The following is a 71239-nucleotide window of genomic DNA, read 5'->3' as shown; positions in this document are numbered from 1 at the left end:
CCTGGAATATAAATAAAAGTCCAAAGGCTGTGGTGATTTAGGTAGAGTTGGTGGTAATTCTAAGTTTGTGGTTGGCCTGTGACTTGTCTTGGGTAGGCAAGTAGTACAATATTTGTCACAAAATGGCTTCCCAGATTTGTCAAAACTATCACCAGGATTGTGAAGCTGCTGTCAACAAGCAGATTAACCTGGAGCTCACTGCCTCCTATCTCTATCAATCTTTGGTGAGTGTTGTCTCTATTTATAATTGCTTCTATTATGTGAAGTAAACTCTTTATTTCTAATTAACTTGATGCTCTTATAGACTGGCTCTTGTCGCTCTTGCCTATTTCACAATTCCAGATAAATGTGGTGCTATAGCAACAATGGGGTATGATATTGATGTGCAATGTATGTTCCTGTTTATGTTCAGTGATGTTTCTGGGGTGCAGTGTCCTTGGTTAATACACAAATCCCTGATATGGCTGTCACAGGCAGCAACTGTCACTTCCCTGTGGTAGTCAAAATGGGATATTTTACAGGAATAGCTTAACCATTTTGTGGGTGGCATGATGGCACAGTGGTTAGCACTGCTGCCTCACGGTACCAGAGACCTGGGTTCAATTCCCACCTCTGACAACTGTCTGTGGAGTTTGCATGTTCTCCCCACTTCTGTGTGGGTTCCCTCTGGTTTTTCCCACAGTCCAAAGACCTGCAGGTTAGGTGAATTGGCTGTGCTAACTTAATCCTCTTAGGTGAAGAGGTAAAATGGGTCTGGGTGGGTTGCTCTTCAAAGGGTCTATGTGGACTTGGGCTGAAGGGCCTGTTTCTACACTGTAAGTAATCTAATTTAGGTCCACCATATGGAGGTATCCATTAACTAGTTGCCTTTTTGCTACTTTAATGCATTCTGGTATGCTTGCATTTTCTGCTAATACCAAAAAAGCATTTTACTAGTTTTGATACTGTGAAAGGGAGTTATGGCAGTGTTTATCAATGATACTTGGCTTATCTGAGCAGAGGTATTTACTGTCAGCCTGTGACTGGCCTCTGCTTAAGTAGGCTCCAGTTGAGGCCTATTTACACTTCTGTATTATCCACTTGTGTGGGTGGTCAGGTAGCCACTGGTTATCCATCCCTTCACCTGGAGGAAGAGTTGACTTGCTGAAGTGTTGGTGTACCCACAAGGTGGCTGGTGTAGTCTGAAACTTGGCCCAATGACTGAAGAAATGGAGACCATCAAATCAGGATGGTATGAGAATTAAAATGGCCCATGCTTTTCTTCCAGTAATGATTTGCCCATGTCCTTCTGAAGTGTTAGAATGTCCTATTGGGAAGGTGTTTAGTGAGTGCTGCAGGGTACCTGGTAGATAATGGACATTGAAGGGAGGTGGAGAATGCAGTACCAATGGAGTGGGCTGTTTTATCCTGGATGGTGTCTGCTTGAATACTGTAGGTACACTCATCCAGACATGTGGTGAATATTCATCACACTCTGGGCTGTGTTTTAAAGGTTCTCTCTCATGAGATGAGGATGAAATCCCTAGAGCTCTGTTTGATGGAGGTGGGAACAGCTTTCATTGGTGAACCAGTTAGGTTTTTAATAAGGATGGATCACTCACTTTCACTCTGACCGGAGTAGTGTTCCTTCATAATCCTCAACCAACTGTTGGGGCCCTGTCTGGATCTGTCCAAACCACTAAGGTTGCCCAGACCCTAACCTTTTCTCATTAGAAAGACAGTTGTATAGTGTATAATCCAGGGGTGATGCAGCTGGTCAAACCATTCTGCTTTATAAAAACAACTATCTACCTTCTCTGGTAGAAGCACCAACAAAAGGAAAGGGAATTTAAGACAATCCAACTACTTGGAACCCAATGGACTCAATTGCAACAAAGGAGCTGTTCCCATCCCCACAACAGCCCAAAAACACCCCCTTTAGCAAATGGTAAATACAAACTCTGCTTCTTGCTGGCAGGAGAGTTTTCAGAGCATTCGCGTAAGAAACATCTGTTGAAGCATGGAACCTAGTTTCAGAGTAACAGCTTCTCTGCTATGAGCAGTTTCTGCCTGTTAAAACAAACCAAGATTGGAGAATAACTGGCCACTCCCCTGTCATTGTTTGAAGAAGCTATTGCCAGACATAGCAGCACCTCTGCCTTTATGACCCATCTTGAAGGGGACACAAACCAAGGACAAAACAAGCTGCTTAAAGGAGTAGCATTAACATAACATTCACTTGTGAGCATGATGGTTCAATGTTTGACTCAATTATGGGTGTACATCTTATGGTTTGAACTGCTCAAGTCAAACCAAGCATAGTGCTTTTCAGTTTATCTGCAGATGGTGTCACTAGCTTGATGTAATGGTTAGGCAGCATCCAAGGAACAGGAGAATCAACATTTCAGGCATAAGCCCTTCAGTGCTCCTGTTCCTTGGATGCTGCCTGACCTGCTGCGCTTTTCCAGCAACACATTTTCAGCTCTGATCTGCAGTCCTCATTTTCTCTTGATGTAATGGTTTATCAGGATTGCATGAGGTTTTCCCTGTATTGGACTCTTTCTTGATCAAGTTACAATTTTCTAATCACTCAGTTGCTTGCTTACAATTCAAAGGCTCCTCGCACAGGCTTTCCTCAGCAAACCCCACGTCCCCTCTCTCTCATTCCGTTCCACTCATTCCCTTCCGTACTCTATGAACACATTGTCTGTCTGTACCACACATTTGATCAGTACAATCCCAATGATCTACAAGTTACACAAAACTCTCTCCTGACTAAACTAATGCCAGCAGTGTCCAACATCCACTTTTCTCGTTTAGCCCCAAAGGAATAATGGAGTTCCTTGCAGCAGCCTCATGGTTACTTTCTCACTGAATGGCAGGACTGGCTTGAGGGACTGAATGGCCTACAGTCCCTGTGTTCTGATATCAGTTTTGTATCTGTTCATTCAGGAAAAATGTCCTGGTGACTGGGTATTACCCTCTGGTTAATGTTGAATGGAGTAGATTACACTTGGTACTCCAGTGGCTTTCCTTGTCATCCAACTGAACCCTCACCTTGTTAAAGGTTACAACTTCAGTTGGTTCCATGCAGAATATTTGAAATCTACCATCCTAGACCTGGTCTGCACAGAAACAGACCCTCTAAGCCACTCTTCCATGCCAGCCAGATATCCCACATTAATCTAGTCCCATTTGGCACATCACTCTAAATACCTCCTTCCTTTATTGCAGAGTTTCAGTCTAATATCTTCCAATTCTAATGGTGTTAATGAGCAGAAACATGAATTTAGTTTCTCTCCTCTGATGCTGTACCAGACCTGCTGAGCAACTCTCCAGCTGTTTATTCCAAATGAAAACATGGATGTTGCGTGTCCTCAGGAGGAAGCTGGGGTTAACAGCTGCTGGCTCACTGGACAACACTGGTATATTAAAATGGTTCAGAATGCAGAGGATTAATAACTGCTTGAATAGTCAGTCTGAGGGCTAAATTAGTCTCTACATCTGAAAACTAGAACTGGGGCCAGTGATGTGTTAATGGGATGGAAATGGTTCTCTTTCAGATGTCGTACTTTGACCGGGATGATGTTGCCCTGCACCATTTCTCCCAGTTCTTCAAAGCTCAGTCCCAGGAGAAGCAGGAACATGCAGAGAAGCTGCTGAAATTCCAGAATCAGCGTGGAGGCAGAGTCCTCCTCCAGGATGTGAAGGTGGGAATGTTGGGGAGGGGAATGGCTGCTCTCCTGATGTGGCTTCAATCCATCAGTAACAGGGTTTGCTCATCCTGAAGGGGAAGTGAAGGGCTGTTGCTTGTCTTTCCCATATGATCTCTTCCATCTCACACTCACTGCATAGAAACAGGCCCTTTGGTCTACCATATCTATGCTGACCAAACTACACTAATCCCACCTACCTGCACTTAGTCCTTCACCCACTATACCCTGGCATTTGAAGTATTTGTCCAGATGTTGCTGCAATGTCACTGGACTAGCTGCCTCCCCAACACTCAGGTGCTGCATTCCACATTTCTCATGGTTCCTGAGATGCCACTAAAACCCTTTCTCTTCAAATCATCCTCTGGACTTTGAAGATGGTACTGGCACTGCACTGACTCAGTGCCAGTGACCCAGGTCCAATTCCAGCCTCTGGGAGTTGCACATGGCACGAAGATCTGCAGGTCATTTTGGTCACACTAGGTTGCCCAATTTCCAGGGATACACAGGCTACATTTTTCTCTAAACATGATTACAGGGATGGGTTGGGGCAGTGTGGACCCTCTGGAGGGTTGATGTGGACAAATGGGCTAAATGACCTGCTTCATCCCACTGTCAGGATTCTGATTCTGATCCTTAACTGTCCTTTGTTTCCATGTTTCAGAAGCCAGAGAGGGATGAGTGGGGTAACGGTCTGCAGGCAATGCAGGTTGCCCTGGATCTGGAGAAGAATGTGAACCAGAGTTTGCTGGATCTACACCAACTCGCCACTGCCCAGACTGACCCTCATGTAAGCTTCACCTCCTCCGTCTCATCACTGCCTGACCCTCAGGGCAACACCTCACTGGTTGGTCTTTGTGGGTTTGAAATTCAATGCAACATTTGGGGAGATGTGATTTGGTGATGCCAGTGTCAAACTGGGGTGTACAAAGTTAAAACTAACACCAGGTTATAGTCCAACAGGCTTATTCAAAGCTCTAGCTTCCAAACTAATACTCTTTGACCACCTGAAGAAGCAGCACTCTGAAAGCCAGTGCTTCTGAATAAACCTGTTGGACAAAATCTGGTGTTGTGATTTTTAACTTTGTCCAGATGTAACATTGTAACCACCAGTGTGCATCTGGAATGATCTCTATTACAACTCCTCAGCAAGAAGGTCAAGGAGGAACTTGGATTGTAATCTGGTGGGAGTGCTGAAGTGATATTGGCCACTGAATCCTCATTCAGGACCGTTGCAGTGTAATGGTCACCATACACCACAATACAACTCAGCTCCACTTAAATGGCAACATGTGCCAGCTGAGAGGCTAATATATTCACCAGTCCAAAATCTCTAGATTGCTGGATTTTTCAGGGTTGTCCAGAGCTAGTACTGCCCAGTCTGTTTTGCAGTGGGAATTCTCCAAACTGTCTTGGATTGTGTTAATGTAATGAGTTGTAATATTCCTGTGTTGCAGCTGTGTGACTTCCTGGAGACCCACTATTTGGATGAGGAGGTTGAGATCATCAAGCGACTTGGGGACTACATCACCAACCTGAAGCGTCTGGGAGCTCCTGAGAATGGGCTGGGAGAGTACCTGTTTGACAGGCTCTCGCTGGAGGACAGCAGTTAGTGGGGTGTGGGGTACTGTCTGCTCTTGTCTGAATGCATTACTGACTTCACTTGGACAATCTGGCTCCTCCCTAGGGAGAAGGAATATGTTGGCAAGAATGTAATGACTGTACCACCTGAATGGAAATGAATAAAATGTTCGCTTGATCTTGCTTTTTGTCCATCCTTTGGACCACTGATCCTTCTCTCAAATTTGTTTGCATCTCTGGTGGGCTTGATGTCAGTAATCATCCTGCAATTTGGCTCATATCATTGGACCAAATGTCATCTCTTCACTCTTACCTCAGCTGACACCCCACTGGACAGGAATAACTGGATGGAGTTGTTGGAACTAAAATTCAAGTTATCATGCCCCACATGTGAGGTTGATATCTTATACTCCAGATTGTAAGACCTTTTTAATGATACTTTTGTCCAAGAATTATACATTTTTGGACTAATGCCTACAGTTTTAGGCAAACAGTGGGCAGCGAAGTTTCATACCTCTTGACCAAACATTCATTTCTCTAGACACCCTAATTCTTTGATTCCAAGTTCACTTCCAGATTTGCCCATCAAGTGTTCATCTCCACATCAATGTCTTTCTTCACTTTAGAAGGACTCCACAATTTGGAATCAAAAACTGCATGATGTGGGTGACCAGATCTGTTCATCTTTGTTATAGGCTTTGGGTGAGGTCCCTCAGGTTCTGGTTTCTACCCAGATGGTGGAACCAGCTAATGATAAGATCTCAATTTGTCTGGTTATAGAGTTCCATTGGGAGCTAACAGGACCAGGATATTCTAAATGCTACTGTTTTCTTTTACCTCTGAGCCCAGCCTTAGGAGCCCATTGGGGTTCAGACCAGCACAGGGGCCTGTGATCTTCACCCCTTGCCTTGTTACAGCCCTTAGCAGTGGGGTACACAGAGTGGCTCATTTCTCTGTAGTCTGAATCAAACATGCAGCACCTGATGAGCACCTTGATTTAAATACCCATTCTGGCACAACTAGGAGTCAATCCACAGCAGGTGGAGTTCTTCCCAGCAGTAGCAATGTTCTCCCACTGTCTCTCCCTCACTTTCATGTACCTCCCTATCTGAAGACTCACTCCTAACACCGCTCCTGCGCTTTCAATAAACCTCAAGCCTGCCCACCCAGAGCTGGGATAAGTCACTGCAGCCACACATTCCTGGGCCTCAGCTGAAGAAATTCTCCTGAGCTGCATTGAATTCATGCACATGCTCTTATCATCACCTACAGCTTAAATGAGCAGGATGACAGTGATCTGGGAATAACACAGCAATGCTTGAGGTTAGATGCTTCCATCTGATTTACTCGCTGCTAAAGTCAGCAATTTGCAGTCCAAGCTGATCCTAGCTTCCTCCCAGCTTCCCATGTGCTGAAGGATTCTCCTGATGCAGTTTGATTTGACCCAGTGATGTTGAAGGAGCAGTGATTTCTCTCCAAGTTGGGGAGTGCTGTCATTCTGAAAGAAAACCTGGAGATGCTGACTCTCCTGTACAGCCGCTCCTTCATCTTTGGGGTTTCAGGGATCGTGGGTTAGGGAGGGGGCTCTCCTGGTGATAGTTTGAATGAATTTTGTAGTGAGCATACACTGCAGCCTTCAGGGAGGGTTTAGGTCCTTAACATATTTATTCCCCAAAATAAAACCTTTTATTGTAAACAATCAAGTCATGCCGACATACTCTCTACAGTGCAGGCTGAGGCCATTCAGCCCATTGAGTCTGCACCAATTATCTGAACAGCATCCTGTTCAGACCCACCCAATCCTCTTAACCCTGCATTTCCCATGGCCGATTCACCGATCCTGCACATCTTTGGACTGTGGGAGGGAACTGGAGCACTCAGAGGAAAAACACACAGGCACAAGGAGAGCATGCACACTCTATGCGCCCACACACTCACCCGAGGCTGGAATCAAACCCAGGTCCCTGGTGCTGTGAAGCAGTAGTGTGAACCACTGAGCCACCACACCATCCTAAAGAAACATGCTGTTGCACACCAGTAGAGTCATACATCACAGAAGCAGACCCATGGGCCCAACCTGTCCATACCGACCAGATTTCCAAAACTGTACCAGTTGCTCTTGCCTGCATTTGGCCCATGTCCCTCTAAAACCTTCCCATCCATGTATCCATCCAAATGTCTTTTAAATGTTAGAATTGTACCCGCCTCCACCACTTCCTCTGGCAGCTCGTTCCATGTCCACAGCACCCTCTCTCTGAAAAGGTTGCCCCTCACATCCCTATTTTAATCTTTCCCCTCTCACCTTTAGCCTATGCCCCTCTAGTGTTGCACTCCCACACCCCATCACAGGGTGGTTTTTATTGCTCAATCTTCAGTGTGCCAATCAGAAGGCTGCATTTCATGCCCAGCCGCAGTTACCCTTCAGGAGGTGGTGATGAGCTGGTTATTACAGCCCACCTGGTGTGGGAGAGACCAGAATGCTGCTGCTGCTGGTGCTGCTGAGGGGGGGCTTCCGGGACTTGGATTCAGAAACAGTGATATTGTTCCAACTCAGGATGGCGAGAGATTTCCCTGGGGCTTTGTCAGTGTTCTTGGGGCTGCATTCAGCCAGAAAATTGGAAAGTATTCCACCACTTTTTATAACTTTGGTCTTGTAGATGGTGGAGAGGCTTTGGAAGTTCAGGAGCTGAGAATTTCGCCACAGAATTCCCAGCCTCTGACCTGCTCTCATCGCCATGAATATTTATCAGGGTTGACTCTGACCATGGTACCATGTATAATACTCAAACTTGTAACTCAATCTGACAAGTAATGGCTAGACTGTAACCTGGTATTTGAATCAGATGCTGGGTCAAAGTAACTTGCTTCCACCAATCCATCCCTCAAGGCTGTTATCATCCCCTAACATTGAGTGGGGACCTTCAATCCCCAAACCCTCACAGCCCACCACTCCACTGGAGGCTGCTCAGTTCAAAACATTCAACTTTATGTTGCGATTCTCTCATGTCCATTAAGATGTGAGTATGGACCACATCGAGTTGGGAGGCCAGTTTCTGAGCTGTACATTCGACAGAATACAATGTAAACGGGATCAGGATCAGAATCAGAATCTCTCCACTTGGAAACACCCTTGAGTTGAGGGCTCGTTCTCCTTGAAACAATTAAAAACTGAACATGGAGTTGAAAAGTTGATCATGCAATATGTTTCTAACAGCAATTTAAACATGGAGGCCTGAGGCCTACGACATGGCTGACACACTCGGCACATTTACCGTTTTGGTTTTAAACTGGGCTTCCTGAGACCTAAGGTCACAGAGATCACAGCAGATTCAGAAAGGATCCACAAAGTACATCAGTTGCCTGCACTAGATGACCCAAAAGCACTTCATTTCTGTCACTGTCAATCAATAGGCAAATGTTGAATGTCAACAAAATCTAGCCATTTTTCAATGGACTCCCAACACTGTCATTCAGAAGGTAGGAAGACAAATCCCTCAGAGTAACAAACTAACAAAGTTCTGCAAATCTGTTTTCAGCATATCTTAATACACAAGCTCAAATACAATAGTGAAATTTCAGAGTATGTTTTAATCTCATTTTCAGGTAGATATACTCAGAGAATTTGCACTTGTGTAAGAGGTCAATCACTAATTTCATCATCGACCAGTTGTCAATTCTAATTGGCTTCTGGATCCAATTCCCATTCTGCGCTGAATGGACATGGCAGCTGATCGATTGATTCACAAGAGTGATTGGCCATCACTGATGATGTCATTTCCTGCTTAATAAAATGAGATCTGCTCCTGGAATATAAATAAAAGTCCAAAGGCTGTGGTCATTTAGGTAGAGTTGGTGGTAATTTTAAGTTTGTAGTTGGTCTGTGACTTGTCTTGGGTCAGCAGGTAGTGCAATATTTGTCACAAAATGGCTTCCCAGGTGTGTCAAAACTATCACCAGGATTGTGAAGCTGCTGTCAACAAGCAGATTAACCTGGAGCTCACTGCCTCCTATCTCTATCAGTCTTTGGTGAGTGTTGTCTCTATTTATAATTGCTTCTATTATGTGAAGTAAAGATTTCTGTACTTCAAATTAACTTGATGCTCCTCTAGATTGACTTTTGTAGCTCTTACCTGTTTCACACTTCAAGACAAATGTGGTGTTACAGCAACAATGGAGTATGATACTGATGTGCAATAATGTATGCAAGGTGAAGTGTTCTTGGTTAGTGTACAATTCCCTGATATGGCTGTCATAGGCAGTGACTGTCACTTCCCTAGGGTTGTCAAAACAGGATATTTTACAGGAATAGCTTAAACCATTTGGGTCAACCATATAGAGGTATGCATTGACCAGCTGCCTTTCTCCTGCTTTAATGTATTCTGGTATGTTTGGTTTATTTTCTGATAATGCTAAATAAGCATCATACTAGATTTGATACTGTAAAAGGGAGTTATGGCAGTGTTTATCAATGATACTTGGCTTCTCTGAGCAGAGGTATTTAATGTCAGGCTGTGACTGGCCTCTGCTTAAGTAGGCTCCAGTTGAGGCCTATTTTAGCTTTCTGTATTATCCACTTGTGTGGGTGGTCTGGTAGCCACTTGTCCATCCCTTCACCAGGAGGAAGAGTCAATTTGCTGCAGTATTGGTGTACCCATAAGGTGGCTGGAGTAGTCTGAAATTTGACACTGACTGAAGAAATGGAAACCATCAAATCAGGATGGTATGAGAATTAAAATGGCCCACTCTTTTCCAGTAATGATTTGTCCATGCCCTTCTGAAGTGTTAGAATGTCCTAATTTGGAAGGTGTTTAGTGAGTGCTGCAGGATACCTGGTAGATAATGGACACTGAAGGGAGATGGAGAATGGAGTGGGCTGTTTTATCCTGGATGGTGTCTCTCTCTTGAATGTTGCAGGTACACTAATCCAGACATGTGGTGAATATTCATCACACTCTGGGCTCTGTGTTTTAAAGGTTCTCTCTCATGAGATGAGAACCAAGTCCCTTGAGCTCTGATGGAGATGGAACAGCTTTCATTGGTGAACCAGTTAGCTTTTAATAAGGATGGATCACTCACTTCCACTCTGACATGAGTTGTGCCCCTTTGTAATCCTTCCCCAACTGTTGGGGCCCTGTCTGGATCTGTCCAAACCACTAAGGTTGCCCAGACCCTAACCTTTCCTCATTAGAAAGGCAGTTGTATAGTGTATAATCCAGGGGTGATGCAGCTGGTCAAACCATTCTGCTTTATAAAAACAACTATCTACATTCTCTGGTAGAAGCACCAACAAAAAGAAACAGGAATTTAAGACAATCCAACTACTTGGAACCCAATGGACTCAATTGCAACATAACAAAGGAGCTGTTCCCATACCCACAACAGCCCAAAAACGCCCCCTTTAGCAAATGGTAAATACAAACTCTGCTTCTTGCTGGCAGGAGTTTTCAGAGCATTCATGTAAGAAACATCTGTTGAAGCATGGAACCTAGTTTCAGAGTAACAGCGTCTCTGCTACGAGCAGTTTCTGCCTGTTAAACCAAGATTGGAGAATAACTGGCCACTCCCCTGTCATTGTTTGAAGAAGCTATTGTCAGACATGACAGCACCTCTGCCTTTATGACCCATCTTGAAGGGGACACAAACCAAGGACAAAACAAGCTGCTTAAAGGAGTAGCATTAACATAACATTCACTTGTGAGCATGATGGTTCAATGTATGAGTCAAATGTGGGTGTAAATCTAATGGCTTAAACTGCTCAAGTCAAACCAAGCATAGTGCCTTGCAGTTTACCTGCAGATGGTGTCACTAGCTTGATGTAATGGTTAAGCAGCATCCAAGGAACAGGAGAATCGACGTCTCGGACATAAGCCCTCCTTCAGGTAGGGCTATAGAAGGGCTTATGCCTGAAACGTCGCTTCTCCTGTTCCCTGGATGCTGCCTGACCTGCTGTGCTTTTTCAGCAACACATTTTCAGCTCTGATCTCCACTGTCTGCAGATCCTCACTTTGTCCTGATGTAATGCTTAATCTGAGTCGCATGAGGTTTTCCCTGTATTGGACTTTTCCTTGATCAAGTTACACTTTTCTAATCACTCAGTTGCTTGCTTACAATTCAAAGGCTCCTCCCACAGGCTTTCCTCAGCAAACCCCAGGTCCCCTTTCTCTCATTCCATTCCACTCATTCCCTTCCATACTCTGATATGAACACATTCTACTGATCAAACGTATGGTACAGACAATCCCAATGATCTACAAGTTACACAAAACTCTCTCCTGACTAAACTAATGCCAGCAGTATCCATCATCCAACTTTTTATTTTAGCCCCAAAGAAGAATGTAGTGCCTTGCAGCAGCCTCATGGTTACTTTCTCATTGAATGGCAGGACTGGCTTGAGGGGCTGAATGGCCTACAGTCCCTGTGTTCTGATATCAGTTTTGTATCTCCATGTCCTGGTGACTGGGTATTACCCTCTGGTTAATGGTGACTGGAGTAGACAGCACTTAGTACTCCAGTGGCTTTCCTTGTCACCCAACTGAACCCTCACCTTGTTAAAGGTTACGATTTCAGTCGGTTCCATGCAGAATATTTGAAATCTACCATCCTAGACCTGGTCTGCACAGAAACAGACCCTCGAAGCCACTCTTCCATGCCGGCCAGATATCCCACATTAATCTCGTCCCATTTGGCACATCACTCTAAATACCTCCTTCCTTTATTGAAGAGTTTCAGTCCATGTCTAATATCTAACAATTCTAATGGTGTTAATGAGCAGAAACATGAATTTAGTGTTTCTCTCCTCTGATGCTGTACCAGACCTGCTGAGCAACTCTCCAGCTGTTTATTCCAAATGAAAACATGGATGTTGCATGTCCTCAGGAGGAAGCTGGGGTTAAGAGCTGCTGGCTCACTGGACAACCATGATATATTAAAATCACTTGAGAATGCAGAGGATTAATAACTGCTTGAATAGTCAGTCTGATTGAGGGATAAATTTAGTCTCTACTTCTGACAACTAGAATTGGGGCCAGTGATGTGTTAATGGGATGGAAATGGTTCTCTTTCAGATGTCTTACTTTGACCGGGATGATGTTGCCCTGCACCATTTCTCCCAGTTCTTCAAAGCTCAGTCCCAGGAGAAGCAGGAACATGCAGAGAAGCTGCTGAAATTCCAGAATCAGCGTGGAGGCAGAGTCCTCCTCCAGGATGTGAAGGTGGGAATGTTGGGGAGGGGAATGGCTGCTGTCCTGATGTGGCTTCAATCCATCAGTAACAGGGTTTGCTCATCCTGAAGGGGAAGTGAAGAACTGTTGCTTGTCTTTCCCATATGATCTCTTCCACCTCGCACTCACTGCATAGAAACAGGCCCTTTGGTCTACCATACCATATGGTATCCATATCTATGCTGACCAAACTACACTAATCCCACCTGCACTTAGTCCTTTGCCCACTATACCCTGGCATTTGAAGTATTTGTCCAGATGTTGCTGCAATGTCACTGGACTAGCTGCCTCCCCCACACTCAGGTGCTGCATTCCATATTTATCAAGTTTCCTGAGATCCCACTAAAACCCTTCCTCCTCAAATCATCCTCTGGACTTGAGGAAGGTTTAGCACTACACTGTCTCAGTGCCAGTGACCCAGGTCCAATTCCAGCCTCTGGGAACTGCTCAGTTTGCACATGGCACAAAGATGTGCTGGTCAGTTTGGTCATGAGGTTGCCCAGTTTCCAGGGATACACAGGTTACATTTTTCACTAAACAAGATTACAGGAATGGCTTGGGGCAGTGTCAACCCTCTGGAGGGTTGATGTGGACAAATGGGCTAAATGACCTGCTTCATCCCACTGTCAGCATTCTTAACTGTCCTTTGTTTCCATGTTTCAGAAGCCAGAGAGGGATGAGTGGGGTAACGGTCTGCAGGCAATGCAGGTTGCCCTGGATCTGGAGAAGAATGTGAACCAGAGTTTGCTGGATCTACACCAACTCGCCACTGCCCAGACTGACCCTCATGTAAGCTTCACCACCTCATTCTCATCACTGCCTGACCCTCAGGGCAACACCTCACTGGTTGGTCTTTGTGGGTTTGAAATTCAATAATGTAACATTTGGGGAGATGTGATTTGGTGATGCCAGTGTCAAACTGGGGTGTATAAAGTGAAAACTAACACCAGGTTATAGTCCAATGGGCATATTCAAAGCTCGAGCTTCCAAACTAATACTCTTTGACCACCTGAAGAAGCAGCACTCTGAAAGCCAGTGCTTCTGAATAAACCTGTTGGACAAAACCTGGTGTTGTGATTTTTAACTTTGTCCAGATGTAACATTGTAACCACCAGTGTGCATCTGGAATGATCAATATTACAACCCTTCAGCAATAAGGTCAAGGAGGAACTTGGATTGTAATCTGGTGGGAGCGCTGAAGTGACATTGGCCACTGAATCCTCATTCGGGACTGTTGCAGTGTAATGGACACCATTCACCACAATACAACTCCGCTCCACTTAAATAGCAACATGTGCCAGCTGAGAGGCTAATATATTCACCAGTCCAAACTCTATAGTTTGCTGGATTTTTCAGGGTTGTCTAGAGCTAGTACTGCCCAGTCTGTTTTGCAGTGGGAATTCTCCAAACTGTCTTGGATTGTGCTAATGTAATGAGTTGTAATATTCCTGTGTTCCAGCTGTGACTTCCTGGAGACTCACTATTTGGATGAGGAGGTTGAGATCATCAAGCGACTTGGGGACTACATCACCAACCTGGAGCGTCTGGGAGCTCCTGAGAATGGGCTGGGAGAGTACCTGTTTGACAGGCTCTCACTGGAGGACAGCAGTTAGTGGGGCATGGGGTACTGTCTGCTTTTATCTGAATGCATTACTGACTTCACTTGGACAATCTGGCTTTCTTCCCCCATACCACCTGAATGGAAATGAATAAAATGTTCAATTGACCTTGCTTTTTGTCCATCATTTGCACCACTGATCCTTCTCTCATTTGTTTCCTATCTGTTGGGGGGGCTTGATGTCAGTAATCATCCTGCAATTTGGCTCAAATCACTAGACTAAAACATGGGGTTGTTGTAACTAAAATTCAAGCTATCATGCCCCACATGAGGTTGGGTGTTACACATTCTGGAGTATAAAACATTTTTAATGATTCTTTTGTCCAAGAACTATCCTTTATTTTGGACTAATGCCTACAGTATTAGGCAAACAGAGGGCAGGGAAGTTTCCATACCTTGTCAAAAGATCAGCTCCAAACATCCATTTCCCTAGACACCCTAAATCTTTGATTCCAAGTTCATTTCCAGATTTGCCAATCAAGTGTTCATCTCCACATCAATTCCTTCCTTCACTTTAGAAGGACTCCACAATTTGGAATCAAATTCTGCATGATTTGGATGACCAGATCTGTTCATCTTTGTTATAGGCTTTGGGTGTGGTCCATGAGGTTCTGGTTTCTACCCAGATGGTGGAACTAGCTAATGATATGGTCTCAGTTTGACTGGTTATAGCTCCCTATGGAACTCTAACAGGACCAGGATATTCTAAATGCTACTGTTTTCTTTTACCTGAGCCCAGCCTTAGGAGCCCATTGGGGTTCCGACCAGCACAGGGGCCTGTGATCTTCACCCCTTGCCTTGTTACAGCCCTTAGCAGTGGGGTACACAGAGTGGCTCATTTCTCTGTAGTCTGAATCAAACATGCAGCACCTGCTGAGCACCTTGATGAAATACCCCTTCGAGCACAACTAGGAGTCCATCCACAGCAGGGGGAGTTCTTCCCAGCCGTAGCAATGTTCTCCCACTGTCTCTCCCTCACTTTCATATACCTCCCTATCTGTAGACTCACTCCTAACACTGCTCCAGCACTTTCAATAAACCTCAAGCCTGCCCACCCAGAGCTGGGATAATTCACTGCAGACACACATTCCTGGGCGTCAGCTCAAGAAATTCTCCTGAGCTGCATTGAACTAATACACATGCTCTCATCATCTACAGCTGAAATGAGCAGGATGACTGTGATCTGGGAATAACACAGCAATGCCTGAGGTGAGATGCTTCCATCTGATTTACTCTTGCTACTAAAGTCAGCAGTTTGCAGTCCAAGCTGATCCTAGCTTCCTCCCAGCTTCCCATGTGCTGAAGGATTCTCCTGATGCAGTTTGATTTGACCCAGTAATGTTGCAGGAGCAGTGATTTCTCTCCAAGTTGGGGAGTGCTGTCATTCTGAAAGAAAACCTGGAGATGCTGACTCTCCTGTACAGCTGCTCCTTCATCTTTGGGGTTTCAGGGATCGTGGGTTAGGGAGGGGGCTCTCCTGGTGACTGTTTGAGTGAATTTTGTAGTGAGCATACACTGCAACCTTCAGGGAGGGTTTAGGTCCTTAACATATTTATTCCCCAACGTAAAACCTTTTATTGTAAACAATCAAGTCAGGCCGACATACTCGTTACAGTGCAGGCTGAGGCCATTCAGCCCATTGAGACTGCACCAATTATCTGAACAGCATCCTGTTCAGACCCACCCAATCCTCTTAACCCTGCATTTCCCATGGCCGATTCTGCACATCTTTCGACTGTGGGAGGAAACTGGAGCACTCCTAGGAAACCCACACAGGCACAAGGAGAGCATGCACAACTATATATATATATACACACACACACACACTCACCCAAGGCTGGAATCAAACTGAGGTCCCTGGTGCTGCGACGCAGAAGTGCTAACCACTGAGCCACCACACCATCCTAAAGAAACATGCTGTTGCACACCAGTAGAGTCATAGAGTCATATATCACAGAAGCAGACCCTTTGGCCCAACCTGTCCATGCCAACCAGATTTCCAAAACTGTACCAGTTGCCCTTGCCTGTATTTGGCCCATGTCCCTCTAAAACCTTCCCATTCATGTATCCATCCAAATGTCTTTTAAATGTTATAATTGTACCCGCCTCCACCACTTCCTCTGGTAGCTTGTTCCATGTCCACAGCACCCTCTCTCTGAAAAGGTTGCCCCTCACGTCCCTATTTTAATCTTTCCCCTCTCACCTTTAGCCTATGCCCCTCTAGTATTGCACTCCCACACCCCATCACAGGGTGGTTTTTATTGGTAAATCTTCAGTGTGCCAATCAGAAGGCTGCGTTTCGTGCCCAGCCACAGTTACCCTTCAGGAGGTGGTGATGAGCTGGTTATTACAGCCCACGTGGTGTGGGAGAGACCAGAATGCTGCTGCTGCTGGTGCTGCTGAGGGGGGGCTTCCGGGACTTGGATTCAGAAACAGTGATATTGTTCCAACTCAGGATGGCGAGAGATTTCCCTGGAGCTTCATCAGTGTTGTTGGGACTTATTTAGCCAGAAAATTGGAAAATATTCCACAACTTTTACTTGTAGATGGTGGACAGTGTTTGGAAAGTCAGGAATTGAGAAATTCACAACAGAATTCCCAGCCTCTGACCTGCTCTCATCGCCATGAATATTTATCAGGGTTGACCTCGGACCATGGTTCCATGTATAATACTCAAACTTGTAACTCAATCTGACAAGTAATGGCTAGACTGTAACCTGGTATTTGAATCAGACACTGGGTCAAAGTAACTTGCTTCCACCAATCTATCCGTCAAGGCTGTGATCATACCCTAACATTGAGTGGGGACCTTCAATCCCCAAACTCTCACAGCCCATCACTCCACTGGAGGCTGCTCAGTTCAACACAATCAACTTTAGGTTGAGACACCCTCATGTCCATATAGCTGTGGGTATGGACCATGTTGAGCTCGGAGGCCAGTTTCTGAGCTGCACATTTTACAGAATGCAATGTAAACAGAACCAGAATCATGGAGACAGAAAAGTTGATCATGCAGTATGTTTCTAACAGCAATTTAGGAATGGAAGCCTGAGGCCTACTACATGGCTGACGCACTCAGCGCATTTACCGTTTTGGTTTGTAAACTGGGTTTCCTGAGACCTAAAGTCAAAAAGATCACAGCAGATTCAGAAAGGATCCACAAAGTACATCAGTTGCCTGCACTAGATGACCCAAAAGCACTTCATTTCTGTCACTGTCAATCAATAGGCAAATGTTGAATGTCAACAAAATCTAGCCATTTTTCAATGGACTCCCAACACTGTCATTCAGAAGGTAGGAAGACAAATCCCTCAGAGTAACAAATTAACAAAGTTCTGCAAATCTGTTTTCAGCATGTCTTAATACACAAGCTCAGGAACAATAATGAAGTTTTAGAGTATGTTTTAATCTCATTTTCAGGTAGAAATATTTACAGAATTTGCAATTGTGTAAGAGGTCAAAGGTCAATCACCAATTTCATCATCCACCAGTTGTCAATTCTAATTGGCTTCTGGATCCAATTCCCATTCTGCGCTGAATGGACATGGCAGCTGATCGATTGATTAACAAGAGTGATTGGCCATCACTGATGATGTCATTTCCTGCTTTATAAAATGAGGTCTGCTCCTGGAGTATAAATAAAAGTCCAAAGGCTGTGGTGATTTAGGTAGAGTTGGTGGTAATTCTAAGTTTGTGGTTGGACTGTGACTTAGTTTGGGTCGGCAAGTAGTGCAATATTTGTCACAAAATGGCTTCCCAGATTTGTCAAAACTATCACCAGGATTGCGAAGCTGCTGTCAACAAGCAGATTAACCTGGAGCTCACTGCCTCCTATCTCTATCAGTCTTTGGTGAGTGTTGTATCTATTTATAATTGCTTCTATTACGTGAAGTAAACTCTTTATTTCTAATTAACTTGATGCTCTTATAGACTGGCTCTTGTTGCTCTTGCCTATTTCCCAATTCAAGATAAATGTGGTGCTACAGCAACAATGGGGTATGATACTTATGTGCAATAATGTATGTTCCTGTTTATGTTCAGTGATGTTTCTGGGGTGCAGTGTCCTTGGTTAATATACTAATCCCTGATATGGCTGTCACAGGCAGCAACTGTCACTTTCCTATGGTTGTCAAAACAGGATATTTTACAGGACTAGCTTAACCATTTTGTGGGTGGCATGATGGCACAGTGGTTAGCACTGCTTCCTCATGGTACCAGAGACCTGGGTTCAATTCCCACCTCTGACAATTGTCTCTGTGGAGTTTGCATGTTCTCCCCACTTCTGTGTGGATTTCCTCTGGGTGCTCTGGATTCTCCCACAGTCCAAAGACCTGCAGGTTAGGTGAATTGGCTGTGCTAAATTAATCCTCTTAGGTGAAGAGGTAAAATGGGTCTGGGTGGGTTGTTCTTCAGAGGGTCAGTGTGGACTTGGGCTGAAGGGCCTGTTTCCACACTAAGTAAACTAATTTAGGTCCACCATATGGAGGTATCCATTGACTAGTTGCTGTTTTGCTACTTGAATGCATTCTGGTATGCTTGCATTTTCTGCTAATACCAAAAAAGCATTTTACTAGTTTTGAAACTGTGAAAGGGAGTTATGGCAGTGTTTATCAATGATACTTGGCTTATCTGAGCAGAGGTAGTTAATGTCAGCCTGTGACTGGCCTCTGCTTAAGTAGGCTCCCGTTGAGGCCTATTTAGCTTTCCGTATTATCCACTTGTGTGGGTGGTCAGGTAGCCACTGGTTGTCCATCCTCCAGGTGAAGGGAAGAGTTGACCTGAAGTGTTGGTGTACCCATAAGGTGGCTGGTGTAGTCTGAAACTTGACCCAATGATTGAAGAAATGGAGACCATCAAATCAGGATGGTATGAGAATTAAAATGGCCCACTTTTTTCCAGTAATGATTTGCCCATGCCCTTCTGATGTGTTAGAATGTCTATTGGGAAGGTGTTTAGTGAGTGCTGCAGGGTACCTGGTAGATCATGGACATTGAAGGGAGGTGGAGAATGCAGTACTAATGGAGTGGGCTGTTTTATCCTGGATGGTGTCTGCTTGAATATTGTAGGTACACACATACAAACATGTGGTGAATATTCATCACACTCTGGGCTCTGTGTTTTAAAGGTTCTCTCATGAGATGAGGATGAAATCCCTAGAGCTCTGTTTGATGGAGGTGGGAACAGCTTTCATTGGTGAACCAGTTAGGTTTTTAATAAGGATGGATCACTCACTTTCACTCTGACCTGAGTTGTGTCCCTTCATAATCCAGACTGGGACCCAACAGTTGGGAAAGGATCTGTCAAAACCACTAAGGTTGCCCAGACCCTAACCTTGCCTCATTAGAAAGGCAGTTGTATTGTGTATAATCCAGGGGTGATGCAGCTGGTCAAACCATTCTGCTTTATAAAAACAACTATCTACCTTCTCTGGTAGAAGCACCAACAAAAGGAAATGGGAATTTAAGACAATCCAACTACTTGGAACCCAATGGACTCAATTGCAACATAATAAAGGAGCTGTTCCCATCCCCACAACAGCCCAAAAACACCCCCTTTAGTAAATGGTAAATACAAACTCTGCTTCTGGCTGGCAGGAGAGTTTTCAGAGCATTCATGTAAGAAACATCTGTTGAAGCATGGAACCTAGTTTCAGAGTAACAGCTTCTCTGCTACTAGCAGTTTTTGCCTGTTAAAACAAACCAAGATTGGAGAATAACTGGCCACTCCCCTGTCATTGTTTGAAGAAGCTATTGCCAGACATGGCAGCACCTCTGCCTTTATGACCCATCTTGAGGGGGACACAAACCAAAGATGAAACATCCTGCTTAAGGAGTAGCATTAACATAACATTCACTTGTGAGCATGATGGTTCAATGTATGAGTCAAATATGGGTGTAAATCTAATGGCTTAAACTGCTCAAGTCAAACCAAGCATAGTGCTTTTCAGTTTATCTGGGGATGGTGTCACCAGCTTGGTGTAATGGTTAATCTGAGTCGCAAGAGGTTTTCCCTGTATTGGACTTTTCCCTGATCAAGTTACACTTTCTAATCACTCAGTTGCTTGCTTACAATTCAAAGGCTCCTTGCACAGGCTTTCCTCAGCAAACCCCAGGTCCCCTTTCTCTCATTCCATTCCACTCATTCCCTTCCATACTCTGATTATGAACACATCTGTACCATAGATTGGAGCAGTACAAACAATCCCAATGATCTACAAGTTGCACAAAACGCTCTTGCGCTCTCTCTCTCTCTCCCCTGACTAAATTAGTGCCAGCAGTGTCCAACATCCACTTTTCTAGTTTAGCCCCAAAGGAACAATGCAGTTCCTTGCAGCAGCCTCATGGTTACTTTCTCATTGAATGGCAGGGCTGGCTTGAGGGGCTGAATGGCCTACAGTCCATGTTCTGATATGTTTTGTATCTACTTTTTTCATTCAGAAAAATGTCCTGGTGACTGGGTATTACCCTCTGGTTAATAGTGACTGGAGTAGACAGCACTTAGTACTCCAGTGGCTTTCCTTGTCACCCAACTGAACCCTCCCCTTGTTAAAGGTTATAACTTCAGTTGGTTCCATGCAGAATATTTGAAATCTACCATCTTAGACTGTGTCTGCACAGCAACAGACCCTCTAAGCCACTCTTCCATGCCAGCCAGATATCCTGCATTAATCCAGTCCCATTTGGCACATATCACTCTAAATAGCTCCCATTCATATACCCATCCAGGTGCCTTTGAAATGTGGTAATTGTACCAGCCTCCACTATTCCTTTGGCAGCTCATTCCATACACCACCTTTTCAAAGTAGCTGCTGCTTGGGTCCATTGATGTCCATCCCTCATGGTAACCCTGTGTTGTCTAGCTTTGGACCCCCACCCCACCACAAATACATCCTGCACTCCAGTTTCCTTTTATTGAAGAGCTTCAGTCCATGTCTAATATCTTCCAATTCTAATGGTGTTAATGAGGAGAAACACAAATTTAGTGTTTCTCTCCTCTGATGCTGTACCAGACCTGCTGAGCAACTCACCAGCTGTTTAATCCAAATTAAAACATGGATGTTGCGTGTCCTCAGGAGGAAGCTGGGGTTAACAGCTGCTGGCTCACTGGACAACACTGGTATATTAAAATCATTTGAGAATGCAGAGGATTAATAACTGCTTGAATAGGCAGGCAGTCTGAGGGCTAAATTAGTCTCTGCTTCTCCCAACTAGAATTGGGGCCAGTGATGTGCTAATGGGATGTAAATGGTTCTCTTTCAGATGTCGTACTTTGACCGGGATGATGTTGCCCTGCACCATTTCTCCCAGTTCTTCAAAGCTCAGTCCCAGGAGAAGCAGGAACATGCAGAGAAGCTGCTGAAATTCCAGAATCAACGTGGAGGCAGAGTCCTCCTCCAGGATGTGAAGGTGGGAATGTTGGGGAGGGGAATGGCTGCTCTCCTGATGTGGCTTCAATCCATCAGTAACAGGGTTTGCTCATCCTGAAGGGGGAAGTGAAGAGTTGCTTGCCTTCCCATCTGATCTCTTCCATCTCCAAGTCACTGCATAGAAATGGCCCTTTCAGCTACCATATCTAGCTGACCAAACTACACTAATCCCACCTACCTGCACTTAGTCCTTCACCCACTATACCCTGGCATTTGAAGTATTTGTCCAGATGTTACTGCAATGTCACTGGACTAGCTGCCTCCCCCACACTCCTCAGGTGGTGCATTCCATATTTATCAAGTTTCCTGAGATCCCACTAAACCCCTTCCTCCTCAAATCATCTTCTGGACTTGAGGATGGTACTGGCACTGCAGTATCTCAGTGCCAGGGACCCAGGTCGAATTCCAGCCTCTGGGAACTGATCAAAGATGTGCCAGTCAGTTTGATCATGCTAAGTATCCCAGTTTCCAGGGATACACAGGCTACATTTTTCCCTAAACAGGATTACAGGGTTGGGTGTGTCAGTGTGGGACCCACTGGAGGGTTGATGTGGACATATGACTGACTTCACCTCACTCGGGATTCTGATCCTTAACTGTCCTTTGTTTCCATGTTTCAGAAGCCAGAGAGGGATGAGTGGGGTAACGGTCTGCAGGCAATGGAGGTTGCCCTGGATCTGGAGAAGAATGTGAACCAGAGTTTGCTGGATCTACACCAACTTGCCACTGCCCAGACTGACCCTCATGTAAGCTTCACCTCCTCAGTCTCATCACTGCCTGACCCTCAGGGCAACACCTCACTGGTTGGTCTTTGTGGGTTTGAAATTCAATAATAAACACGTGCAAAGATGTGATTTGGTGATGCCAGTGTCAAACTGGGGTGTACAACGTTCAAACTAACACCAGGTTATAGTCCAACAGGCTTATTCCGAAATTCCTGCTTCCAAAATAATATTCTTTGACCACCTGAAGAAGCAGCACTCTGAAAGCCAGTGCTTCTGAATGAACCTGATGTGACCTTTTTTAATTTGTCCAGATATAACATTGTAACCACCAGTGTGGATCTGGAATGATCAATATTACAACTCCTCAGCAAGGAGGAAATTGGATTATAATCTGGTGGGAGTGCTGAAGTGACATTGGCCACTGAATCCTCACTCAGGACCGTTGCAGTGGAATGATCACCATTCACCACAATACAACTTGGCTCCACTTAAATGGCAAGATGTGCCAGCTGACTGGCTAATATATCTGCCAGTACAAAATCTCTAGTTTGGATTTTGGAGTTGTCTAGAGCTATTACTGCCCAGTATGTTTTGCAGCAGGATTCTAAATTGTCTTGGATTGTGCTAATGTAATGAGTTGTAATATTCCTGTGTTCCAGCTGTGTGACTTCCTGGAGACTCACTATTTGGATGAGGAGGTTGAGATCATCAAGCGACTTGGGGACTACATCACCAACCTGAAGCGTCTGGGAGCTCCTGAGAATGGGCTGGGAGAGTACCTGTTTGACAGGCTCTCGCTGGAGGACAGCAGTTAGTGGGGCCTGGGGTACTGTCTGCTCTTGTGTGAATGCATTACTGACTTCACTTGGACAATCTGGCTCCTCCCTAGGGAGAAGGAATATGTTGGCAAGAATGTAATAGCTGAATGACCTGAATGGAAATGAATAAAATGTTCTATTGATCTTGCTTTTTGTCCATCATTTGGACCACTGACCCTTCTCTCAAATTTGTTTGCATCTTTGGGGGGCTTGATGTCAGTAATCATCCTGCAATTTGGCTCCATCACTGGACCAAATGTCTCCTCTTCACTCTTACACCTCAGCCAACACTCCACACCCCACTGGACAGGAATAACTAGATGGAGTTTTTGTAACTAAAATTCAAGCTATCGTGCCCCACATGAGGTTGGGTATTTTACACTCTGGAGTATAAAACCTTTTTTAATGATTCTTTTGTCCAACAATTATACTTTTATTGCCTAAAACTGTAGGCATTAGTTCAAACAGTGGGCAGGGAGGTTTCCATACCTTGTCAAAAGGTCAGCCCCAGACATCCATTTCCCTAGACGCCCTACATCTTTGATTCCAAGTCCATTTCCAGATTTGCCCATCAAGTGTTCACCTCAGCATCAATGTCGTCCTTTCCTTTGAAAGGGCCCTGCAATTTGGAATCAAAATCTGCATGAGCTGGGTGACCAGATCTGTTCTCTATCTTCTAGGCTTTTGGGTGAGATCCATCAGGTTCTGGTTACTACCCCGATGGTAGAATGGTATGATCTCAATTTGTCTAGTATAGCTTCCTATGGAACTCTAACATGACCAGGATATTCTAAAATGCTACTGTTTTTCCTCTGAGCCCAGCCTTAGCCCATTGGGGTTCAGACCAGCACAGGGGCTTGTGATCTTCACCCATTCACCCCTTAGCAGTGGGGTACAAAGAGTGGCTCATTTCTCTGTAGTCTGAATCAAACATGCAGCTCCTGATGAGCACATTGATTAAATACCCCATTCTAGCACAACTAGGAGTTAATCCACAGCAGGGGGGAGTTTTTCCCCAGCAGTAGCACTATTATCCCACTGTATCTCCATCACTTCCGTGTACTTCCCTATCTGAAGACTCGCTCCTGACACTGCTCCTGCACTTTCAATACACCTCAAGCCTGCCCACCCAGAGCTGGGATAATTCACTGCAGACACACATTCCTGGGGGTCAGCTGAAGAAATTCTCCTGAGCTGCATTGAATTAATACACATGCTCTCTTCGTCACCTACAGCTGAAATGAGGAGGATGACAGTGATCTGGGAATAACACAGCAATGCTTGAGGTTAGATGTTTCCATCTGATTTACTCTTGCTGCTAAAGTCAGCAGTATGCAGTCCAAGCTGATCCTAGCTTCCTCCCAGCTTCCCATGTGCTGAAGGATTCTCCTGATGCAGTTTGATTTGACCCAGTGATGTTGAAGGAGCAGTGATTTCTCTCCAAGTTGGGGAGTGCTGACTCTCCTGTACAGCCGCTCCTTCATCTTTGGGGGTTTCAGGGATCGTGGGTTAGGGAGGGGGCTCTCCTGGTGATACTTTGAGTGAATTTTGTAGTGAGCATACACTGCAGCCTTCAGGGAGGGTTTAGGTCCTTAACATATTTATTCCCCAACGTAAAACCTTTTATGGTAAACAATCAAGTCAGGCCGACATACTCTCTACAGTGCAGGCTGAGGCCATTCAGCCCATTGAGTCTGCACCAATTATCTGAACAGCATCCTGTTCAGACCCACCCAATCCTCTTAACCCTGCATTTCCCATGGCCGATTCACCGATCCTGCACATCTTTGGACTGTGGGAGGAAACTGGAGCACTCATAGGAAACCCACACAGGCACAAGGAGAGCATGCACACTATATACACATACACACTCACCCGAGGCTGGAATCAAACCCAGGTCCCTGGTGCTGTGAGGCAGAAGTGCTAACCACTGAGCCACCACACCATCCTAAAGAAACATGCTGTTGCACACCAGTAGAGTCATACATCACAGAAGCAGACCCTTTGGCCCAACCTGTCCATGCCGACCAGATTTCCAAAACTGTACCAGTTGCCCTTGCCTGCATTTGGCCCATGTCCCTCTAAAACCTTCCCATTCATGTATCCGTCCAAATGTCTTTTAAATGTTATAATTGTACCCGCCTCCACCACTTCCTCTGGCAGCTCGTTCCATGTCCACAGCACCCTCTCTCTGAAAAGGTTGCCCCTCACGTCCCTATTTTTAATCTTTCACCTCTCACCTTTAGCCTATGCCCCTCTAGTGTTGCACTCCCACACCCCATCACAGGGTGGTTTTTATTGGTCAATCTTCAGTGTGCCAATCAGAAGGCTGTGATTTGTGCCCAGCCACAGTTACCCTTCAGGAGGTGGTGATGAGCTGGTTGTTACAGCCCACCTGGTGTGGGAGAGACCAGAATGCTGCTGCTGCTGCTGCTGCTGCTGAGGGGGGGCTTCCGGGACTTGGATTCAGAAACAGTGATATTGTTCCAACGCAGGATGGCGAGAGATTACCCTGGGGCTTCGTCAGTGTTGTTGGGGCTGTATTTAGCCAGAAAATTGGAAACTATTCCACAACTTTTATTTGTAGATGGTGGACAGTGTTTGGAAAGTCAGGAATTGAGAAATTCACAACAGAATTCCCAGCCTCTGACCTGCTCTCATCGCCATGAATATTTATCAGGGTTGACCTCGGACCATGGTTCCATGTACAATATTCAAAGTTGTAACTCAATCTGGCAAGTAATGGCTAGAATGTAACCTGGTATTTGAATCAGATACTGGGTCAAAGTAACTTGCTTCCAGCAATCTATCCGTCAAGGCTGTGATCATACCCTAACATTGAGTGGGCACCTTCAATCCCCAAACTCTCACAGCCCACCACTCCACTGGAGGCTGCTCAGTTCAACACAATCAACTTTAGGTTGAGACACCCTCATGTCCATATAGCTGTGGGTATGGGCCATGTTGAGCTGGGAGGCCAGTTTCTGAGCTGCACATTTTACAGAATGCAATGTAAACAGAACCAGAATCATGGAGACAGAAAAGTTGATCATGCAGTATGTTTCTAACAGCAATTTAGGAATGGAAGCCTGAGGCCTACTACATGGCTGACGCACTCAGCGCATTTACCGTTTTGGTTTGTAAACTGGGTTTCCTGAGACCTAAAGTCAAAAAGATCACAGCAGATTCAGAAAGGATCCACAAAGTACATCAGTTGCCTGCACTAGATGACCCAAAAGCACTTCATTTCTGTCACTGTCAATCAATAGGCAAATGTTGAATGTCAACAAAATCTCGACATTTTTTCAATGGACTCCCAACACTGTCACTCAGAAGGTAGGAAGACAAATCCCTCAGAGTAACAAACTAACAAAATTCTGCAAATCTGTTTTCAGCATGTCTTAATACACAACCTCAGGAACAATAGTGAAGTTTTGGAGTATGTTTTAATCTCATTTTCAGGTAGAAATATTTACAGAATTTGCACTTGTGTAAGAGGTCAAAGGTCAATCACCAATTTCATCATCCACCAGTTGTCAATTCTAATTGGCTTCTGGATCCAACTCCCATTCTGCGCTGAATGGACATGGCAGCTGATCGATTGATTAACAAGAGTGATTGGCCATCACTGATGATGTCATTTCCTGCTTAATAAAATGAGGTCTGCTCCTGGAGTATAAATAAAAGTCCAAAGGCTGTGGTGATTTAGGTAGAGTTGGTGGTAATTCTAAGTTTGTGTTTGGCCTGTGACTTAGTTTGGGTCGGCAAGTACTGCACTATTTGTCACAAAATGGCTTCCCAGATTTGTCAAAACTATCACCAGGATTGTGAAGCTGCTGTCAACAAGCAGATTAATCTGGAGCTCACTGCCTCCTATCTCTATCAGTCTTTGGTGAGTGTTGTCTCTATTTATAATTGCTTCTATTATGTGATGTAAACTCTTTATTTCTAATTAAATTGATGCTCTTATAGACTGGCTCTTGTAGCTCTTGCCTATTTCACAATTCAAGATAAATGTGGTGTTACAACAACAATGGGGTATGATACTGATGTGCAATAATGTATGCTCCTGTTTGTTCAGTGATGTTTCTGGGGTGCAGTGTCCTTGGTTCATATACAAATCCCTGATATGGCTGTCACAGGCAGCAACTGTCATTTCCCTGTGGTAGTCAAAACAGGATATTTTACAGGAATAGTTTAACCATTTTGTGGGTGGCATGATGGCACAGTGGTTAGCACTGCTGCCTCACGGTACCTGAGACCTGGGTTCAATTCCCACCTCTGACAACTGTCTGTGTGGAGTTTGCACGTTCTCCCCACTTCTGTCTGGGTTTCCTCTGGGTGCTCTGGTTTCTCCCACAGTCCAAAGACCTGCAGGTTAGGTGAATTGGCTGTGCTAAATTAACTGTCTTAGGTGAAGAGGTAAAATGGGTCTGTGTGGGTTGATCTTCAGTGGGTTCGTGTGGACATGGGCTGAAGGGCCTGTTTCCACATTGTAAGTAATCTAATTTAGGTCCACCATATGGTGGAATGGAGGTATCCATTGACTAGTTGCCTTTTTGCTACTCTAATGATTTCTGGTATGCTTGCATTTTCTGCTAATACCAAATAAGCATCATACTAGATTTGATACTGTAAAAGGGAGTTATGGCAGTGTTTACCAATGATACTTGGCTTATCTGAGCAGAGGTATTTAATGTCAGCCTGTGACTGGCCTCTGCTTAAGTAGGCTCCAGTTGAGGCCTATTTACCTTTCTGTATTATCCACTTGTGTGGGTGGTCAGGTAGCCACTGGTCCTCCATCCCTTCACCTGGAGGAAGAGTTGACTTGCTGAAGTGTTGGTGTACCCACAAGGTGGCTGGAGTGGTCTGAAACTTGATCCAATGACTGAAGAAATGGAGACCATCAAATCAGGATGGTATCAGAAATACAATGGCCCATGCTTTTCTTCCAGTAATGATCTGCCCATGTCCTTCTGAAGTGTTAGAATGTCCTATTGGGAAGGTGTTTAGTGAGTGCTGCAGGGTACCTGGTAGATAATGGACATTGAAGGGAGGTGGAGAATGCAGTACCAATGGAGTGGGCTGCTTTATCCTGGATGGTCTGCTTGAATATTGTAGGTACATTCATACAAACATGTGGTGAATATTCATCACACTCTGGGCTCTGTGTTTTAAAGGTTCTCTCTCATGATCTGAGGATGAAATCCCTAGAGCTCTGTTTGTTTGGAGGTGGGAACAGCTTTCATTGGTGAACCAGTTAGGTTTTTAATAAGGATGGATCACTCACTTCCACTCCGACCGGAGTTGTGTCCCTTCATAATCCTCAGCCAACTGTTGGGGCTCTGTCTGGATCTGTCAACCACTAAGTTGCCCAGACCCTAACCTTTCCTCATTAGAAAGGCAGTTGTATAGTGTATAATCCAGAGGTGATGCAGCTGGTCAAACCATTCTGCTTTATAAAAACAACTATCGACATTCTCTGGTAGAAGCACCAACAAAAGGAAACAGAATTTAAGACAATCCAACTACTTGGAACCCAATGGACTCAATTGCAACATAAAGGAGCTGTTCCCATCCCCACAACAGCCCAAAAACACCCCCTTTAGCAAATGGTAAATACAAACTCTGCTTCTTGCTGGCAGGAGAGTTTTCAGAGCATTCATGTAAGAAACATCTGTTGAAGCATGGAACCTAGTTTCAGAGTAACAGCGTCTCTGCTATGAGCAGTTTCTGCCTGTTAAAACAAACCAAGATTGGAGAATAACTGGCCACTCCCCTGTCATTGTTTGAAGAAGCTATTGCCAGACATGACAGCACCTCTGCCTTTCTGACCCATCTTGAAGGGGACATAACCCAAGGACAAAACAAGCTGCTTAAAGGAGTAGCATTAACATAACATTCACTTGTGAGCATGATGATTCAATGTTTGACTCAATTATGGGTGTAAATCTAATGGTTTGAACTACTCAAGTCAAACCAAGCATAGTGCTTTTCAGTTTACCTGCAGATGGTGTTACTAGCTTGATGTAATGGTTAGGCAGCATCCAAGGAACAGGAGAGTCGACGTTTCAGGCATAAGCCCTTCAGTGCTCCTGTTCCCTGGATGCTGCCTGACCTGCTGCGCTTTTCCAGCAACACATTTTCAGCTCTGATCTCCAGCATCTGCAGTCCTCATTTTCTCCTGATGTAATGGTTAATCAGGGTTGCATGAGGTTTTCCCTGTATTGGACTCTTCCTTGATCAAGTTACACTTTTCTAATCACTCAGTTGCTTGCTTACAATTCAAAGGCTCCTCGCACAGGCTTTCCTCAGCAAACCCCAGGTCCCCTCTCTCTCATTCCATTCCACTCATTCCCTTCCGTACTCTATGAACACATTGTCTGTCTGTACCACACATTTGATCAGTACAATCCCAATGATCTACAAGTTACACAAAACTCTCTCCTGACTAAACTAATGCCAGCAGTGTCCAACATCCACTTTTCTAGTTTAGCCCCAAAGGAATAATGTAGTGCCTTGCAGCAGCCTCATGATTACTTTCTCATTGAATGGCAGGACTGGATTGAGGGGATGAATGGCCTACAGTCCATGTTCTGATATCAGTTTTGTATCTCCATGTCCTGGTGACTGGGTATTACCCTCTGGTTAATGTTGAATGGAGTAGATTACACTTAGTACTCCAGTGGCTTTCCTTGTCATCCCACTGATCCCTTACCTTGTTTAAAGGTTTCGATTTCAGTCGGTTCCATGTAGAATATTTGAAATCTACCATCCTAGACCTGGTCTGCACAGAAACAGACCCTCGAAGCCACTCTTCCATGCCAGCCAGATATCCCACATTAATCTAGTCCCATTTGGCACATCACTCTAAATACCTCCTTCCTTTATTGCAGAGTTTCAGTCAAGATCTAATATCTTCCAATTCTAATGGTGTTAATGAGCAGAAACATGAATTTAGTCTCTCTCCTCTGATGCTGTACCAGACCTGCTGAGCAACTCCAGCTGTTTAATCCAAATTAAAACATGGATGTTGCATGTCCTCAGGAGGAAGCTGGGGTTAAAACCTGCTGGCTCACTGGACAACACTGGTATATAAAAATGGTTGAGAATGCAGAGGATTAATAACTGCTTGAATAGTCCATCTGATTGAGGGCTAAATTAGTCTCTACTTCTGACAACTAGAACTGGGGCCAGTGATGTGCTAATGGGATGGAAATGGTTCTCTTTCAGATGTCGTACTTTGACCGGGATGATGTTGCCCTACACCATTTCTCTCAGTTCTTCAAAGCTCAGTCCCAGGAGAAGCAGGAACATGCAGAGAAGCTGCTGAAATTCCAGAATCAGCGTGGAGGCAGAGTCCTCCTCCAGGATGTGAAGGTGGGAATGTTGGGGAGGGGAATGGCTGCTCTCCTGATGTGGCTTCAATCCATCAGTAACAGGGTTTGCTCATCCTGAAGGGGGAAGTGAAGAGCTGTTGCTTGTCTTTCCCATATGATCTCTTCCATCTCGCACTCACTGCATAGAAACAGGCCCTTTGGTCTACCATATCTATGCTGACCAAACTACACTCATCCCACCTACCTGCACTTAGTCCTTCGCCCACTATACCCTGGCATTTGAAGTATTTGTCCAGATGTTGCTGCAATGTCACTGGACTAGCTGCCTCCCCCACACTCAGGTGCTGCGTTCCATATTTCTCAAGGTTCCTGAGATCCCACTAAAACCCTTTCTCTTCAAATCATCCTCTGGACTTGAGGATGGTACTGGCACTGCACTGACTCAGTGCCAGTGACCCAGGTCCAATTCCAGCCTCTGGGAGCTGCTCAGTTTGCACATGGCACGAAGATCTGCAGGTCATTTTGGTCACGCTAGGTTGCCCAGTTTCCAGCAATACACAGGCTACATTTTTCTCTAAACATGATTACAGGGATGGGTTGGGGCAGTGTGGACCCTCTGGAGGGTTGATGTGGACAAATGGGCTAAATGACCTGCTTCATCCCACTGTCAGGATTCTGATTCTGATCCTGAACTGTCCTTTGTTTCCATGTTTCAGAAGCCAGAGAGGGATGAGTGGGGTAATGGTCTGCAGGCAATGCAGGTTGCCCTGGATCTGGAGAAGAATGTGAACCAGAGTTTGCTGGATCTACACCAACTCGCCACTGCCCAGACTGACCCTCATGTAAGCTTCACCTCCTCAGTCTCATCACTGCCTGACCCTCAGGGCAGCACCTCACTGGTTGGTCTTTGTGGGTTTGAAATTCAATAATGCAACATTTGGGGAGATGTGATTTGGTGATGCCAGTGTCAAACTGGGGTGTACAAAGTTATAACTAACACCAGGTTATAGTCCAACAGGCTTATTCAAAGCTCTAGCTTCCAAACTATACTCTTTGACCACCTGAAGAAGCAGCACTCTGAATGCCAGTGCTTCTGAATAAACCTGTTGGACAAAACCTGGTGTTGTGATTTTTAACTTTGTCCAGATGTAACATTGTAACCACCAGTGTGCATCTGGAATGATCAATATTACAACTCAGCAAGAAGGTCAAGGAGGAACTTGGATTGTAATCTGGTGGGAGTGCTGAAGTGACATTAGCCACTGAATCCTCACTCAGGACTGTTGCAATGTAATGATCACCATACACCACAATACAACTCAGCTCCACTTAAATGGCAACATGTGCCAGCTGAGAGGCTAATATATTCACCAGTCCAAAATCTCTAGATTGCTGGATTTTTCAGGATTGTCTAGAGCTAGTACTACCCAGTCTGTTTTGCAGTGGGAATTCTCCAAACTGTCTTGGATTGTGTTAATGTAATGAGTTGTAATATTCCTGTGTTGCAGCTGTGTGACTTCCTGGAGACCCACTATTTGGATGAGGAGGTTGAGATCATCAAGCGACTTGGGGACTACATCACCAACCTGAAGCGTCTGGGAGCTCCTGAGAATGGGCTGGGAGAGTACCTGTTTGACAGGCTCTCGCTGGAGGACAGCAGTTAGTGGGGCGTGGGGTACTGTCTGCTCTTGTCTGAATGCATTACTGACTTCACTTGGACAATCTGGCTCCTCCCTAGGGAGAAGGAATATGTTGGCAAGAATGTAATGGCTGTCCCACCTGAATGGAAATGAATAAAATGTTCGCTTGATCTTGTTTTTTGTCCATCCTTTGGACCACTGATCCTTCTCTCAAATTTGTTTGCTATCTCTGGGGGGACTTGATGTCAGTAATCATCCTGCAATTTGGCTCACATCACTGGACCAAATGTCATCTCTTCACTCTTACCTCAGCTGACACCCCACTGGACAGGAATAACTAGATGGAGTTGTTGTAACTAAAATTCAAGTTATCATGCCCCACATGTGAGGTTGATATCTTATACTCCAGATTGTAAGACCTTTTTAATGATACTTTTGTCCAAGAATTATACTTTTTTTTGGACTAATGCCTGCAGTTTTAGGCAAACAGTGGGCAGGGAAGTTTCCATTCCTCAAGACCAAACATCCATTTCTCTAGACACCCTAAATCTTTGATTCCAAGTTCACTTCCAGATTTGCCCATCAAATGTTCATCTCCACATCAATGCCTTTCTTCACTTTAGAAGGACTCCACAATTTGGAATCAAAAACTGCATGATGTGGGTGACCAGATCTGTTCACCTCTTTCTTATAGGCTTTGTGTGAGGTCCCTCAGGTTCTGGTTTCTACCCAGATGGGGGAACCAGCTAATGATAAGATCTCAATTTGTCTGGTTATAGAGTTCCATTGGGAGCTAACATGACCAGGATATTCTAAATGCTATTGTTTTCTTTTACCTCTGAGCCCAGCCTTAGGAGCCCATTGGGGTTCAGACCAGCACAGGGGCCTGTGATCTTCACCCCTTGCCTTGTTACAGCCCTTAGTGGGGGACACAGAGTGGCTCATTTCTCTATAGTCAGAATCAAACATGCAGCACCTGCTGAGCACCTTGATGAAATACCCATTCGAGCACAACTAGGAGTCAATCCACAGCAGGGGGAGTTCTTCCCAGCAGTAGCAATGTTCTCCCACTGTCTCTCCCTCACTTTCATGTACCTCCCTATCTGAAGACTCACTCCTAACACTGCTCCTGTGCTTTCAATAAACCTCAAGCCTGCCCACCCAGAGCTGGGATAATTCACTGCAGACACACATTCCTGGGCCTCAGCTGAAGAAATTCTCCTGAACTGCATTGAATTCATACACATGCTCTCGTCATCGCCTACAGCTGAAATGAGCAGGATGACAGTGATCTGGGAATAACACAGCAATGCTTGAGGTTAGATGCTTCCATCTGATTTACTCTTGCTGCTAAAGTCAGCAGTTTGCAGTCCAAGCTGATCCTAGCTTCCTCCCAGCTTCCCATGTGCTGAAGGATTCTCCTGATGCAGTTTGATTTGACCCAGTGATGTTGAAGGAGCAGTGATTTCTCTCCAAGTTGGGGAGTGCTGTCATTCTGAAAGGAAACCTGGAGATGCTGACTCTCCTGTACAGCTGTTCCTTCATCTTTGGGGTTTCAGGGATCGTGGGTTAGGGAGGGGGCTCTCCTGGTGATTGTTTGAGTGAATTTTGTAGTGAGCATACACTGCAGCCTTCAGGGAGGGTTTAGGTCCTTAACGTATTTATTCCCAACGTAAAACCTTTTATTGTAAACAATCAAGTCATGCCGACATACTGTCTACAGTGCAGGCTGAGGCCATTCAGCCCATTGAGTCTGCACCAATTATCTGAACAGCATCCTGTTCAGACCCACCCAATCCTCTTAACCCTGCATTTCCCATGGCCGATTCACCGATCCTGCACATCTTTGGACTGTGGGAGGAAACTGGAGCACTCATAGGAAACCCACACAGGCACAAGGAGAGCATGCACACTCTATACACACATACACTCACCCAAGGCTGGAATCAAACCCAGGTCCCTGGTGCTGAGGCAGCAGTGCTAACCACTGATCCACCACACCATCCTAAAGAAACATGCTGTTGCACACCAGTAGAGTCATACACCACTGAAGCAGACCATTTGGCCCAACCTGTCCATGCCGACCAGATTTCCAAAACTGTACCAGTTGCCCTTGCCTGCATTTGGCCCATGTCCCTCTAAAACCTTCCCATTCATGTATCCGTCCAATTGTCTTTTAAATGTTATAATTGTACCCGCCTCCACCACTTCCTCTGGCAGCTCGTTCCATGTCCACAGCACCCTCTCTCTGAAAAGGTTGCCCCTCACATCACTATTTTAATCTTTCCCCTCTCACCTTTAGCCTATGCCCCTCTAGTGTTGCACTCCCACACCCCATCACAGTGTGGTTTTTATTGGTCAATCTTCAGTGTGCCAATCAGAAGGCTGCATTTCGTGCCCAGCCGCAGTAACCCTTCAGGAGGTGGTGATGAGCTGGTTATTACAGCCCACCAGGTGTGGGAGAGACCAGAATGCTGCTGCTGCTGCTGCTGAGGGGGGCTTCCGGGACTTGGATTCAGAAACAGTGATATTGTTCCAACTCAGGATGGCGAGAGATTTCCCTGGGGCTTCGTCAGTGTTCTTGGGGCTGCATTCAGCCAGAAAATTGGAAAGTATTCCACCACTTTTTATAACTTTGGTCTTGTAGATGGTGGAGAGGCTTTGGAAATTCAGGAGTTGAGAAATTCACAACAGAATTCCCAGCCTCTGACCTGCTCTCATCGCCATGAATATTTATCAGGGTTGACTCTGACCATGGTTCCATGTATAATACTCAAACTTGTAACTCAATCTGACAAGTAATGGCTAGACTGTAACCTGGTATTTGAATCAGATACTGGGTCAAAGTAACTTGCTTCCACCAATCCATCCGTCAAGGCTGTGATCATCCCCTAACATTGAGTGGGGACCTTCAATCCCCAAACTCTCACAGCCCACCACTCCACTGGAGGCTGCTCAGTTCAACACATTCAACTTTATGTTGCGATTCTCTCATGTCCATTAAGATGTGAGTATGGACCACATCGAGTTGGGAGGCCAGTTTCTGAGCTGTACGTTCGACAGAATACAATGTAAACGGGATCAGGATCAGAATCAGAATCTCTCCACTTGGAAACACCCTTGAGTTGAGGGCTAGTTCATCTTGAAACAATTAAAAACTGAACATGGAGTTGAAAAGTTGATCATGCAATATGTTTCTAACAGCAATTTAAACATGGAAGCCTGAGGCCTACTACATGGCTGACACACTCAGCACATTTACCGTTTTGGTTTTAAACTGGGCTTCCTGAGACCTAAGGTCACAGAGATCACAGCAGATTCAGAAAGGATCCACAAAGTACATCAGTTGCCTGCAGTAGATTACCCAAAAGCACTTCATTTCTGTCACTGTCAATCAATAGGCAAATGTTTAATGTCAACAAAATCTAGCCATTTTTCAATAGACTCCCAACACTGTCATTCAGAAGGTAGGAAGACAAATTCCTCAGAGTAACAAACTAACAAAGTTCTGCAAATCTGTTTTCAGCATGTCTTAATACACAAGCTCAAATACGATAGTAAAATTTCAGAGTATGTTTTAATCTCATTTTCAGGTAGATATACTCAGAGAATTTGCACTTGTGTAAGAGGTCAATCACTAATTTCATCATCGACCAGTTGTCAATTCTAATTGGCTTCTGGATCCAATTCCCATTCTGCGCTGAATGGACATGGCAGCTGATCGATTGATTCACAAGAGTGATTGGCCATCACTGATGATGTCATTTCCTGCTTAATAAAATGAGGTCTGCTCCTGGAATATAAATAAAAGTCCAAAGGCTGTGGTGATTTAGGTAGAGTTGGTGGTAATTTTAAGTTTGTGGTTGGTCTGTGATTTGTCTTGGGTCGGCAGGTAGTGCAATATTTGTCACAAAATGGCTTCCCAGGTGTGTCAAAACTATCACCAGGATTGTGAAGCTGCTGTCAACAAGCAGATTAACCTGGAGCTCACTGCCTCCTATCTCTATCAGTCTTTGGTGAGTGTTGTCTCTATTTATAATTGCTTCTATTATGTGAAGTAAAGTTTTCCTTATTTCAAATCAACTTGATACTCCTGTAGATGGACTTTTGTCGCTCTTACCTGTTTCACATTTCAAGACAAATGTGGTGTTACAGCAACAATGGTGTATGATACTGATGTGCAATAATGTATGCAAGGTGAAGTGTTCTTGGTTAGTGTACAATTCCCTGATATGGCTGTCATAGGCAGTAACTGTCACTTCCCTAGGGTTGTCAAAACAGGATATTTTACAGGAATAACTTAGAAACCATTTAGGTCAACCATATGGATGTATGCATTGACCAGCTGCCTTTCTGCTGCTTTAATGTATTCTGGTATGTTTGATTTTATCTTCTGCTAATGCTAAATAACTATCATACTAGTTTTGATACTGTAAAAGTGAGTTATGGCAGTGTTTATCAATGATACTTGGCTTATCTGAGCAGAGATATTTAATGTCAGCCTGTGACTGGCCTCCACTTCTGTATGCTCCAGTTGAGGCCTATTTAGCTCTCTGTATTATCCACTTGTGTGGGTGGTCAGGTAGCCACTTGTTGTCCATCCCCTCACCTGGAGGAAGAGTCAATTTGCTGAAGTGTTGGTGTACCCACAAGGTGGCTGAAGTAGTCTGAAATTTGACTCTGACTGAAGAAATTGAGACCATCAAATCAGGATGGTATGAGCATTAAAATGGTCCACTTTTTTCCAGTAATGATTTGCCCATGCCCTTCTGAAGTGTTAGAATGTCCTATTTGGAAGGTGTTTAGTGAGTGCTGCAGGATACCTGGTAGATAATGGACATTGAATGGTGGTGGAGAATGCAGTACCAATGGAGTGGGCTGTTTTATCCTGGATGGTGTCTGCTTGAATATTGTAGGTACACTCATCCAGACATGTGGTGAATATTCATCACACTCTGGGCTCTGTGTTTTAAAGGTTCTCTCTCATGAGATGAGGATGAAATCCCTAGAGCTCTGTTTGATGGAGGTGGGAACAGCTTTCATTGGTGAACCAGTTAGGTTTTTAATAAGGATGGATCACTCACTTCCACTCTGACCTGAGTTGTGCCCCTTCATAATCCTCAACCAACTGTTGGGGCTCTGTCTGGATCTGTCAAAACCACTAAGGTTGCCCAGATCCTAACCTTTCCTCATTAGAAAGGCAGTTGTATAGTGTATAATCCAGGGGTGATGCAGCTGGTCAAACCATTCTGCTTTATACAAACAACTATCGACATTCTCTGGTAGAAGCACCAACAAAAGGAAACAGGAATTTAAGACAATCCAGCTACTTGGAACCCAATGGACTCAATTGCAACATAAAGGAGCTGTTCCCAGCCCAAAAACACCCCTTTAGCAAATGGTAAATACAAACACTGCTTCTTGCTGGCAGGAGAGTTTTCAAAGCATTCATGTAAGAAACATCTGTTGAAGCATGGAACCTAGTTTCAGAGTAACAGCTTCTCTGCTACTCGCAGTTTCTGCCTGTTAAAACAAACCAAGATTGGAGAATAACTGGCCACTCCCCTGTCATTGTTTGAAGAAGCTATTGCCAGACATGGCAGCACCTCTGCCTTTATGACCCATCTTGAGGGGGACACAAACCAAGGATGAAACGAGCTGCTTAAGGAGTAGCATTAACATAACATTCACTTGTGAGCATGATGGTTCAATGTATGAGTCAAATATGGGTGTAAATCTAATGGCTTAAACTGCTCAAGTCAAACCAAGCATAGTGCTTTTCAGTTTACCCACGGATGGTGTCACTAGATTGATGTAATGGTTAATCAGCGTCGCATGAGGTTTTCCCTGTATTGGACTCTTCCTTAATCGAGTTACTCTTCTAATCGCTCAGTTGCTTGCTTACAATTCAAAGGCTCCTCGCACAGGCTTTCCTCAGCAAACCCTGGGTCCCCTTTCTCTCATTCCATTCCACTCATTCCCTTCCATACTCTGATATGAACACATTCTACTGATCAAACGTATGGTACAGACAATCCCAATGATCTACAAGTTGCACAAAACTCTTTTTCCTGACTAAATTAGTGCCAGCAGTGTCCAACATCCACTTTTCTAGTTTAGCCCCAAATGAATAATGTAGTGCCTTGCAGCAGCCTCATGGTTACTTTCTCATTGAATGGCAGGACTGGCTTGAAGGGCTGAATGGCCTACAGTCCGTGTTCTGATATCAGTTTTGTATCTCCATGTCCTGGTGACTGGGTATTACCCTCTGGTTAATGTTGACTGGAGTAGACTGCACTTAGTACTCCAGTGGCTTTCCTTGTCACCCAACTGAACCCTCACCTTGTTAAAGGTTACAACTTCAGTTAGTTTCATGCAGAATATTTGAAATTTACCATCTCAGACCGTGTCTGCACAGAAACAGACCCTCTAAGCCACTCTTCCATGCCAGCCAGATATCCTGCATTAATATAGTCCCATTTGGCACATATCACTCTAAATACCTCCCATTCATATACCCATCCAGATGCCTTTGAAATGTGGTAATTGTACCAGCCTCCACTACTTCCTTTGGCAGCTCATTCAATACAACACCTTCTGGAAAAAGCTGCCTCTTGAGTCCATTGATGTCCATCCCTCATGTTAACCCTGTGCTGTCTAGCTTTGGACCCCTACCATGAATACATCCCGCACTCTAGTTTCCTTTTTGAAGAGTTTGTCAATGTCTAATATCTTCCAATTCTAATGGTGTTAATGAGCAGAAACATGAATTTAGTGTTTCTCTCCTCTGATGCTATACCAGACCTGCTGAGCAACTCTCCAGCTGTTTAAGCTAAATTAAAACATGGATGTTGCATGTCCTCAGGAGGAAGCTGGGGTTAAGAGCTGCTGGCTCACTGGACAACCATGATATATTAAAATCATTTGAGAATGCAGAGGATTAATAACTGCTTGAATAGTCAGTCTGATTGAGGGCTAAATTAGTCTCAATTCTCCCAACGAGAATTGGGGCCAGTGATGTGTTAATGGGATATAAACGGTTCTCTTTCAGATGTCGTACTTTGACCGGGATGATGTTGCCCTGCACCATTTCTCCCAGTTCTTCAAAGCTCAGTCCCAGGAGAAGCAGGAACATGCAGAGAAGCTGCTGAAATTCCAGAATCAGCGTGGAGGCAGAGTCCTCCTCCAGGATGTGAAGGTGGGAATGTTGGGGAGGGGAATGGCTGCTCTCATGATGTGGCTTCAATCCATCAGTAACAGGGTTTGCTCAACCTGAAGGGGTGGGGGGAATTGAAGAGCTGTTGCTGGACTTTCCCATCTGATCTCTTCCATCTCCAAGTCATGGCATAGAAACAGGCCTTTTGGTCTACCATATCTATGCTGACCAAACTACACTAATCCCATCTACCTGCTCTTAGTCATTATCCCACTGTGCCCGAGTATTTAAAGTATTTGTCCAGATGTTGCTGCCATGTCACTGGACTAGCTGCCTCCCCCACACTCAGGTGCTGCATTCCATATTTCTCAAGTTTCCTGAGATCCCACTAAACCCCTTCTCCTCAAACCATCCTCTGGACTTGAGGATGGTACTGGCACTGCAGTGTCTCAGTGCCAGTGACCCAGGTCCAATTCCAGCCTCTGGGAACTGATCAGTTTGTACACTGCACAAAGATGTGCTGGTCAGTTTGGTCATGCTCGGTTGCCCAGTTTCCAGGGATACACAGGCTACATTTTCCCTAAACAGGATTACAGGGATGGGTTGGGGCAGTGTGGACCCTCTGGAGGGTTGATGTGGACAAATGGGCTAAATGACCTGCTTCATCCCACTGTCAGGATTCTGATTCTGATCCTTAACTGTCCTTTGTTTCCATGTTTCAGAAGCCAGAGAGGGATGAGTGGGGTAACGGTCTGCAGGCAATGCAGGTTGCCCTGGATCTGGAGAAGAATGTGAACCAGAGTTTGCTGGATCTACACAAACTCGCTACTGCCCAGACTGACCCTCATGTAAGCTTCACCACCTCCTCATTCTCATCATTGCCTGACCCTCAGGGCAGCACTTCACTGGTTGGTCTTTGTGGGTTTGAAATTCAATAATGCAACATTTGGCGAGATGTGATTTGGAGATGCCAGTGTCAAACTGGGGTGTATAAAGTTATAACTAACACCAGGTTATAGTCCAACAGGCTTATTCAAAGCTCTAGCTTTCAAACTAATACTCTTTGACCACCTGAAGAAGGAGCAGTGCTTCTGAATAAATTTGGTGGACAATAACCTGGTGTTGTGATTTTTAACTTTGCCCAGATGTAACATTGTAACCACCAGTGTGCATCTGGAATGATCAATATTACAACTCTTCAGCAATAAGGTCAAGGAGGAACTTTGATTGTAATCTGGTGGGAGTGCTGAAGTGATATTGGCCACTGAATCCTCACTCAGGACTGTTGCAGTGTAATGGTCACCATTCACCACAATACAACTTGGCTCCACTTAAACAGCAAGATGTGCCAGCTGAAAGGCTGATTTATATTCAACAGTACAAAAGCTCTCGTTGCTGGATTTTTCAGGGTTGTCCAGAGCTAGCACTGCCCAGTCTGTTTTGCAGTGGGAATTGTAACATTGTCTTGGATTGTGCTAATGTAATGAGTTGTAATATTCCTGTGTTCCAGCTGTGTGACTTCCTGGAGACTCACTATTTGGATGAGGAGGTTGAGATCATCAAGCGACTTGGGGACTACATCACCAACCTGAAGCGTCTGGGAGCTCCTGAGAATGGGCTGGGAGAGTACCTGTTTGACAGGCTCTCGCTGGAGGACAGCAGTTAGTGGGGCCTGGGGTACTGTCTGCTCTTGTCTGAATGCATTACTGACTTCACTTGGACAATCTGGCTCCTCCCTAGGGAGAAGGAATGTTTGCAAGAATGTAATGACTGTACCACCTGAATGGAAATGAATAAAACCCTGTACGTACCTTACTGATTGTCCATCATTCCGATTACTGATCCTTCACTCACATTTGTTAGTGATTTCTGGAGAGCTTGATGCCAGTAAATCACTCTGCAATTTGGCTCATATACTGGACTAAAACACCTGACCTCACTAAATGTATCCTCTTCACTCTTTCCCCTCTCCCTCTCCTCAGCCAACCCTCTGCACCCCATTGGACAGGAATAACTAGATGGAGCTAAAATTCAAGCTATCCTGCCCAGAATGTGAGGTTGGGTGTTTTACACTTAGGTTTAATACTCCATTTAATGATTCTTTTTGTCCAAGAATTATACTATTCTGGTCTATTGCCTACAGTTGTAGGCAAATCAGTGTGCAAGGAAGTTTGTGTTCCTCTTCAAAAGATCAACTTGAGATATCAATTTCCCTAGACACCCCACATCTTTGATTCCATGTTCGCTTCCAATTTCCCCATGAAGTGTTCACCCCAACATCAATGTCTTTAGAAGTACTCCACAACATGGACCCAAACTGCATGATCTGGGTGATAAGATCTGTTCACCTCTTCCTCCAGGCCTTGTTAGAGGTCCATCAGGCTGGATAGAGGAACCAGCCAACCTGGGAATGATATGATCCCAACCTGTCTCGTCTAACTCCTAATGGAACTCTAACATGACCTGGATATTCTAAATGCTGCTGTTTTCTTTACTTGAGCCTAGCCTCTGGAGCCAGTCAGGGTTCAAAACAGGACTAGCACAGAGGCCTGTAATCTTCACCCCTTGCCTTGTTACAGCCAGTAGCAGTGGGGTATGTCAACCAGTTCATTTATCTGTAGTGAGCCAAACATGCAGCTCCTGATGAGCACCTTGATTAAATACCCATTCTAGCACAACTAGGAGTCAATTGACACCAGGGGGAGCTTTTCCTAGCAATATTATCCTACTATATCTCCCTCACTTTTATGTACCTCCCTATCTGAAGACTCACTCCTAACACCGCTCCTGCACTTTCAATAGACTTCATGCCTGCCCACCTGTTTTAAAAAATTCTCAAGGTCAGGTTCGTAGGAGAGTAGTCTGACACAGAACAAACGACCAAGAGGCGAGTCTGCTAGAATATGAGCATTTTAATCCCCGCAGCGTCGCCACAACCAGGTCTCATACTTACAACGGGTCTGGCTTATACTCACTCTACATGTTACCGGAACTGGGAGCCGTCAGTTCTCGTAGAGCGGTTGCCAACAACCCACGCTCGGCGGTTAAACGTAACCCCGGAGCAGACTCACCGAACTGGAGACTTTTCCAGCTGATATACTCTTTTCCAGATATAAACATTCATGTGAACAGCAGAGCAAGGCTAAAAAACACATTCCATTCTGGTTACATACAGATAAGAAGATTCACACGGGGAGGTGTGTAATAAGATTCACACGGGACTAAGCAACACCTCCATTCCGGTTAGATTCACACATGTATTGGGACATAATTTTTAACCGTTTCACCACATTCCACTGCTTGGCCCAATACATGTGTTACATTATGATTCACACATGTATTGGGACATAATTTTACACCACACCACCCAGAGCTGGGATAATTCACTGCAGACACACATTCCTGGGAGTCAGCTGAAGAAATTCTCCTGAGCTGCATTGAATTAATACACATGCTCTCATCGTCACCTACGGCTGAAATGAGCAGGATGATAGTGATCTGGGAATAACACAGCAATGCCTGAGGTTAGATGCTTCCATCTGATTTACTCTTGCTGCTACAGTCAGCAGTTTGCAGTCCAAGCTGATCCTAGCTTCCTCCCAGCTTCCCATGTGCTGAAGGATTCTCCTGATGCAGTTTGATTTGACCCAGTGATGTTGAAGGAGCAATGATTTCTCTCCAAGTTGGGGAGTGCTGTCATTCTGAAAGGAAACCTGGAGATGCTGACTCTCCTGTACAGCTGCACCTTCATCTTTGGGGGTTTCAGGGATCATGGGTTAGGGAGGGGGCTCTCCTGGTGACTGTTTGAGTGAATTTTGTAGTGAGCATACACTGCAGCCTTCAGGGAGGGTTTAGGTCCTTAACATATTTATTCCCCAACGTAAAACCTTTTATTGTAAACAATCAAGTCATGCTGACATACTCTCTACAGTGCAGGCTGAGGCCATTCAGCCCATTGAGTCTGCACCAATTATCTGAACAGCATCCTGTTCAGACCCCACCCAATCCTCTTAACCCTGCATTTCCCATGGCCGATTCACCGATCCTGCACATCTTTGGACTGTGGAAGGAAACTGGAGCACTCATAGGAAACCCACACAGGCACAAGGAGAGCACGCACACTCTATACACACACACACGCACACTCTCTGCGTCCGCACACTCTCTGCGTCCACACACTCACCCGAGGCTGGAATCAAACCCAGGTCCCTGGTGCTGTGAGGCAGCAGTGCTAACCACTGAGCCATCACACCATCCAAAAGAAACATGCTGTTGCACACCAGTAGAGTCATAGAGTCATACATCACAGAAGCAGACCCTTTGGCCCAACCTGTCCATGCCGACCAGATTTCCAAAACTGTACCAGTTGCCCTTGCCTGCATTTGGCCCATGTCCCTCTAAAACCTTCCCATTCATGTATCCATCCAAATGTCTTTTAAATGTTATAATTGTACCCGCCTCCACACTTCCTCTGGCAGCTCGTTCCATGTCCACAGTACACTCTCTCTGAAAAGGTTGCCCCTCACATCCCTATTTTAATCGTTCTCCTCTCACCTTAAGCCTATGCCCCTCTAGTGTTACACTCCCACACCCTGTCGCAGGGTATTTTTTTTATTTGGTCAATCTTCAGTGTGCCAATCACAAGGCTCCGTTGCGTGCCCAGCCGCAGTTACCCTTCAGGAGGTGGTGATGGGCTGGTTATTACAGCCCACCTGGTGTGGGAGAGACAATAATGCTGCTGCTGCTGCTGCTGAGGGGGGGGGCTTCCGGGACTTGGATTCAGAAACAGTGATATTGTTCCACCTCAGGATGGCGAGAGATTTCCCTGGGGCTTCGTCAGTGTTCTTGGGGCTGTATTCAGCCAGAAGATTGGAAAGTATTCCTCAACTTTTCCTTCCAGATGGTGGAGAGGCTTTGGAAAGTCAGGAGTTGAGAAATTTACAACAGAATTTCCAGCCTCTGACTTGCTCTCATCGCCGTGAATATTTATGAGGGTTGACCTCTGATCATGGTTCCATGTTTAATATCCAAACTTGTAACTCAATCCAACAAGACTGTAACCTGGTATTTGAATCAGATACTGGGTCAAAGTAACTTGCTTCCACCAATCCATCCGTCAAGACTGTGATCATCCCCTAACATTGAGTGGGGACCTTCAATCCCCAAACTCTCACAGCCCACCACTCCACTGGAGGCTGCTCAGTTCAACACATTCAACTTTATGCTGAGAGACCGTCACATCCATAAAGATGTGTGTATGGACCACATTGAGCTGGGAGGCCAGTTTCTGAGCTGTACCGCCTGCAGAATGCAATGTAAACAGAATCAGAATCTCTCCACTTGGAAACATCCTTGAGTTGAGGGCTAGTTCTTCTTGAAACTATTAAATACTAAATATGGAGACAGAAACATCGATCGTGCAATATGTTTCCAACAGCAGTTTAGACATGGAAGCCTGAGGCCTACTACATGGCTGACGCACTCAGCACATTTACCGTTTTGGTTTGTAAACTGGGTTTCCTGAGACCTAAGGTCACAGAGATCACAGCAGATTCAGAAAGGATCCACAAAGTACATCAGTTGCCTGCACTAGATGACCCAAAAGCACTTCATTTCTGTCACTGTCAATCAATAGGCAAATGTTTAATGTCAACAAAATCTAGCCATTTTTCAATGGACTCCCAACACTGTCATTCAAAAGGTAGGAAGACAAATCCCCCAGAGTAACAAACTAACAAAGTTCTGCAAATCTGTTTTCAGCATGTCTTAAAACACAAACTCAGATACAACAGTGAAGTTTCAGAGGATGTTTTAATCTCATTTCCAGGCAGATATACTTACAGAATTTGCATTTACGTAAGAGGTCAAAGATCAATCAGTAATTCCATCATTAACTTGTTGTCAATTCTGATTGGCTCCTGGATCCAATTCCCATTCTGCCCTGATTGGACATGGCAGCTGATCGATTGATTAACAAGAATGATTGGCTATCACTGATGATGTCATTTCCTGCTTAATAAAGTGAGGGTCTGCTCATGCTGTTTAAGTAAAAGTCCAAAGGTTGTGGTGGTTTAGGTATTGGTGGTGGTAATTCTAAGTTTGTGGTTGGCCTGTGACTTGTCTTGGGTAGGCAAGTAGTATAGTATAGTATAGTATAGTATAGTATAGTATAGTATAGTATAGTATAGTATAGTATAGTATAGTATAGTATAGTATAGTATAGTATAGTATAGTATAGTATAGTATAGTATAGTATAGTATAGTATAGTATAGTATAGTATAGTATAGTATAGTATAGTATAGTATAGTATAGTATAGTATAGTATAGTATAGTATAGTATAGTATAGTATAGTATAGTATAGTATAGTATAGTATAGTATAGTATAGTATAGTATAGTATAGTATAGTATAGTATAGTATAGTATAGTATAGTATAGTATAGTATAGTATAGTATAGTATAGTATAGTATAGTATAGTATAGTATAGTATAGTATAGTATAGTATAGTATAGTATAGTATAGTATAGTATAGTATAGTATAGTATAGTATAGTATAGTATAGTATAGTATAGTATAGTATAGTATAGTATAGTATAGTATAGTATAGTATAGTATAGTATAGTATAGTATAGTATAGTATAGTATAGTATAGTATAGTATAGTATAGTATAGTATAGTATAGTATAGTATAGTATAGTATAGTATAGTATAGTATAGTATAGTATAGTATAGTATAGTATAGTATAGTATAGTATAGTATAGTATAGTATAGTATAGTATAGTATAGTATAGTATAGTATAGTATAGTATAGTATAGTATAGTATAGTATAGTATAGTATAGTATAGTATAGTATAGTATAGTATAGTATAGTATAGTATAGTATAGTATAGTATAGTATAGTATAGTATAGTATAGTATAGTATAGTATAGTATAGTATAGTATAGTATAGTATAGTATAGTATAGTATAGTATAGTATAGTATAGTATAGTATAGTATAGTATAGTATAGTATAGTATAGTATAGTATAGTATAGTATAGTATAGTATAGTATAGTATAGTATAGTATAGTATAGTATAGTATAGTATAGTATAGTATAGTATAGTATAGTATAGTATAGTATAGTATAGTATAGTATAGTATAGTATAGTATAGTATAGTATAGTATAGTATAGTATAGTATAGTATAGTATAGTATAGTATAGTATAGTATAGTATAGTATAGTATAGTATAGTATAGTATAGTATAGTATAGTATAGTATAGTATAGTATAGTATAGTATAGTATAGTATAGTATAGTATAGTATAGTATAGTATAGTATAGTATAGTATAGTATAGTATAGTATAGTATAGTATAGTATAGTATAGTATAGTATAGTATAGTATAGTATAGTATAGTATAGTATAGTATAGTATAGTATAGTATAGTATAGTATAGTATAGTATAGTATAGTATAGTATAGTATAGTATAGTATAGTATAGTATAGTATAGTATAGTATAGTATAGTATAGTATAGTATAGTATAGTATAGTATAGTATAGTATAGTATAGTATAGTATAGTATAGTATAGTATAGTATAGTATAGTATAGTATAGTATAGTATAGTATAGTATAGTATAGTATAGTATAGTATAGTATAGTATAGTATAGTATAGTATAGTATAGTATAGTATAGTATAGTATAGTATAGTATAGTATAGTATAGTATAGTATAGTATAGTATAGTATAGTATAGTATAGTATAGTATAGTATAGTATAGTATAGTATAGTATAGTATAGTATAGTATAGTATAGTATAGTATAGTATAGTATAGTATAGTATAGTATAGTATAGTATAGTATAGTATAGTATAGTATAGTATAGTATAGTATAGTATAGTATAGTATAGTATAGTATAGTATAGTATAGTATAGTATAGTATAGTATAGTATAGTATAGTATAGTATAGTATAGTATAGTATAGTATAGTATAGTATAGTATAGTATAGTATAGTATAGTATAGTATAGTATAGTATAGTATAGTATAGTATAGTATAGTATAGTATAGTATAGTATAGTATAGTATAGTATAGTATAGTATAGTATAGTATAGTATAGTATAGTATAGTATAGTATAGTATAGTATAGTATAGTATAGTATAGTATAGTATAGTATAGTATAGTATAGTATAGTATAGTATAGTATAGTATAGTATAGTATAGTATAGTATAGTATAGTATAGTATAGTATAGTATAGTATAGTATAGTATAGTATAGTATAGTATAGTATAGTATAGTATAGTATAGTATAGTATAGTATAGTATAGTATAGTATAGTATAGTATAGTATAGTATAGTATAGTATAGTATAGTATAGTATAGTATAGTATAGTATAGTATAGTATAGTATAGTATAGTATAGTATAGTATAGTATAGTATAGTATAGTATAGTATAGTATAGTATAGTATAGTATAGTATAGTATAGTATAGTATAGTATAGTATAGTATAGTATAGTATAGTATAGTATAGTATAGTATAGTATAGTATAGTATAGTATAGTATAGTATAGTATAGTATAGTATAGTATAGTATAGTATAGTATAGTATAGTATAGTATAGTATAGTATAGTATAGTATAGTATAGTATAGTATAGTATAGTATAGTATAGTATAGTATAGTATAGTATAGTATAGTATAGTATAGTATAGTATAGTATAGTATAGTATAGTATAGTATAGTATAGTATAGTATAGTATAGTATAGTATAGTATAGTATAGTATAGTATAGTATAGTATAGTATAGTATAGTATAGTATAGTATAGTATAGTATAGTATAGTATAGTATAGTATAGTATAGTATAGTATAGTATAGTATAGTATAGTATAGTATAGTATAGTATAGTATAGTATAGTATAGTATAGTATAGTATAGTATAGTATAGTATAGTATAGTATAGTATAGTATAGTATAGTATAGTATAGTATAGTATAGTATAGTATAGTATAGTATAGTATAGTATAGTATAGTATAGTATAGTATAGTATAGTATAGTATAGTATAGTATAGTATAGTATAGTATAGTATAGTATAGTATAGTATAGTATAGTATAGTATAGTATAGTATAGTATAGTATAGTATAGTATAGTATAGTATAGTATAGTATAGTATAGTATAGTATAGTATAGTATAGTATAGTATAGTATAGTATAGTATAGTATAGTATAGTATAGTATAGTATAGTATAGTATAGTATAGTATAGTATAGTATAGTATAGTATAGTATAGTATAGTATAGTATAGTATAGTATAGTATAGTATAGTATAGTATAGTATAGTATAGTATAGTATAGTATAGTATAGTATAGTATAGTATAGTATAGTATAGTATAGTATAGTATAGTATAGTATAGTATAGTATAGTATAGTATAGTATAGTATAGTATAGTATAGTATAGTATAGTATAGTATAGTATAGTATAGTATAGTATAGTATAGTATAGTATAGTATAGTATAGTATAGTATAGTATAGTATAGTATAGTATAGTATAGTATAGTATAGTATAGTATAGTATAGTATAGTATAGTATAGTATAGTATAGTATAGTATAGTATAGTATAGTATAGTATAGTATAGTATAGTATAGTATAGTATAGTATAGTATAGTATAGTATAGTATAGTATAGTATAGTATAGTATAGTATAGTATAGTATAGTATAGTATAGTATAGTATAGTATAGTATAGTATAGTATAGTATAGTATAGTATAGTATAGTATAGTATAGTATAGTATAGTATAGTATAGTATAGTATAGTATAGTATAGTATAGTATAGTATAGTATAGTATAGTATAGTATAGTATAGTATAGTATAGTATAGTATAGTATAGTATAGTATAGTATAGTATAGTATAGTATAGTATAGTATAGTATAGTATAGTATAGTATAGTATAGTATAGTATAGTATAGTATAGTATAGTATAGTATAGTATAGTATAGTATAGTATAGTATAGTATAGTATAGTATAGTATAGTATAGTATAGTATAGTATAGTATAGTATAGTATAGTATAGTATAGTATAGTATAGTATAGTATAGTATAGTATAGTATAGTATAGTATAGTATAGTATAGTATAGTATAGTATAGTATAGTATAGTATAGTATAGTATAGTATAGTATAGTATAGTATAGTATAGTATAGTATAGTATAGTATAGTATAGTATAGTATAGTATAGTATAGTATAGTATAGTATAGTATAGTATAGTATAGTATAGTATAGTATAGTATAGTATAGTATAGTATAGTATAGTATAGTATAGTATAGTATAGTATAGTATAGTATAGTATAGTATAGTATAGTATAGTATAGTATAGTATAGTATAGTATAGTATAGTATAGTATAGTATAGTATAGTATAGTATAGTATAGTATAGTATAGTATAGTATAGTATAGTATAGTATAGTATAGTATAGTATAGTATAGTATAGTATAGTATAGTATAGTATAGTATAGTATAGTATAGTATAGTATAGTATAGTATAGTATAGTATAGTATAGTATAGTATAGTATAGTATAGTATAGTATAGTATAGTATAGTATAGTATAGTATAGTATAGTATAGTATAGTATAGTATAGTATAGTATAGTATAGTATAGTATAGTATAGTATAGTATAGTATAGTATAGTATAGTATAGTATAGTATAGTATAGTATAGTATAGTATAGTATAGTATAGTATAGTATAGTATAGTATAGTATAGTATAGTATAGTATAGTATAGTATAGTATAGTATAGTATAGTATAGTATAGTATAGTATAGTATAGTATAGTATAGTATAGTATAGTATAGTATAGTATAGTATAGTATAGTATAGTATAGTATAGTATAGTATAGTATAGTATAGTATAGTATAGTATAGTATAGTATAGTATAGTATAGTATAGTATAGTATAGTATAGTATAGTATAGTATAGTATAGTATAGTATAGTATAGTATAGTATAGTATAGTATAGTATAGTATAGTATAGTATAGTATAGTATAGTATAGTATAGTATAGTATAGTATAGTATAGTATAGTATAGTATAGTATAGTATAGTATAGTATAGTATAGTATAGTATAGTATAGTATAGTATAGTATAGTATAGTATAGTATAGTATAGTATAGTATAGTATAGTATAGTATAGTATAGTATAGTATAGTATAGTATAGTATAGTATAGTATAGTATAGTATAGTATAGTATAGTCCATTCCATCCCAGGTTTGTCAAAACTATCACCAGGATTGTGAAGCTGCTGTCAACAAGCAGATTAACCTGGAGCTCACTGCCTCCTATCTCTATCAGTCTTTGGTGAGTGGTGTCTGTGTGAGGTTTAAAAGTAAAACTATTATGTGAAGCAAACTGTTTTCCTTATTTCTAATTAACTTGCCTCCTGTAGATTGACTTTTTTAGTTCTTGCCTAAACATCAAATCAAGTGTGATGTTACAATAACCATGGGGTATGATACTGATGTGCAATGTTTGTCTTCAGTGATGTATGCAGGGTGAAGTGTTTGTGGTTGGCATAATTTCACTGATCTGGTACTAACTTCCCTAGGGTTGTCAACAGGATATTTTATAAGAATAGCTTAGAAAACCACTTAAGCCAACCATATGGTGGAATGGAAGTATCTATTTGACTAGTTGCCTTTCTGCTGCTTTAATGTATTCTGGTAAGTTTGTTAGCTTATGCTAATCCTAAATAAGCATCATACTCTTTTTGATACTGTAAAAGGGTGTTATGGCTGTTTATCAATGATACTTGGCTTACCTGAGCAGAAAAACTTAATGGCAGGCTGTAACTGGCATCCAGTTAAGCAGTCCTCAACTGGGCCTGTTTGGCTTTCTGCTTTCACCATTAATGGCTGGATAGTCAATGGTCAGGTAGCCATTTGTTGTCCATCCCTTCACCTGGAGGAAGAGTTAACTTACTGGATGGGTCAAAATCTCAGGCCACATGGCTGAAGAAATGGAAGCTTTCAAATCAGGATGGTATGGGGTAACAAACAGACCCCCTCTCTTTCCTGATAGTGCTTTGCCCATGCCCTTCGGAAGTGTTAATTTTTTTTTTTGGAAGGTTTGTGTTGTAGGGTACCTGGTAGATACTGAAGGGAGGTGGTGAATGCAGTACCAACAGAATAGGCTGCTTTAGCCTGGATGGTGTCTCCTTAACCTTGTAGGTGCTTGCATGTGGAGAATATGCATCACACTGAGCTTATCTGTTGAGGAGATTCTCTCGTGATGAGAATGAGATCTGTAAAGGTGTTTGGTGGAGGTGGGAATTTTTATTGGTGCACCCTTTTTTTAATAGCTTGAGTGTCCCAGAAGAATGGGTCACTCATTTCCACTGAACTAAATTGTGCCCCTTAATGATCCCTGAACTGACTGTTAGGGACCAGGCTGGATCTGTCAAAATGATTAAGGTTGCCCAGACACCCTTGGTTTTTCTTATTATGGAGGCAGATGTACAGTGGATAATCCAGGGATGATGTAGCTGGTAAAACCACTCTACCTTATACCAAACAGAATTTATTTACATACTGTGGTAGAATTTAGAACAACTATTTGGAACCCACCTGACTCAATCCCAACATAACAAAGGAGCTGTTGCAATCCCAAAAACACCCCTGGACAAATGGTAAATGCAAACTGATTCTTGCAGGCAGGAGTGTTTTCAGAGCATTCAGGTAAGGTTCTGTACTTCAACTACTGATTCTATCTTCAGAGTAACAGCTTCTCTGCTATTAGTTTCTGACTGCCTGCTAAAACCAAACCAAGCTCGGAACATAACTGAACTGGGAGAACTGGCTACTCCCCTGCTGTTGTTTGAAGTAGCTATTTCCAGACATAGTGGCACCTCTGCTTTTACAACCCCTTGGGAGGGAGAAGCAACCAAGGACAAGTAACTTAAAGGAGCAGCATTGTCATTACATTCCCTTGTGAATATGAATAAAATGTTTGAGCCAAATATGGGTGTAGTTGTTGGATTAAGTCAAACAAAGCAGTGTTTTTCAGTTTACATTTTAAGCTGGTGATATTATGTGCAGGTAATGGTTGATCTCTGGGTCTCACAAGGTCTTTCCTGTATCTGATGTTTCCTTGATGAAGCTTCCACTTAATCACTCAGATGCTGGTTTACGAGTTTCTGGATGAGTACTACATAAGCAGGTCTGCAGTGAAACTGCTGCAAAAACTCAAAGGCTGTCATTGGACAAGCTTTCCTTTGCAAACCCCTGGGCCCCCTCTTTTCTGTCCTAGTCCAGGTAGGAGTACACTTGTACAGATAGTGTATGGTACATACAATCACAATGATGTACAAGTTGCAGAACTGTGTGCCTCCCAGTTTTTCCCCCAAAGGAAAAATATAGTGCCTTGCAGTAGCCTCATGGTTAATTTCTCATTGAATGGCAGAACAGGCTTGAGGGGCTGAATGGCCTACTGTCCCTGTATTCTGATATCAGTTTTGTATCTAATTCAGAAAAATGTCCTGGTGACTGGGTATTACCCTCTGGTTAATATTGACTGGAGTAGACTGCACTTCAGTGATTTTTCTCTTCTTCCAACTGAACCATCATCTTGTTGAAGGTTACAACTTCCAATGTTCTGCATTGAACCAATTGACATTTCTACAGACACTTAAAAAAATGTATAGCATGGAACAGACCCCATAATCCAGTTTTTTTTTTTCTCTATAAGATATCTTCAATTAATCCCATCCCATTTGGCCCATATCCCTCTAAACCCTTCCTATTCTGTACTCCAGATACCATTTAAAATGTTGTCATTGCACCAGCCTCCAGCACTTCCTCTGGTAGTTCATTCCCCACACACCACCCTCTGGAAAATGTTGCCTCAAGTCCATTTATATCCATCCCTCAACCCAAGCCCTCTAGTTCTGCACTCCTCCATCCTGCACTCTTGTTTCCTTCACTTGCTCAAAGCCTATTCAATCTCTATCTTCCCATTCAGATGGTGGTTACTGAACAGAAAAATGAATTCAGCAATTCTCTCCTCTGATGCTGTGCCAGTCCTGAGCAATTCACCAGCTGTTTAATCAAAATAAACACATGGAATTTGCATGTTCCCCAGGAGGAAGCTGGGGTTGTTCCAAATCATCCAGTTAAAGGAGCTGCTGGCTCATTGGACACCACCATTATATTAAAATTGTTGTAAACCCAGAGGTTTAACAGCTTCTTGAATACTCAGTCTGATTTCAAGAGCTAAACTAGCCTTCCAATTCTAACTAGAATTGGGGCCAGTGATGTGTTAATGGGATATAAACGGTTCTCTTTCAGATGTCGTACTTTGACCGGGATGATGTTGCCCTGCACCATTTCTCCCAGTTCTTCAAAGCTCAGTCCCAGGAGAAGCAGGAACATGCAGAGAAGCTGCTGAAATTCCAGAATCAGCGTGGAGGCAGAGTCCTCCTCCAGGATGTGAAGGTGGGAATGGGGGGGGGGGGGGGGGTGGGAGAGATGGGAAGAGATAACAGCACTTGTGATGTGCTTTCAACTCAGTGACAGGATTTTCACATCCTGAAGCTTGACTTTCTCATTTGATCTCTTCCACTTCCAACTCATGCAGCATAGAAACAAGCCCTTTGGTCAGCATAGACATGGTGAACCAAACTACACTAATCCCATCTACCTGCACTTAGTCCTTAGCCCCCTATGCTCTGGTATTTGAAGTATTTGTCTGGATGTTGCTGCAGGGTCACTGGACTAGCTGCCTCTCCCACCCTCAGGTGGTGCATTCTATATTGAAGTTTCCTGATCCCTTCAACGCCTTACTCTACAAACCTTATCTGGACTTCAGGGATGGCATGGTTGTTCAGTGGTGAGCATTGATGCTTCACAGCACCAGGACTCTGGTCCCATTCCAGCCTCTGAACTCTGTAGTCTGCACATTGTGTCTGCATGGGTTTCCTCTAGGTGCTATTTCTTCCACAGTCCAAAGATGTGTGGATTAGTTGACCTGGGGAATCTAGTATACTGCCCCAGGATGTGCATTAGCCATGGCAAATACAGGATTACAGGGATGAGGTGGGTCAGTGTGGGATGCTGTTTAGAGGGTTAATGTGGGCAAATGGCCTAAATCCCTTGCTGCTACACACTAGGGATTCTATTACTTTGATTCTTAACTGTCCTTTGTTTCCATGTTTCAGAAGCCAGAGAGGGATGAGTGGGGTAACTGTCTGCAGGCAATGCAGGTTGCCCTGGATCTAGAGAAGAATGTGAACCAGAGTTTGCTGGATCTACACCAACTCGCCACTGCCCAGACTGACCCTCATGTAAGCTTCACCACCTCATTCTCATCACTGCCAGACCCTCAGGGCAACACCTCACTGGTCTTTGTGGGTTTGAAATTAATAATGCAACACTTGGTCCAGATCTAACATTGATCACTCCAGATCCATATTGATGGTTACAATGTTACAACAACTCAGCAATAAGGTCAAGGAGGAACTTGGATTCTAATCTGGTGGGAGTGCTGAAGTGAGATTGGCCACTGAATCCTCATTCAGGCCCATTGCAATAGAATGATCACCGTACACCACAATACAACTGGGCTCCTGATAAGAAACTGCATGAGCTAGCTGAAAGGCTAATATCTTTGCAGTATAAATGATCTAGTTTGGTTTTTAGGGTTGTTCAGAGCTAGTACTGTCCAGTCTATCTTGCAGTGGGAATTCTAAAATTGTCTTGGATTGTGCTAATGTAATACTCCTGTGTTCCAGCTGTGTGACTTCCTGGAGACCCACTATTTGGATGAGGAGGTTGAGATCATCAAGCGACTTGGGGACTACATCACCAACCTGAAGCGTCTGGGAGCTCCTGAGAATGGGCTGGGAGAGTACCTGTTTGACAGGCTCTCGCTGGAGGACAGCAGTTAGTGGGGTGTGGGGTACTGTCTGCTCTTGTCTAAATGCATTACTGACTTCACTTGGACAATCTGGCTTCCCCCACTCAGGAGGTGCATGTTGGCAAGAATGTAATGGCTATACCACCTGAAATGGAAATGAATAAAATCTTGCTTATTGTCCATCATTCAGGCCACTGATACTTCACTTGAATTTGTTTGCATCTCTGGAGAGCTTGACCAACATTTTGCAATTTGGTTCCTCACTGGACTAAACACCACACTAAATGTCTCTCTCCTCTCTCCCCACACCCCATTGGACAGGATAACTAGATGGGAGTTCTGCGACATGTCTAAAACTCAAGTTCCCCTGACAAAAACTTGAATGAGATTGGGGATTGCAGTCTTGTCAAACCTTTCTTTTGTCCAAGAATTATACCTTCCTGGACCTGATGGGTACAATTGTACCCATGGAAACTTTGTGCAAGGAAGTTTCCAAACCACCTCAAGATCAAGTCCAGGCATCCATTTCTATAGACATCCCACATCTTTAATTCCATGTTCACTTCCAGATTTGCCCATCAAATGTTCACCTCCACATCAATGTCTTTATTCAATTTGGCAGTACTCCATAAATGACTACATGATCTGGGTGACAAGATCTGGCCATCTCTTGCTGTAGGCCTTGGATATGGTCCATCAGGATGGATGGAGGAACTGGCTTAGCTGCGGATGATATGATCTCAACTTGTCTGATCCAGATCCCACTGGAGCTCTGACATGATCGGGATATTCTAAATGTTGCTGTTTTCTTTCCCTCTCCTTTTAGCCTCAGGAGCCAGTTGGGATTCAGACCAGGACCAGCCCAGGAGCCTGTGATCTTCACCTCTTGCCTTGTTATAGTCACTAGTGGTTGGGCACAATGACCAGTCCATTTCTCCATAGTCTGAGTCAAACATGCAGCTCCTGCTAGAAAACTTGATTAAATACCTACTCTAGTTCTGCCAGGAGTCAATCCAGAGTGGGGGCGATGTTTCCCTGAAGTAATGTTTTCCCACTGTTCCTCCCTATCTGAGGACTTACTCCGAACACCACTACTGCCCTTTCAATAAACTTCAAGTCTGCTAGCTCAGAGTTGGGAAAATTCACCACAAACAGTCCTAGCAGATGCATTCCAGGGCGTCAGCTCAAGGAGTTCTCCCGAGCTGCATTGGATTATAATGCACACCCTCAATGTCACCTACAGCTGAAATGAGCAGGTTGCCAGTGATCTGGGAATAACATAGCAATGCTTCCATCTGATTTACTCTTGCTGCTAAAGTCAGCAGTTTGCTGTCCAAGCTGATCCTAGCTTCCCATGTGCTGAAGGATTCTCCTGATGCAGTTTGATTTGACCCAGTGATGTTGAAGGAGCAGTGATTTCTCTCCAAGTTGGGGAGTGCTGTCATTCTGAAGAAACCTGGAGATACTGACTCTTCTGTACAGCTGCTGCTTCATCTTTGGGGTTTCAGGGATCGTGGGTTAGGGAGGGGGCTCTCCTGGTGATAGTTTGAGTGAATTTTGTAGTGAGCATACACCAGCCTTCAGGGAGGTGTTCCACAACATAACACCTTTTATTGTAAACAATCAAGTCATACCCACGGACTCCCTCCAGTGCAAGTTGAGGCCATTCAACCCATTGAGTCTACACCAACCATCTGAACAGCTTCCTGTTCAGGCCCACTCCATCCCCTTAACCCTGCATTTCCCATAGCCGATCCACAGAACCTGCACATCTTTGGACTGTGGGAGGAAACCCACACAGACATGGGGAGAACATGCAAACTCCACACAGTCACCCAAGGCTGGAATCAAACCCAGGCCCCTGGTGCTGTGAGGCAGCAGTGCTAACCACTGAGCCACCATGCCTCCCTAAAGGAACATGCTGTTGTACACCATTAGAGTCAGAGTCTTGCATACCTTTCAGCCCAACCTGTCCATGCTGTCTGGGTTTCCAAAACTGAACTAGGCCCATTTGCCTGCATACGGCCCATGTCCCTGTAAAACCTTCCTATTCATGTATCTGTCCAAATGTCTTGTAAATGCTGTATTTGTACCCACCTCCACCACTTCCTCTGGCAGCTCATTCCATGTACGCAGCACTCTCCCTCTGAAAAAGTTGCTACTCAGGTCCCCTTTTAAATCTTTCCCCGTTTGTCTAAAACCTATCCCCTCTAATGTTGAAGTCACTAAGGCCATGTTGTGGAGGAGCAGGTGTTGGACTGGGGTGGACAAAGTTAAAAATCTCACCACACCACGTTATAGTCCAACAGGTTTATTTGGAAGCATTAGCTTTCGGTGTGCTGCTCCTTCATCAAGTGGTTGTGGAACAGGAACCAAAGACACAATTTATAGCAAGAGATTACAGTGTCATGCAACTGAAATGCTATATTGAACAAACCTAGATTGCTGTTACGTCTTTGGTTGCAGGTTTTGGTTCATTAATATGTAAATCCCAGAACTACTATTAAGTTACCTTCTCGACTTAACTTAAGGTTTTATTAAAAAAAGTGACATCTCAGCTCAGACAATGCATGAAAGGTGTGAGGTTAGAGTCTGTCTGTATCCCAATCTTGAGTCAGACTGGTTCTATTTTCAAAGTTGGAATTTATAAAATATTACATGGATTGACTGTCTGCAGATTATGCATTTTTTGAGCAAAATAGAATGTATCTGCAAATGCAAATTCACTCCAAAGACTTATATGTGTATGTGCATACATGAGACAGAGAGAGAATATGAGTGTGCACATGGGAGAGTGCGTGTTTGTGTGTGTGCATGCTTGGTAAAGTGTGTGTGGGTATGATGGAGTGTAAGCCTGTGAGAGGTGTGTGTGTGCGCGGTGTATGTGTGTGTGTATGAGAAAGGGTCTGCGTGAGTGTGTGTGTTTGTGAGAGAATGTATAGTGTAGTTGGGTCACCTGTAGTGTGACATGAAGCCAAGGTCCCAGTTAAGGCCATCCTCATGGGTTCAGAACTTGGCTATCAGCCTTTGCTCAGCCACTCTGCGTTGCTGCGTATCCTGAAGTCCACCTTGGAGGTTGGTCACTTGAATATCCGAGGCTGACTGTCCGTGGCCGCTGAAGTGTTCCTCGGACTGGGAGGGAACACCCCTGTCTGGTGACTGTTGCACGGTACCTATTCATCATTGTCGTAGCATCTGCTTGGTCTTGTCAGTGTACCATGAAGCCTTCCCTCCCATGTCTTAACTCACAACCTCAGATACAATAGTGAAGTTTTAGAATATGTTTTAGTGTCATTTTCAGGTAGATATACTTACAGAATTTGCACTTGTGCAGGAGGTTAAAGGTCAATCGGCAATTCTATCACCGACCAGTTGTCAATTCTAATTGGCTGCTGGATCCAATTCCCATCCTGCGCTGATTGGACATGACCAACTGATTAACAAGAGTGATTGGCTATCACTGATTATGTCATTTCCTGCTTAATAAAAATAAGGGTCTGCAGCTTGGGTATAAATAAAAATTCAAAGGTAGTACTGTTTTAGGTATTGTTGGTGTTTGTCCTAAGTTTATGATTGGGCTTTGAATTGGTTTGGGGAGGAAAGTAGCACTGTATTTATCAAAAAAAAAAATGGCCTCCCAGGTTTGTCAAAACTATCACCAGGATTGTGAAGCTGCTGTTAACAAGCAGATTAACCTGGAGCTCACTGCCTCCTATCTCTATCAGTCTTTGGTAAGTGTTGTCTCAGTGGGGGTTAATATTGAAGCTATTGTGTGAATTAAACTGTTTTCCTTGTTTCTAACTAATTGGATACTCTTGACTTTTGTTGCTTTTACTGAAAGAGTCAAGATAAATGTTATTGCAACAATGAGATATGACTGTGATGTAAAACAACTGATTATCCCAGTGGGCCTTCAGGTGATGTATGGTGGGTGAAGCCTTCTTGGGGTTACTTTACAATCTTATTGGGTTGTGACTGATAGTTACTGTCACTTTTTTCCCCCCCTCCCTTCCGCTGTGCCCCCACCTCCAGGATTGTGAAAACTGAATACTTTTAGGGTGGCATGGTGGTTCAGTGGTTAGCACTGCTACCTCACTGTCAGGGCCCTGGATTTAATTCTACCCTTGGACAAATGTGCAAACTCCACACAGACTCTCCTCTCTTACTTTCCGCCCACAGTCCAAAGATGTGCTGGTTAGGTAGATTGGGTAGTCTAGCATATCATAGTTCTAGTGATGTGCAGGATAGGTGTGCTTGCCATGTAAAATGCAGGTTATGTACATAAGGTAGTGGTGTGGATCTGGCTGGGATGCTCTTTGGGAGGGTTGGTGTTGACTTGATGGGCTAAATGATATTCCACACTGGGATTCTCTATCTCCTTTAGATAGAAGTTGGGCCAACCATATTGTGGGCATAGATGTACCAATGGCTAATTATCCTTTTTGGCTACTTTCAAATCTCTTGCTAGCATTGATTTTTGTGGTGATCCAAAACAAACATACTAACTTTGAGACTGCAATAGGGATTATGGCTGTGTTTATCAATGATATTTGGCTTGAGTAGAAGTATTTAAGTGAATGCTAGTCATAGCCTAAGTAGGTCTCAATTGAGACCTACTTATTCTGCTTTCACTCATCAGGAGGTGTCCATGGTAAGGCAGCCATTGTGGTCCATCCCTTTTCCTGGAGGAGGGGTTGATCCTCAGTGTGAGGGCTTGGTGTTGCTGGGATGTGCAGATTTTGACCCAATGACAGTGAAGAAATGGAGAATGCCAGCCTGGTTTGAAATAAAAGGGCCCCTTTTTTTTTCCAGGTGGTGTGGCCATGTCCTTCTAAGTGGTAGGATTTATAGGTTTTAAAAGATATTTGCTAAAGTAACCTTGGTCAGTGAGAGGGGAAACTGTAGTGCCTTGCAGCAACTTCATGGTTACTTTTTTCACTTAAATGGCAGAACAGGCTTGAATGGTCTACTCCTCCTTACCTTTTGTTCTATTATCAGTTTTAGGATGGCACGGTGGCTGTGGTTAGCACTGCTGTCTCTGTGCCAGGGACCCAGGTTTGATTCCAGCCTCGGGCAACAATGTGCAAATTCTACATAGACATTCTGTGTCTGCGTGGGTTTCCTCTGCGTGCTCCAGTTTCCTCCCACAATACAAAAATGTGCAGGTCAAGTGAATTGGCTATGGCAAATTGCCCTTTGTGTTAGGTATATTAGTCAGGGGTAAATATAGTGTCGGGGAATAAGTCTGGGTGGGTTATTCTTCAGGGGGTCAGTGTGGACTTGTTGGGCCAAATGGCCTGTTTCCACATTGTAGGTAATCTAATTATCTCTCCTTCTATTCAGAAATATACTGGTGACTGGATATTATCCCTCTGGTTAATGTTGAATGGAGTAAATTGCATGTAATTACCAGTGATTTTCCTTTTCATACTACTGAACCTTCACTCTGTGGAAAAAGCTGAGCATCAAATGTCCTGCATAGCTAACTGAAAACACTGGGTTCTCGACAATTTTTAATGTACTGGAAGTCTAACATTTTTTTTAGACTGGACTAGTCCTGTACTTGGACCTAGAATTGGGCCCAGTGTGTTAATGGGATGTAAATGGTTCTCTTTCAGATGTCGTACTTTGACCGGGATGATGTTGCCCTGCACCATTTCTCCCAGTTCTTCAAAGCTCAGTCCCAGGAGAAGCAGGAACATGCAGAGAAGCTGCTGAAATTCCAGAATCAGCGTGGAGGCAGAGTCCTCCTCCAGGATGTGAAGGTGGGAATTGGGGTGGCAAAATTGTTTCACTCGTGATGTGGCTTCAAGTCAGTGACAGGGTTTTCACTTCCTGAAGAGGTGGGGTGAGTGGGAAATGGAAATATTTCTTGGCTGGGTTTCACCTGTCATTCTGTCGTCATATACAGACTAAGCTCTGGTTCTCTTCTGATAGAAATAATGCATTAATCCCTCAGCCATGTACCTATGTCATTGGCTTCAGTTAAAATTCCTCATTGTACATTTGATCTAAGGCTTGAGGTCTGGTGGTGTGGCTGGGCTCATGGGGGTTTTAAAGTGATTCTGTATGAAGTACTGTCACAAGATCAAAGTGTGCTCCTTTGTTAATCTTGTCCATTATGTGGACATGACATTGATTACTTTCTCCACATAGTGGAGGGCCCACTCTTCTTAACAAAGGGAGCTGTGTGCAATGCAAAACAGGTTTTGTCCTGAAGCCTAACTGTCCTTTGTTTCCATGTTTCAGAAGCCAGAGAGGGATGAGTGGGGTAACGGTCTGCAGGCAATGCAGGTTGCCCTGGATCTGGAGAAGAATGTGAACCAGAGTTTGCTGGATCTACACCAACTCGCCACTGCCCAGACTGACCCTCATGTAAGCTTCATGTCCTCTTTCCCCACCCCCAAACAGCTTTCATCTGCTGAATTTGCATGTGGTGGATGAAGTGGTCATGTCCTCCTAGGAGCAAGGAGTTATCCCATTGGTCAACTGGTGAATGAAGGACTTTTTAAAAAACAAGCTGTCTATAGAATTGTGCTGTGCACATTTGGTCCTTTCCAATTGTGATAGTTGTTTTTCCAGTTCTAGTCAGTGAAGTTTCTATGAATGTCAGACTTTACTCTTTTTAACATAATTTCTCATTAGCTGCAATTTGGGACATAGAATCTGAGTTTTGAAGTAAACTGTTTTGTTTATGGGGTAGAATCACTTCCTGAAAGTGGCTTCACTACAAGAGTATACATGTTTTTTAAAAAAAAGTAATGAAACTACCCCATTTTCTGACTCCTTTGTAACATCTGACACCCTCTACCTTCCTTCCAGCTGTGTGACTTCCTGGAGACTCACTATTTGGATGAGGAGGTTGAGATCATCAAGCGACTTGGGGACTACATCACCAACCTGAAGCGTCTGGGAGCTCCTGAGAATGGGCTGGGAGAGTACCTGTTTGACAGGCTCTCGCTGGAGGACAGCAGTTAGTGGGGCATGGGGTGTATTATCTCTTGTAAACTTTGTCTACTTGTTTCCAATGCCACCTGGACGATGTCCTTTTGGTCAAACTTGTAATAAAGAATTAAATTGTTCTGCCTCACTAATTGAACTTTAAATCTTTCATTGTTCAGATCTCTGGTACCACTGTTTTTATCTGACAGCTATTGGAGTCTGGCTTTTTCTTGAGGGGCTATCTATTATGTCAACATGTGTCTATCTTTAATGTCCCTGTTCTTAAAAAGGACATGCAACTGCAGTCTAAGGTTGGCTGCTGTTTAAGGCAGTTGAACTAAATCAGCACTTCAACTATATCTGCAGCATTGGAAATCTAGATGGTTTCATTTTACCAATGGTTCCTAACTGGACTTTCAAATAACCAATTTTAGACACTGTGTATTTATACTTTAAGATAAAAACAACTCCAGCTGGATGAAGGAGGTGGGAAGCAAGCCAGATAATCTAATTACTGTTTTAAAACACACTTTCTGCCCCTGGTCACATACACAAGCATTTAAAGGACTTTGACAATGCATTGTTTGACTGACCGGGCATAGATCTGGACAAAAAAGGTGCTAGGAAAGCACAGCCAGTCAGGTAGCTTCTGAAGAACAGGGGAGTTGACGTCTCCAGTATGAGATCTTCAGAGTATTTATCAGGAATGCACATCTCAAGAGCTCAGGCTTGAAACATTGACACCCCTGGTCTTCAGATGCTGCCAACCCACTGTGCTTTTCCTAGCACCACCCAGAAAGTGCAGTACAGTGGAGGGGTGGGAGGGAGTGCCCAGTGCCAGTGCAGTCCCTCCCACCCCTCCACTGTACTGCACTGGGCTGTCCCTCCCGCCCCTCCACTGTACTGCACTTTCTGGGTCTGCAGATTGGAAGAAGCAAAAATTGCCCTTTAGTGGAGTGATTCTGCTCTTGTTGGCTGTGGGAGTTTTGGGAGAGTTTACATGTTACTGAGGATTCAGAACAGCATTTATTGCAGATAGGATTATATCAGATCGAATGGATTGTTTGGGAGCTTAAGTGTTGCTGGAAAAGCGCAGCAGGTCAGGCAGCAAAGGAGAATCGACGTTTTGGGCATAGTCCCTTCTGAATGTCGATTCTCGTTTGCTGCCTGACCTGCTGCGTTTTTCCAGCAACACGTTTTTTAAGTTCTGATCCCCAGCATCTGCCGTCCTCCCTTTTTCTCCTAGTGGATTGGTTGGGATGCCAGTGAGAGGCAGTAAGGAATTTGCAAGAGCAAGGGGGTGTGATAGATTAGATTACTTTTTTTAATTACTTAGTGTGGAAACAGGCCCTTCGGCCCAACAAGTCCACACCTCCCCGCCGAAGTGCAACCCACCCATACCCCTACATTTACCCCTTACCTAACACTACGGGCAATTTTTAGCATAGCCAATTCACCTGACCTGCACATCTTTGGACTGTGGGAGGAAACCGGAGCACCCGGAGGAAACCCACGCAGACACGGGGAGAACGTGCAAATTCCACACAGTCAGTCGCCTGAGGTGGGAATTGAACCCGGTTCTCTGGCGCTGTGAGGCTGCAGTGCTAACCACTGTGCCACTATGCTGCCCACTTGGCAGTTATAAAAAGGGAGAAAAGCCACAGTTAGTCACATAGATGAGTTAACTCTAGGAAAGGTAAGAGGTAGGCAGGTAGTGCAAGAGTCTTCTGTGGCTATCCCCATTTCAAACAAGTATACTGTTTTGGAAAATGTAGGGGGTGATGGATTCTCAGGGGAACGTAGCGCAAACAGCCAAGTTTCTGGTATTGAGACTGGCTCTAATGCAATGAGTACATCAGGTTCCAAGCAATCGCTTGTGATAGGGGACTCTCTAGTCTGAGGCACGGGCAGACTTTTCTGTGGCTAGCAGTGAAAAATCAGAACGGTGTGTTGCCTCCCTGTTACCAGGATCAGGAATGTTAGTGAGAGGGTGCAGAATGTTCGCAAGGGACCAGCAGAAGATCATTGTGCACATTGGAACTAACAATATAGGAAGGGAAAAGGGTGAGATTCTGAAGAGCGATTACAGAGTTAAGCAGGAATTTAAAAAGGAAGTCCTCAAGAGTAGTAATACCTGGATTACTCCCGGTGCTACAAACTAGTGAGGGCAGGAATAGGAGGATAGAGCAGATGAACGTGTGGCTGAGGAGCTGGTGCATGGGAGAAGGATTCACATTTTTGGATCATTGGAATCTCTTCTAGGGCAGAAGTAACTGATAGAAGAAGGAGGGATTGCACCTAAATTGAAAGGGGACTAATATACTGACAGAGATTTGCTAGAGCTGCTCAGGAGGATTTAAGCTAGTAAGGAGGTAGTGGTGGGACCCAGAGAAATAGTGAGGAAAGAGATCAATCTGAGACTGGTACAGTTGAGAAAAGAAGTGAGTCAAACAGTCAGGGACAAAGCAGAGAACAAGGTGGGACTGATACATTAAACTGTATTTATTTCAATGCAAGGGGCCTAACAGGGAAGGCAGATGAACTCAGGGCATGGTTAGGAACGTGGGACTGGGATATCATAGCAATTACAAAAACATGGCTCAGGGATGGGCAGGACTGGCAGCTTAAAGTTTCAGGATACAAATGCTACAGGAAGGGAGGCAAGAGAGGAGGGGGAGTGGTGTTTTTGCAGAGGGATAGCATTACAGCTATCTGAGGGAGGATATTCCCAGAAATACATCCAGGGAAGTTATTTGGGTACAACTGAGAAATAAGAAAGGGATGATCACCTTTTTGGGATTGTATTATAGACCCCCTAATAGTCAGAGGGAAATTGAGAACCAAATTTGTACGGAGATCTCAGTTATCTGTAAGAATAATAGGGTGGTTATGGTCGGGGATTTTAACTTTCCAAATGTAAACTGGGACTGCCATCGTGTTAAAGGTTTAGATGGAGAGGAATTTGTTAAGCAGGTACACAAAACTTTTCTGATTCAGTATGTGGATGTACCTACTAAAGAAGGTGCAAAACTTGACCCACTTTTGGGAAATAAGGCAGGGCAGGTGACAGAGGTATCAGTGGGGGAGCACTTTGGGGCCAGCGACCATAATTCTATTAGATTTAAAATAGTGATGGAAAAGGATAGACCAGATCTAAAAGTTGAAGTTCTAAATTGGAGAAAGGACAATTTTGATAGTATTAGTCAAAAGCTTTCAAAAGCTGATTGGGGGCAGATGTTCACAGGTGAGGGGCGGCTGGAAAATGGGAAGCCTTCAGAAATGAGATAACAAGAATCCAGAGACAGTATATTCCTGTCAGGGTGAAAGGGAAGGCTGGTAGGTATAGGGAATGCTGGATGACTAAAGAAATTGAGGGAATAGTTAAGAAAAAGAAGGAAGCATATGTCAGGTATAGACAGGATAGATCAAGTGAATCCTTGGAAGAGTATAAAGGAAGTAGGAGTATACTTAAGAGGGAAATCAGGAGGGCAAAAAGGGGACATGAGATAGCTTTGGCAAATAGAATTAAGGAGAATCCAAAGGGTTTTTACAAATACATTAAGGACAAAAGGGTAACTAGGGAGAGAATAGGGCCCCTCAAAGATCAGCAAGGCGGCCTTTGAATGGAGCCTCAGGAGATGAGGGAGATACTAAACAAGTATTTTGCTTCAGTATTTACTGTGGTAAAGGATGTGGAAGTAATAGAATGTCTTTAAACGCATATAGGTGGATAAATCCCCAGAACCTGATCAGGTGTACTGTAGAACTCTGTGGGAAGATAGGGAAGTGATTGCTGGGCCTCTTGCTGAGATATTTGTTTTATCGATAATCACAGGTAAGGTTCCAGAAGGCTGAAGATTGGCTAACATGGTGTCACTGTTTAAGAAAGGTGGCAGAGACAAGCCAGAGAACTATAGACAGGTGAGTTTGACATCAGTGGTGGGCAAGGTGTTGAAGGGAATCCTGAGGGACAGGATGTACATGTATTTGGAAAGGCAAGGTGCCTTTTTATTCCTGATTAGGGATAGTCAACATGGCTTTGTGCATGGGAAATCAAGTCTCACAAATTTGATTGAGTTTTTTGAAGAAGTAACAAAGAGGATTGATGAGGGCAGAGCAGTAGACGTGATCTATATGGACTTCAGTAAGGCATTCGACAACGTTCCCCATAGGAGAGTGGTTAGCAAGGTTAGATCTCATGGAATTCAGGGAGATTTATCCATTTGGATACAGAATTGGCTCAGAGGTAGAAGACAGAGGGTAGTAGTGGAGGTTTGTTTTTCAGACTGGAGGCCTGTGACCAGTGGAGTGCCACAAGGATCAGTGCTGAGTTTATTACTTTTTATCATTTATATAAATGATTTGGATGTGAGCATAAGAGGTACAGTTAGTAAGTTTGCAGATGACACCAAAATTGGAGGTGTAGTGGACAGTAGAGAAGGTTACCCCAGATTACAACAGGATCTTGATCAGATGGGCCAATGGGCTGAGAAGTGGCAGATGGAGTTTAATTTAGATAAATTGAGGTATTGCATTTGGGAAAGCAAATCGTAGCAGGACTTATACACTTAATGGTGAGGTCCTAGGGAGTATTACTGAACAAAGGAACCTTGGAGTGCAGATTCATAGCTCCATGAAAGTAGAGTTACAGGTAGATAGGATAGTGAAGAAGGTGTTTGGTATGCTTTTCTTTACTGCTCAGAGTATTGAGTATAGGAGTTGGGAGGTCATGTTGCGGCTGTACAGGACCTTGGTCAGGCCCCTTTTGGCATATTGTATGCAATTTCAGTCTCCTTCCTATTGCAAAGATATTGTGAGACTTGAAAGGGTTCAGAAAAGATTTACAAGGATGTTGCCAGGGTTGGAGGATTTGAGCTATAGGTAGAGGCTGAACAGGCTGGGGCTGTGTTCCCTGGTGCATCGGAGACCGAGGGGTGACCTTATAGAGGTTTACAAAATCATGAGGGGCATGGAAAGGGTAAATAGACAAGGTCTCTTCCCTGGAGTGGAGGAGTCCAGAACTAGAGGGCATAGGTTGAGGATGAAAAGGGAAAGATATAAAAGGGACCGAAGTGGCAACTTTTTCACGCAGAAGGTGGTACGCGTATGGAATGAGCTGCCAGAGGAAGTGGTGGAGGCTGGTACAATTGCAACATTTAAAAGGCACCTGGATGGGTATATGAATAGGAAGGGTTTGAAGGGATATGGGCTGGGTGCTGGCAGGTGGGACTAGATTAGGCTGGGATATCTGGTCAGCATGGACGGGTTGGACCGAAGGGTCTGTTTCCATGCTGTACATCTCTATGACTCTATGACTCTAAATGGGACTAGAATATGTGAGGATTTCTGGTCGGTATGGACGAGTTGGACCGAATGGTCTGTTTCCATCTCTATGACTGTATGATTTGTTCTTTTTAAACCACTAGCAGCTTCAAAAAAGAAAGTCAAGTTCTCTTAGCTCCAAAATAAAATTGACAGAAAAATACTGAAAAATCAGCAAGGATTCTTCCATACATCCATAGTGCTCTGCTAATTCACAGGATATGATTAAGAAAACCAACATTTCCCCCCCCCCCATATTAATATCCATTGAACTGATTTGCTTACTAGCCCAGTTCAGGGTTAATTATGCCATCCATATGAATGAAGTACTGAAGCCACCTAGACCAAACTGGTTAAGAACTGTCAATACCTTTCCCTAAAGGATTTGGTGAACCAGCTGGATTTTTTTTTAATACCTGTCAAAGGTTGTGTGATCTAAATTCGATGGTGTTGGTTAAACCCTGCCAACGACGTGGAGAAATTTGAACTCATTGGCCCCCAAACATTGGACTGGGAATCTTGTACGAAACATATGAAGGAGAATGCTAGGACTTTGCTATCATTACTCTGACTCTCCCTTCAGATAACTGGAGGGTGGAGAACCGATGAGAAGGTTTCTATCTCCCAGTGACTCTCCCTGTTCCTCTTCAGCCTGAGGGGACCAGTGTTTGGAATCATTCACAACCATTTTCTAAGTGTTGATGTACTTATGATAAAGATGTGATGGGGGATTAAAAAAAAACTCCAAGTTGACACCATAAGATGTTTTTCCCTGACATTGGAAAGCTACAAAAAACACTTAAAGTCATTTCTCTGCCCCCTCATGTGGCTTTCGTTTCACATGCTTCTGCTCCTCAATGTTCAGTAGGAATTCTTCCATAAGGAGATGTTTGGGTAATGTTGGGTTAGGGCCATCTTTTAGGGATAGGGTTAAGTGATGTGCTTCTGAGGTAAGTTGTGATGTCGCTGTGATCTCCCCTGGTCATGTGCTCATACTCTGCTGGGAGGTCACAACCTGAACTTATGGCTCTATGGTCTTGGTATCACATAATAAATGTTGCTTAAAAGTACCCTAGAAATCTGGCCTGAACTGTTGTGAAGACCCATGAACACACATTAGAAGGGTCATTGGACCTGAAGTATTAACTCTGATTTCTCTCCATACATGCTGCCAGACCTGCTGAGCTTTTCCAGCAATCTTGGGGTTTATTTTTAGATTAGATTCTCTACAGTATGGAAACAGGCCCTTCGGCCCAACAAGTTCACAACGCCCTTCCGAAGACTAACCCAACCAGACCCATTCCCCTACCCTATATTTACCCCTGACTAATGCATCTAACACTACGGGGGCAATTTAGAATGGCCAATTCACCTAACCTGCACATCTTTGGATTGTGGGAGGAAACCGGAGCACCCGGAGGAAACCCACGCAGACACTGGGAAGAATGTGCAAACTCCACACAGACAGTCACTTGAGACTGGGAATTGAACCCAGGATCCTGGTGCTGTGAAGCAGCAATTCTAACCACTGAGCCCTTTGTTCCACATTAGGACATATCCATCTGTTTATAATCTGTAAACACACCTCTATCTTGGTTTCCACATCCTTCTGTATTTAAGATTTAATTTATTGTTGTCACATGTACTGAGATACAGTGAAAGATGTTGTTTTGCGTGCTCTACCAGGCAGCTCATACATACAAAGTGCATTAGGGTGGCAGAGCAGAATGTAGTGTTACAGCCCCACAGAGAGATCAACATAACATTTGAGAGGTCTCTTCAAACGTCTGATAACAGCAGGTAAGCAGCTGATTTTGAATCTGTTTGTACATGTATTCAACCAGATGATTAGGAAGCTAAGGGAAGTACCTTCAGTATCAGACTGCTTAGTTTGAAATGAAAATCATAAATCATAATTTGCACCCAGATGGTAAAATGCACCTACCTGAATTAGACACACAGTCTTCCCTCTGTTAGGGCCTTAACTATTTAAGTCGGTTGTCCTTCTTTATTCAATGGGTATCTGACCCACCTCTCAATCCTTCGGTCACTGGAATTCGCAGGACAGCCCTCCCTGACACAACCCCTTCGCTATTTTTCTGGAACCTTCCCCACACAGAGCTGGAGAAATTCCACTCACAATTTCCCAACAGCAATATCCCAGGAACTCCTGACGTGAAAGAAAAATCCACATTCATTGATCCTGACCAGAAGAGTGTAGGATTACAAATTTTGCCCAAGGCATCTGTAAGGAAACTCAATCTGACATGCACACACATGTAAGCTTATGGAGTGAATTTGTTTTTGCAGAATGACGCTTTATTTTGCTCAAAAACTGCATGAATCCATGTAAAACTCTGCAGAACTGTACAGAGGGTTTGTCAGTCTGACATAGAATTGGGACACAGACAGACTTCACACTGATTGTGTAAAAGGCTGAGCTATCTTATGAATGTAGTTTAAAAGAAATTCTGGGGTTTACATATCAAAGAACAGAAACCAGGACATCCCATTATAAAAGACGAAAGTTTTAGTTTAAGATTGTTCACTGTATCGCAGGTCACAGAGCTGGACCCTTTTCTCAAAAAGCTGTTCCTTTTCTCAAGGACATTGTGTCCTTGACTTTTTTTGTCGGATAGGTCATAAACCACGCTGGGCCATGATCAGTCTGGTTTGGTACAGAGACGAAAAGGATTTTGAGAGCCCTTTTATTTATATGTAAACAGATGAGAAATCAGGCCAAAGTGGTCATGTTTTAGAAGTGACCTGTATAATGAAAAGTGAGTGGTCACCTCTTTAGCTGATCAGTTCAGTCCAGAACTACTTGGAAATTCAACAGTAAGCTATGTGAAAACAGGCTATCTCTCTCCCTCTCTCTCTCTCTTTCTGCCCTGCTAACTTCAACCTGTAAGTTTCTATTCCTTTTTTCTCACTGATGGCCTGGAAATAACACTGTAATATGAGAATTAGATTTTATTGCCGAATGTATTCAAATGCAGAGATACAGGAATACAGTGAAAAGTTCACAATGTGACCATTTACAGCACCATCTTAGATACAAGGGACCCAGGTACAAAACCTGATGTAAAAAGTAGAAAGATAAAATAAAAGTTAAAAGTTCAACATGACAGTTCTCCTCACTATAAAGTAGTAAATTAGAAATAAAGTTAACTGTTCCAAATTTCAGACCTTCTTAAGTCTTCCATTCACTTTATTCTGGCGATGGGAGATTGGCTGGTGAAGCCAGTACTTAGGTGGAACGCTGGACTGTCACCTTGATCTGCTGCTGTCCGTGTGGTGGTCCCACTGCGCTGGTACATAGGGAATTCCAGGATTCAGGCTCAGTGACGATGATGGACCTGGTGTGTCATGGGTGAGGGGTCTCACAGGAGAAACCTAGAGGTTGTGTTAGTCACTTGCGTTTGCTTCCTTTGTCTGGATGGAGGATGTAGGTTCAGGAGGGGCTGTCAAAAGAAATATTTACATGTTGCTGCAGCTCATCCTATAGATGGGGCACACTGCAGGTTCCATGGAGTGAGGGCTCTCTTTGAGAACATATGCCAAGTGGTGGCACAGTCACTCAGTGGTTAGCATTGCTGCCTCACGGCACCAGGGACCCAGATTCAATGCCACCCTCGGGTGACTGTCCCCATGTGGAGTTTGCACGTTCTCCCCCTGTCTGCGTGGGTTTCCTCCCACACTCCAAAGGTGTGCCGGTTAGGGTGAGTTGGCCAAAGTAAACAGTCCATAGTATCCCAGGATGGGCAGGCTAGGTGAGTTAGCCATGGGCCATGCAGGCTGATGGGGTAGGTATGGGTGTGATGCTCTTCAGAAGGTCGGTGTGG

General features: G+C 42.8%; 5 protein-coding genes across 5 annotated transcripts; all 5 read left to right on the top strand.

The window, feature by feature from the left end:
• Positions 1–122: 122 nt before the first annotated feature.
• Positions 123–5305, top strand: LOC148141218 (ferritin, middle subunit-like). Its single transcript, XM_087978038.1, has 4 exons — positions 123–224; positions 3543–3689; positions 4357–4482; positions 5150–5305. Exons 1-4 carry the CDS (start codon positions 123–125, stop codon positions 5303–5305), a joined length of 531 nt encoding a protein of 176 aa, XP_087834164.1.
• A 3892-nt stretch (positions 5306–9197) lies between these two features.
• On the top strand, positions 9198–23077 carry LOC122545089 (ferritin, middle subunit-like). Its single transcript, XM_087978036.1, has 6 exons — positions 9198–9299; positions 12338–12484; positions 13157–13282; positions 21371–21517; positions 22158–22283; positions 22922–23077. Exons 1-6 carry the CDS (start codon positions 9198–9200, stop codon positions 23075–23077), a joined length of 804 nt encoding a protein of 267 aa, XP_087834162.1.
• A 3793-nt stretch (positions 23078–26870) lies between these two features.
• On the top strand, positions 26871–32084 carry LOC148141217 (ferritin, middle subunit-like). Its single transcript, XM_087978035.1, has 4 exons — positions 26871–26972; positions 30314–30460; positions 31137–31262; positions 31929–32084. Exons 1-4 carry the CDS (start codon positions 26871–26873, stop codon positions 32082–32084), a joined length of 531 nt encoding a protein of 176 aa, XP_087834161.1.
• A 3890-nt stretch (positions 32085–35974) lies between these two features.
• LOC148141216 (ferritin, middle subunit-like) lies at positions 35975–40882 on the top strand. The gene is made up of 4 exons (XM_087978100.1): positions 35975–36076; positions 39112–39258; positions 39939–40064; positions 40727–40882. Exons 1-4 carry the CDS (start codon positions 35975–35977, stop codon positions 40880–40882), a joined length of 531 nt encoding a protein of 176 aa, XP_087834226.1.
• Positions 40883–44685: 3803 nt separating this feature from the next.
• LOC122542223 (ferritin, middle subunit-like) lies at positions 44686–62108 on the top strand. The gene is made up of 7 exons (XM_087978034.1): positions 44686–44787; positions 50490–50579; positions 53564–53710; positions 54433–54558; positions 60749–60895; positions 61380–61505; positions 61953–62108. The coding sequence occupies exons 1-7, from the start codon at positions 44686–44688 to the stop codon at positions 62106–62108; spliced, it is 894 nt and encodes a 297-aa protein (XP_087834160.1).
• Positions 62109–71239: the final 9131 nt, after the last annotated feature.

The sequence above is a fragment of the Chiloscyllium plagiosum genome, unplaced genomic scaffold, assembly GCF_037043375.1.
Source record: "Chiloscyllium plagiosum isolate Xiang-an unplaced genomic scaffold, Cpla_swu_hap1 HiC_scaffold_33, whole genome shotgun sequence".
NCBI classification, from domain to species: domain Eukaryota; kingdom Metazoa; phylum Chordata; class Chondrichthyes; order Orectolobiformes; family Hemiscylliidae; genus Chiloscyllium; species Chiloscyllium plagiosum.
Note: the sequence above shows the minus strand (reverse complement) of the source record. Positions and strands in the feature narration are given on the sequence as shown.

Bases quoted from the DNA above. Each gene is read 5' to 3' on its own strand.
- LOC148141218 (XM_087978038.1), top strand. From the start codon at position 123: ATGGCTTCCCAGATTTGTCAAAACTATCACCAGGATTGTGAAGCTGCT. The intron at 225-3,542 runs GTGAGTGTTGTC...GTTCTCTTTCAG, and splicing joins CCTATCTCTATCAATCTTTG to ATGTCGTACTTTGACCGGGA. The intron at 4,483-5,149 runs GTAAGCTTCACC...CCTGTGTTGCAG, and splicing joins CTGCCCAGACTGACCCTCAT to CTGTGTGACTTCCTGGAGAC.
- LOC122545089 (XM_087978036.1), top strand. From the start codon at position 9,198: ATGGCTTCCCAGGTGTGTCAAAACTATCACCAGGATTGTGAAGCTGCT. The intron at 12,485-13,156 runs GTGGGAATGTTG...TCCATGTTTCAG, and splicing joins TCCTCCTCCAGGATGTGAAG to AAGCCAGAGAGGGATGAGTG. The intron at 22,284-22,921 runs GTAAGCTTCACC...CCTGTGTTCCAG, and splicing joins CTGCCCAGACTGACCCTCAT to CTGTGTGACTTCCTGGAGAC.
- LOC148141217 (XM_087978035.1), top strand. From the start codon at position 26,871: ATGGCTTCCCAGATTTGTCAAAACTATCACCAGGATTGTGAAGCTGCT. The intron at 30,461-31,136 runs GTGGGAATGTTG...TCCATGTTTCAG, and splicing joins TCCTCCTCCAGGATGTGAAG to AAGCCAGAGAGGGATGAGTG. The intron at 31,263-31,928 runs GTAAGCTTCACC...CCTGTGTTGCAG, and splicing joins CTGCCCAGACTGACCCTCAT to CTGTGTGACTTCCTGGAGAC.
- LOC148141216 (XM_087978100.1), top strand. From the start codon at position 35,975: ATGGCTTCCCAGGTGTGTCAAAACTATCACCAGGATTGTGAAGCTGCT. The intron at 39,259-39,938 runs GTGGGAATGTTG...TCCATGTTTCAG, and splicing joins TCCTCCTCCAGGATGTGAAG to AAGCCAGAGAGGGATGAGTG. The intron at 40,065-40,726 runs GTAAGCTTCACC...CCTGTGTTCCAG, and splicing joins CTGCCCAGACTGACCCTCAT to CTGTGTGACTTCCTGGAGAC.
- LOC122542223 (XM_087978034.1), top strand. From the start codon at position 44,686: ATGGCTGACGCACTCAGCACATTTACCGTTTTGGTTTGTAAACTGGGT. The intron at 53,711-54,432 runs GTGGGAATGGGG...TCCATGTTTCAG, and splicing joins TCCTCCTCCAGGATGTGAAG to AAGCCAGAGAGGGATGAGTG. The intron at 54,559-60,748 runs GTAAGCTTCACC...GTTCTCTTTCAG, and splicing joins CTGCCCAGACTGACCCTCAT to ATGTCGTACTTTGACCGGGA.